The sequence below is a fragment of the Elgaria multicarinata genome, chromosome 9 (genome assembly GCF_023053635.1).
Source record: "Elgaria multicarinata webbii isolate HBS135686 ecotype San Diego chromosome 9, rElgMul1.1.pri, whole genome shotgun sequence".
Lineage (NCBI taxonomy): Eukaryota > Metazoa > Chordata > Lepidosauria > Squamata > Anguidae > Elgaria > Elgaria multicarinata.
Window position 1 is genome coordinate 76365471 of NC_086179.1, and position 72089 is coordinate 76437559.

Genomic DNA, 72089 nt, shown 5'->3' on the forward strand with positions numbered 1-72089 from the left:
GGCATGTAAGAAAAGAACTTACTGTGATAAAAAAAAGGTTTGCCCATTATAACATTGTTGCATTCTCCATAAATGGAAAACCATGTGCCATTGATATGGTACACAATCCAGGAGCTATAGTCTATGTTCAAAGAACTCAGAGCTCAGAAACTGACCACACACCTCCTATGCAGCAGATCACAAGTTCAGTCCCAGACATCTCCAACTGAAAGAATTGCAGGTGGTAGGTGCTGGAAAAAAATCTCTGTCTTAGGTCTTAAAGAACTGTGACTGGATGGAAAAAATGGCTACATGGATCAATATGGTTATATGGATCAATGTCCTGTGTGATTCTAACTTTAAGGAGTGTTATTTTATGTTATAAACCACTCTGACTTTAACTTGTTCATTGTCCAATTTGATCCACCATCACCTGCCAACAGTGGCATCTGATGACATCACCTGCTGTCTACATAGGAGAAGTAGGTCAGTCTCTATGCAAGAGACTGTGTGAAATGGGGCCAAAAAGCAAGGGGAACCAAGATATCCAGCCTATGATAATGGAAAGCGAGCAGTCCAGTCTGCGACAATTCTATGTAAAACTTAAAATGGACAAAGGAACTATTCCCAATACCAGGAATTGGGATTGATAACACTATCATTCCAGTTTTGCTTTGTTAATTAGCAGCTGAAGTGTGACAGAAAACCATTTCCTCTGTTCAAGCTCCAAAGAATAAACTAAAATGTCTTGATTAGTTTTAATTCAGCTATTCACACTGGTATGGTAAATTTGAGGTCAAAGCAGAGTGTCCTGGAAAAATGTTCTTCCACTGTTTTCCAAGTCACCATACTTCAACGAAAGGATTTCAAAGGAAGACTCTAGTAAGAGATTCCCAAAGTAGAAGTTAACAGCAAATTTGATTCTATTCAGTTTAGGGTTAATCAGAACTGTGGGTTTCTGTTGTGCTACAGGGGTTTATTTACCTATTACAGCCAGAAAAACAGCATTATGAGCAATGACTGCTCCTTTCAGGTCAGCTTTTTCTTATCTTGTATACAGCTGCCCTCTGCATAGAGGGCAGCTTTTTGGTCTCATTTCAGTGTTTGTTTGTTTGTTTTCTCTTGTGTGCGTGTCTGTCAACTGAGCATAATACTTCATGCATCTGACAAAGTAGGTCCTAGTCCAAAAGCTTATGCTGGAATAAATCTGTTGGCCTTTAAGGTGCCACAAGGCTATTCGTTGTTTTTACTTCAACTTTTTCTCTTAGAGACTCTTCCCAAACTTAAGAGGCCCCATGGGAATTGAAATTCTTTCGTCCGGAATTTAATTCATCTTAAGATGACAATCATGTATCTCAGTGGTATATTTGAAGGCTTGCAATAATGATTAACAAAGGCCTGTTGCTATTCTGAAGTGCAATGAAGTATGTAATTAAACATTTTCCCTCCCATATTGGGAGCACGGTTTTGAAGAGGAAGTTTTGTGATTGAAAAAGTCAGCTTTGTGTAATGGTTGAGTTCTTCTTAAGCCACAGTCATCTCTGAAAACCTGATGTCACAGACCGTCAAGTTAACAGGAGTTTGAAATATCCATAGGGCAAGCTCTGCCATCGGCTTTAAAGCTGCAGTTCTATGCCCATTCCTAAAGGTATGTCCCAGTGTACACAGTGGGACGTATGTCTAAGTAAATATGCATTGTAATACACTTAAGACTAGTACTTTTATGATCTTATAGAATTTGGATGATTCCACATATATTAACTTGATTAAACCTAACCTGTCACTCCATGCCTTCTCCTGCAATATTGAAAAAATGCACTGGACTAACTCAAGTCCTTAACAGTGATCAAAGGATTGAATTACTCTGCTCCTATACACTCTGCTCCTGTAAAATAACTAGCTTGCCACAAGTAGAAGACAAAGTGTAATGACGTTATCTGTTTATTTATTACTTTATTGCATCTTTATACCGCCCAATAGCCGAAGTGCTCTGTTAATAGGGTTGCATGCATGTGTATACATTCATGAAGTGTCATGGTGCTGAGTTTGAGGTTTCTAACATGAAAATTGACGGAGATATCGAAAGGGGTGTGAATTGGGGTTATGGGTTAGAGGTTAAAGCATGAATGTGGATCTAGATGGCATCTGTGAGGGTGCCCACTTCAAAAAAAAATTATCTGTCAAAATGTCGGAGAACAGTCCATGCCTGAAAATGGTGTGTCCGATTTTCAAAAATTTCCCAAAAATCAGGGGAGGCTTGGATTGGCTTGAGGCTTGGCCAGCATGTATGGATAAGCTATCATGGTGCCTAACTTGAAGTTTCTAATGTGAAAATTCATGGAGATATAGAAAAGGGTTGTTTGAATTGGGGTTAGGGGTGCTGCGTTGGAGATTAAAGCCCCCCCCCAATCAGGGGATGATGGAATCTGCTTGAAACTCGCCATGAATGTGGATGTGCCCGCTTCAATTTTTTTTATCTGTCAAAATGTCGGAGAACAGTCCATGTCTGAAAATGGGGTGTCTGATTTTCAAAAGTTCCCCAAAAATCAGGGGACGCTTGGATTGGATTGAGGCTTGGCATGCATGTGTATATGTCCATGAGGTGTCATGGTGCCAAACTTGAGGTTTCTAACTTTAACAGAAAAAAAGTGGTAGACTTTTTTGGATTTCAATGCAAGCCTATGGGGGGGAAAAGCGGAGCTCCGATCCGGATTCGGAGCTCCATAGCAGAGCGGAGCGGACTATAGGCGGAGCGGGGCGGAGCGAAGTGGCCCGATCCGCAAATTGCGGATCTGGAAGAGAAGCAGATCGGGGGGTCCATGCACACCCCTAGTAGGTATCTGTAGATCTTGGGACCCAATAACTACATGCTTTCAGTATCATCAATCCTGGTATCCTTCTGGATCATGTATATGTGTTGGGCTTAGGAGGTATGGGGTTATAGTAATTCTGGTCCTTCCTGGAGGAATGGTTTCAGAAAGTAGTGCTGGGGCCCTTCTGCTCCACTGTGTGGTTGGAACCTGTGGGGTGTTATGAGGTTTCATCCTGTCCCCCATGCTTTTTAACTCCTACATGAAACCACTGGGGAAAGTCATCAGGAGCCTTGGGTATGTGTATGATACTGATGATACTCAGCTGTACCTCTTGTTTCCATCTGCACATCCCAAGGAGGCTGTGGAACTTTTGAACTAGTGTCTGGAGGCTATTTGGATATGAATAAGGGTGAATAAGATGAGACTTAATCAAGACAAGATGGAAGTACTCTGGGCTAAGAAACCAACCACTCTGGACAGAGATTTGCAAGTGGCCTTAGATGGGGTTGCTCTTCCCTAAAAGACCCTAAGAGACCAAGTGCATGGTCTGGGAGTCTTCCAGGACTATGTGCTAACTGGGGAAGCCATGGAAGCATTATACCGGCTTATGCCATCTGCAACTCTTTCTTAAGAGGATGGACATTGCCTCGGTTACCCATGCACTGGTGATGTCCAGGTTGGCCTAACGTAACCCACTGTATATGGGGCTGCCTTTGAAGACAGTTTGGAAACTTCAGCAGATGCAGAATGTGGGTGGGGATGAGTGTTGGTGGGGATGAGACAGTCAGATCATATAACACCTATACTGTGTCAGCTACACTGGTGTGTTTCCAAGTCCAATTTAACATGGCGGTTTTGACCTTGAAAGCCTTAAATGGGTTGGGACCAAATTACTTGAAGTACCACCATCATCCTTTTCAGACTGCCCAGAATTTAAGATTAACAATAGAGGCCTTTCTCACTGGCCCACCTTTGAGGGCAGTAAAGTGGGCAATTAGACAAGAGAGGGCCTTTTACCTCATGGCCCCACATCTCTGGAAATGGTTACCATCAGAGGTCCGATGAGCTGCATCATTGCGGGCTTTTAGAAAGACGTTGATGACCTATTTGTTTACTCTGGCTTCCCTCTGATTAGGTTTTATTGAACTGTTGTGCTCTGTAGCTGCAATTGTGTTGCAGGGTTTCAGTAATATTTTGTTGTTGTTATTTTGCTGGTATTTTACAAATGTTTGCTGCTTTGATACTGTATTTGGTTGTTTTTTTTAAAAAAAAATGATATGAATTTTAATGTTGTAAGCCACCTTGGGAGAACTTGTACCTTGAAAGGCACCCTAAAATTATTTTAAATGAATAAATTAAACAAATGCTTGTGTTAGGAAACACCCCAAAATATCAAGGATAATTGGGGGTCAGGATCCCAGATAGATAGGGCAGGGAGCCAAATAGTGATTTCAGCTCAGAATCAGTTCATTAGTTGTGATCATAGAAGCAATAAAAAATCAAGCATGAAGCAGATCAAATTGCTATGGAAGCTTCCATCCTAACTATAGATTGTATTGCTAAAAGTAATGCTACACTGTGGGCATTGTAACTTCTATTGCAACTGATTTATGATCCTCCTTGTAACGAAATTCCTCCCACCATACCATAGCCTACTTTGTCTTCGAGTTCAACTGCATTTGACCAAGTGACAAGCACTGGTGCTGTTCCCGGGGAGCCATCTCAGCACAAATGGACTATAGCTGGGCAGAACGATCCATTCTGATGTTCTACTTGTTTCTGTGGGAAATATTATTACAGGATGTATTAACTGTTTGTAAGCCACACCCAGAAACAATAGAGAAAGTAAGCCATGGTCCACTGGTGGACCTCTGTAGGTTCTGCTGGACCTCTGTAAGTCTGCTGATTACTGGAATGCTTGAAAAAGAATTCTGAAGTCATTGTACCTTTGTAAGTATGGATACATGCCATTGTAAGGGTGAACCAGACTTTGTAATCATGAACAGGAATGCAGAACACAAAAGGGGGAAATACAACTTTATTTTATTTAGTGATACAGAAAATGCATCACTAAGAACCCATGAATTTCCAGTCAATAAATATGCACACAAGGCTTTAACTACAATAAATTTGACCATAAGAGCCAAGCACAATGGGGAGTGATTACCAAACAATGATGACTTACTGAGGGATGGATGATACTTGATCTGGTTTGTGACAGTTTTAGATGATATTAAATCTGTTCCATGTAAGGGGGCGGGGAGGAACCTGTGGACATTCTTTGACAAAACAAGCAAGTTACTTAGAAGAATTTCAGAAAGCAGTCCAAAAATGCTTTAAATAATTAAAAAAAAACTGGTTTCTCTAGACAATTGGAGCTGTTAGAAATCAGAGCATCTGCTGTGCAGGTTGAAATGGAGGCAGAAATGCCTTTGGGAAGGATGGTATGTGATGGTATACCATTCCTCATGGGTACAGTTTACAGAAAAGAGGACAGGAGTCCACATTGTCACATGGGAGGAGGCATCTTTTTTCCCTCCATACAATTTTCTTGTGCTGAATGGCACATTGTCATAGACTGTCCCTCCTGGGGGCCTTTCCCACAGGGGCATTTCAAACCATACGGGAGTTGTTGAACTGCCTAGCAGATCCAAGCTGCTAGAAAAACATATTTTAAAAAGGAAATTCTAAAATGTAAATGGAAGCCCATGGACCACATCATAGGAATCATTGGGGGGTAAAAATTCTGGAGCAGACCCTATTCCAATATGCAATGCAACTTAGTGGCTGCATATTATGTGAGTTTGCTTCAGAATGCAGACCTCACAAATTCCTCCATCATCCATAGGTTCAGGACCAAAACAGACATTACATTAAATCTGTATCTAGTAGCTATGGCATTGCCTTTTTTTATTAGAGTAGGTGCAGGACCCCCAATCTGGATTGGGACCCTAGTGTTGTCAGGGAAGGGGGAAATAAGTTCATAGAAACAGGGACACCTTCAAGAATTATCTACCATTTACCCTCCATTTTTGTCATTATGCTGATGATTTGCAGCCTAGGACAAGGCACTCCAACCCCAAGGCACCACCCCTCAAGCTTGGGCCCTCATCTGTGTTTGAGTTTTCAGCCCTTGAAGTTTTCTACTTCCTTAATCTCATGGGAAGCATTCACAGATGGCTACAGGGGTGTTGCTAGTCCTGGCCCCAAACCTGTTTCCGAAGGCTCTGGATCTATTTCCCAGAGTCCTGAGTCCGATATTTTTTTCAGCTAATTGCCACATGCTGAAACACCTCCCTGCCCAAATACCCTAAAATGGCATTTTTTCAAAAAACTTCTATTCATCTAAATGGAAGCTTTCCCTCCAAGCTTAATTGGATATCACACAGAGGAGGGCCAGGAACTCTTCTCGATCATCCCAGAGTGCAGGTTCCGGCTGGACATCAGGAAAAATGACCTGACAGTTAGAGCAGTACAACAATGGAATCATTGACCTATGGAGGTCATGTGTTCCCCCACCCTAGAGGCATTCAAGATGCAGCTGGACAGCCATCTGTCAGGAATGATTTAAGGTGGATTCCTGCACTGAGCAGGGGGTTGGACTTGATGGCCTCATAGGACCCTTCCAACTTTACTATTCTATGATTCTATGAAGTAGGGGGAAATTGCCCCATGAGGGAAAGGAAGAAAAGTGTGGTGGGAAGCAGGAAAGGGCCAGTGAGAGGTTGCAAATTAATTGTAATTAAACAGGAACTACTGATTTGGGGTAGGGTGCAAACTAATTGAAGAATTTATTTTATTGGCCTTGGATAAGAAATGAATTGGCTTTGCCTTCTGTGAAATTTAAATAAATCCCGTATATATATTAGTAATATGCAAATAAATCCTATATATTGGCATATGCAAATTTTATGCAGATTTGTGTCTTATGGCTCTGGGCCCTGAACTTTTTAAATGTTTACCAACTGTCCTGGGTGTTTGGCTTTTTCTATATTCAGCTCTGTGGTTCTTTTCTCTCTGCCTGCCACGCTTCCAAGCCTAACATCTTCAATATCCTGCCCCTTTACATTTCTCCATAATCTTTACTACACAAGAGAAATGTCAGTTTCTGCTATTTTATTCTTTTCTTTGTAAAATCCTCTTTTAAAAATGGTTTCTCCCCCCCCCCCTTCATTTTTGTCACTGCCAGTTTTGTTTGAATTTCCTAGCGCTTGCTTTCAGAGGAAGAAGGGAAGGGGGAAATAAACAAGCCCGGGAATATTTCTATCCATAAAGAAGCCTTTGAAAACAAATGCATCCTTTTTAAAAACAAACAAACAAGAAGTTCTATATCTGCAAGCTCAAATAAGTTGCTGATGCTGATCATATCCCCTTTATATTTAGCTGAAAGAGAATAATAGATTGCACAGTTTACCGTTTCCTTCGTGTCTCATGCAAACCACTTTGTTAGATTTCATAAGCTCTTTAGCTCTAGTTACCAACACATGTATACTCATAAAATATTCATTTGGAGAAACCACATTGGGGAGAAAGCAGATTTACACAGGTCCACTGAGAAGAGAGAGAAAGGAGGTATTGCAAAATACATAAACACCACTGAGCTATACCATAAATAACAGGGGGGAGAAGAGGGGGGCAGCAGTAACGATTTTGTGCAAAACACTGTAAATCTTCTTCTTAAAATCTATGTCTGGGCTTCCACTTTCTCAAGCTATATTCTTCTAATGACTACAATTGCCAGTGCAACACTGTTCAATATTAATTGGGAGAATCAGCTTGGCCAGCATGCATAGTATTTCTAAAATAGGGATAATTAACGCTGGGCCAAAATATTCAGACCCACTTTTCTGGGTGTGGGGGGGTGCGTGCGTGTGAAAGAAACTCTTCAGATTATTGTATAAATCTTTCAGGGGGATGTGTATGTCAGGGATGTTCTTACATTTCAAAATGGTGGCCAAAGTTTGTTGCTGTTGGCTTCGTCATCCTTTTCTTAAACTTATCACCCTACCTAATCACTGAGGTCGACAGGTGTGCTGCTACTGGTTGTTCAGCATGGCCTTTTGCCCTGGTTGGAATCTACTCAGAGTAAAGGCTTCTGTGGGGTGGCTCCCTCTCTGTGGAACTCCCTGCCTTTGGATGCCAGGCAGGCATCAACATTGCTGAAGACATCTTTCTTTCAACAAGCTTTCCCTGATTGACCACCAAGGTTTATTGGTATTCTTTGGTAAGATGGTGATGATGACAACGATAAGGTTTACTCCTTTTATCTTTTATTGTTCACAGCTCCAGAAACTATTTAGATGTGGAGAGGTATATAAATGTTGTAATTAAATAAAATTAATTAATTAATTAAGAAATATTGTCAGAATGCATCTGGGCTGCCCATGAAGGCAACCACCTTTCATCCTAAAGAATGTCCCTGGGTATAGCGTTGTTCACCGCTGAAGCTTGGCCTCTTTCATTTCTGGCTCCGACCCCCCCTCCCTTTAACTAGCATGGGATTAGCCAGTCACCTCCTTTGAAGGAGGGGCTGAGTAAGATTTTTTTCCTGCCTCAAATTTTCAATTGTGTACAGGTTTTTTGCCTACTCCATATTGAAATTATGATTAGCGAAGGGTGAGTAAATGGGTGGATTGGATTGACAATGGTGTGTGGGAATTTGCACGATATTAGATATTAGTGAGCACTCTGGCACGTTTTGGTGATTGGCATATCCAGAGGTCCTACTCCTTGGGGACTGTGCAGCTCTCATGTCAGGATATGTTTTGCCTTTGGGGACCCTCCTGTCTCATCTACTCGGAGCTTTGCAGCAATGAGTGGGGGTGATGCAGGCTGGTCTCTCCACACTTTCAGAGTGTCACATAAGAGAGGGGCTGGGTTTAACTGACTCCTTGCTTTGGAGAGTGGCTCGCCCATCATGGCAGGCTACAAGCCTGAAGAAAGGATCTGATAGATTCCCGCACTTTCACATGCAGATCCAGCAAGGGGTGGAGTTCCCTTATTTAAATAAGGAGGCCCTAGTTTATCCCAAGCTCTGGTGTCTGTGTCTTTATTCCATGCTTCCTTTTCCACTCACAAAATATATTTCTTCACAGCCTTTTAGCTCTGCTGTTTTCAAATCTGCATTTTAAATCTCTGCATTGCTGCTCAGTTTTTATTCTGGTTGTACTGTTAAATTGTGGTTTTAAGATTCCATATTTCATATTTTATGTTGTACCTTATGGTTTTAATTTTTGTGAACTACCCAGAGAGCTTCAGCTTTTGAGCGGTATAGAAATGAAATAAATAAATAAAATGGTGGCAAAAGCTATTTAAAGAAAGGAAGGGGGTTTCAAGAGGAGAAGCTTCTGACTGTTTTACTGTCGCCCACTGCTAAAAAATGTGAGCTCTGATCCTGTCTTTCTTCAGCCTATCCAATAATTTGGATAAAGTGCCTCCCAGTTATCACCGTATCTCCCCCACTTGGGGTTGAGAATGCGGGGAGGCACTTTCTGACCAGCCCTACAACAAGAACTTCCTAGTCTGCAGCCATTCACATTGTGAGTCTTTATTTCTTTCCCTGAAGTTCTCATTCTGTTCCTAATTAAAAGTTTAGATACATTATGAGCAGATGGGCTGCTCCTGCCTGTGTGTGGTCAGCATTAATCAGACTAGCCAAGAAGTGCTATTAGTACATGCTCAGAAGAGGATTATTTTTCTCTCAAATGAAACTGCCCTTGACTGCTGAAATGTACTTGAAATGTGAAAGTGGGAATATATTTACAGAACAAGACCTTGGCACCTGGGCAATCATTTTCCTCAGTTGTGTCACATACCATCTGCATTGGGCCGTGGCTTGGGTCCCATTTCAAGGAGATTTCCCTAGTGGTTAGTGAGAAGGTTAGGCTGCTATACCAACCATGCCCTTAGTGAAAAGGTTAGGCTGATATACCAACTATGCCAACTAGCTACATTTATCTGTGCTCTGATAACCTTTCGTCTGGATTACTACATTGTGTTAGATGTGGGGCTGCCTTTGAAAATGATCCAGAAACTTCAGCTGGCCCAAAACAGGGCAGCAAGATTGTTAATGGGGACTGGCCAATGAGTCCACATTATGCCAGTACTTTTTCAGCTGCACTGGCACCCAGTCCAGGTCCGGGCCCAATTCAAAATGCTAGTATTAACATTCAAAGCCCTAAACAGCTTGTGGTCAGGTTGTCTGAAGGATCACCTCCTCCTGTATATACCCACCCAGACCCTAAGATCATCTTCAGGGGTCCTTTTCATGAGCTCCTACCAAAGGAAGTGAGGCAGGTGGCTACCAGGAAGAGGGCTTTTTCTGCTGTGGAACCCAGCTGTGGAATTAACTCCAGAGAGGTTTACTTGGCACCTATGTTGTACTCCTTTTGGTGCCAGGTGAGGACCTCCCCCCACCCCCGCTCTTAGCACTGTAGTCTTTTAGCTGTGTTTTAAAACTGTATTTTAAATCTCTGCATTGCTGCTCAGTTTTATCCTGGTTGTACTTTTATATAGTGTTTTTAAGCTCCAACATTTTACAATTTACGCTGTATCTTGTGGTTTTAATTTTTGTGAACCTCCCAGAAAGCTTTGGCTATTGGGCAGTACAGAAATAAAATAAAATAAATAAGACCCTTGTCTGCATGTTTTGCTTGTTTGCAGGGCGAGCATTGGTTTGTTTTGCTTCCTCCCACATTTGAATTTTTTAAAAAAATTCAAGTACTTCCCATGCTGAACATGATGAATTTTGTGAATTTTGGTAAATTCTTGTTAAAAACCCTTGACACTAATTCTCACCCCTCTGTACCAGGTGAATTCAAAGCTTCATCCCATGTTGTTGTTTTTGCTACTGGGCGACAGCGATCCTTTGCATACAAAGAAGTGAGTTTAAGGGGGGAAATGTAAAAAAATCATTAAAAAAATCAATGGATGACCCAATTCAATTCAAATTTGGTATGCTAAAATCTCCCCTAGTATCTACTACTGTGCCAATTTTGGCGTCTTTATCTTTAAAGCCTACACAGATGTAAGCATTTCTTTAAAATCCTGCTCCTACGCCCCAGCAGCGGCTTGGAAAATATGCTCAAAAAGTAAGGACTAAATACGGTGAATCTTTTTGCTTTATTGCACAATTAAGGCATGGGAGTACTTTACAATCAAAGCAGATTATAAGGTGGAAAACTTCTGAGTCCTTTGCATGCAATTCAGCATGCTTGCACAGTATAATGCTGGTGTGATAAAGCTCTCAGTTGCTGCAGCTATTCCCAGAATGGAGGGAACGAATATATTCTCTCCAGAAAAAAAGAAAAGAAAAGACAAAAGAGGTGGCAACCATAATTAAACACTAACATGTTTGGATACACAGGGATTGATTAAGAGCAAAGTACTCAAAGAATGGACAAATCTGCCATTTTTGGTGACTCTCACATCCATTTTTTTAAAAAAAAACAAAATCAAATTCATTTTTTTTCCTTAATAAGGGACAAAACTTTGTGAAATTCGGTAAATTCTAATCAAACCAAACTGAAACAATACTCATCCACCCCTAATGCAGGGTAATATGTGTGTTTGTGTGAGTGCATTTGTGAAAGTATCCTGGGCAACTCACAGCTCAATACTGTCATTGTACAATTGTGGTGTGTGTGTGTGTGTGTGTGTGTGTGTGCAAAACACTACAAGGCAATTTAAAATCTTGAAGAAAAAAGTGTGACACCCTCTCCCCAGCATTTGTTGGTAATAACCACAATTCACAACCCAATTACAATTTAAGCTGAGTTCACACCTTGCTATACTCATGTTTGAAATGCCCATTTTGAACTTTCTTTGCATTCGTTTCAAAGAGCTCTGAGAAGGTAAGCCATATGCAAAAGGAACCAGAACAAAGTGAGACCAGTCAGTGTACAAATGTCAATTGCTAACTGGTTCGACACCAGCTCAGAGCTGTTAGAATATATGCTTGATGGAGAATTCTCATTGACTTTAATGGCTTTTAATGAGCTGTTTTATTCATTGAAATTCTTTTAAAGTACTGTACACCAGTTCCTATCATCTATCTCAACTGTATTTTGCTCAGCTCACTTTCTGCTGTAATCCAATAAGTAGAAAAGGAAGAGATGATTAGATTTCCTTGTTTTTAAACTTATTATTGGGGGCATAATAACTTTTATTTTTGTTTCAAAATGTACATTTAGATAGTCATTTCATAGCTATCAGCAATGTACTGTTCTATGAGTTGCAGATAGAATACATACCAATAATGCAATTTACATTCCAAAATTAATGTTCTATATAAATGCCTATTCACAGAGCATTCTGTATTTGCTTTTGCTCATGAATATTGTTAGTCCCCTTTCATGCCATATCAGGATAAATTGTCAACGAGACCTGGTGTATTTTGTGATCACAGCGTGGCTTCTGAAATCACTGCACCAGGATCACAGTTTTCATTGATTTGGAATGCCTCCAAATGAGGCTTTGATTGTGCCATTGCTTAGCCTCATTTATGGAATTTTAGGGGGGTGGTCCAGACATCATGGTCTGGAAACTCATAATCCTCCTGTGCTTCTTCCATCTTTTTTCTTTCCACAGGAAGTCCATTAAGGAGAAAAACACGGAATTGCTGCATGATATTGTTTGACTGGTAGCAGTAAGAGCCCTCCATCTGGAAGCTCTTATCTTTACAGTTCTCAAATGCTCTTATCTTTACAGTTCTCTAAAGCAAATTCTGAAAATGCAGATCAAATCTATGAACCAGCTTCTAGGCAATTGTCAAACTCAGTAGCTTGCTTAGGCAGCATTATTAAGTTAGACCTGTGCTATCATACTTGTGTAAGCTTTGCCTGATCCATCATGCAAAATATCTCTAGGTGTTGATGTGGTTCAGTCCTGAAAGGGAACTCCTGGTCCATCCATTTGTTTTTCAAAGAAGTTGCTACAGGTGAAGTTGAAGTCAGATTGAAACATTTTGTTGACTGAGTCTTTGGGACAACCCAAATGTGGTAGTCGCAATGCGTTTTACCACTGAGGCAAAATGGCCACTTCAGTTGGCCACCCAATATCAGGTGGCAAATTTGGGATTTCTTTTAGGGTGGGGTGGGGTGGACAACATGTTTTATGAAGAGATAAAGGCAGGGCCACTTACTGAGGTGGCAGCCACAATTATTCCTCTTTCTTTCTTTCTTTCTTTCTTTCTTTCTTTCTTTCTTTCTTTCTTTCTTTTCTTTTCTTTCACTGCCACAAAGGCAGTGTTGTTGTTTTTAAACTGTCACAAGCAGGAAGCAGTAGCAGCTGGACCAGAGCAGCAGCAGGCACCTTTTGCTATTGTCTTAAAATAAAGAGGAGAAAAAAGAAAGACGAAGCATAACCATTGCCTCTGTAAGTTCTCCCTCTCCCCAAAGTTTTTGGGTACCAACACCATTTTGGGAGAGCCAGTGATTTCATGGGGATTCAGTACAGCCCTAGTTAATGATGCCAGCAAATTTCATAATTAGCAAGCTTGTTGATGAAAAAGTATAAAATGCACACCTTTGTATTGAGCCTGGATTGATGTTGTAGGAGGTCACTATTAAGTTTGGAATTGATTGTAAGCTTCACAGCATGCACAGTAAAGTACTACACAGATGCCCTCCTAAATTTTCAGTAGTCCTACCACCTGCATCCTGAAAAACATTCTTGAAACAGTTTCCTTAGCGGCTTCCCTCATTGTCTTTAAGAACATAAGAAGTGCCTTGATGCTGGATCAGACCAAAGGTCCATCTAGTCCAGCACACTGTTCACACAGTGGCCAACCAGCCATCAGTCAGGGATGAACAAGCCGGACATGGTGGAACAGCACCCTCCCAACCATGTTCCCTCTTACTGCCTCATATATTGGAGATAGCAGACAACCATCAGGGCTAGTAGCCATTGATAGTTTTTGCTTCCAGTAGCTATTGATAGCCTTTGCTTCTGCTGGAGCTCGGAGGAGGAGGAGGAGAAGGAGGAGAAGGAGGAGAAGGAGAACTCTGCAGGGTCAATATTCCTGCCAGTGATTGGCGATGGCAAGTAAACATCACATGATAGCATCATGCAGAAAGGCCACATGAAAGCAATCAATCAAAAAGGGGGCATAAGATGGTGATGCATGACATCATGCTTGCATTACACATTTCCAAACTACAGCTCCCAAGACGCACCATGATATTTCACATGTGCAAAAATGTGTATACACGAAAGAAGATTTTGTATTAAAGGAGAACTGTCAGGTGAGTTCACGTGGACGAATTTGTTATTTTCTGAATGAATATTGAATTCACTCAGAGTACATTTTCCCACAACTAGTGGGACATAGAAATAGGATGTGTGATGCCTATGGGTGTGTGGCCAGACTTGGCTGCTCCACTGCCTTTTCACTAAGTCAGGGACCTTTTCCAATGGTGCTGAGCATGATTTGTTGCTAAGAAGATGACTAGATGAGACAGCCATGCAGCCATGACATCATCATCATCATCATCATCATCATCATCAAAACATGTACATAGAAATATACAAAAGCTAAAAATATAATTAAATGTAGTTCAATATTAAAACACGTAAAACATTTAGAATACAAAACTAAATATTTTAAATGTTTTAATATTTAACTACATTTATTTATATTTTTAACTTTTGTATATTTCTATATGTTTTAATAAGAATAAGAATAATGTTGTTGTCATGGCTGCGTGGCTGACTCATCAACAAATAACAATTTTAGAAAAGTCCAGTGCATGAACAGAGGTCCGGGCTATTCGCCAAAGGCCTGCCGGAACAAAAAAGCTTTTGCCTGCTTGCTTGCCTCAGGAAGCACACCAAAGAGGGAGCCAGGCCATAGCTAGACTTAAGGTTTATCCCTGGATCGTCCAGGGGTCAAACCTGTTCATCTAGGTGACACACAGAGGATCCAGTGCTCAGGCAGGGGCGAACCCTGGATGATCCCAGGATAAACCTTAGGTCTAGCTGTGGCCTTAGTCTCACTTCCCTAGGAAGGGAGTTCCAGAGCCCTGGAACAGCCACCGAGAAGGCCCACATGGTTGTTGTTTGCTTGTTTGCTCAGGAGGATGAATAGAGGAGCTCAGGGGGAGTAGCTGGGATGCTCCATCCCCAATATCTTCTGCCTGATGTGGCCAGTAACAACATACTATAGGTAATCTCCATCAGTATTCTTTACAAATGGTTTTTAAAAAACTTGAGAAAGAACTACAGTTTCTTGCCCACACACACAAAAACCATCCTATGTTTTCATAGTAGAAAGACCCTCTGCGTTTAATTTCAAGAGAGGTGGAACACCTAGCTATGTGTGCAAAAATGCATTGGCTGCTGGTAACAGAAAGGAATTTAATAGACATTATTGGAATCTGAAACTATAGAAGACTCATTGCCCAAAACTAGATCTGGTAGGCATACTTAAATGTTTAGTGTGACATGCAAAATGTGACTCATGCCATCTGCTGTAGGCAAAGATCAGCCCTTAGTATCAGCTTTACTGTTAGCAGTAGTAGTAAAGTAGTAAACCTTCAAGGATCAGGCTTACAGATTATTAGATTCTATGCTCTGAAAGAATTCAAAGACAGCTTCTGCCTAAATGAGATTAATGACCCTGTTCAGATGACACACTAAGCCACAGTGGTTAAGCATTTTGAGCTAAACATTATGGCTTAGTGTGTTGCGTGAACCATTTCTAACCACAGTGGCTACATAACCATGTTTTAAGCACGCCCACTAACCATTTGCTGCAAAAGGGTTAGCGGTCTAATCATGGCTTAGCGTGTCATCTAAACAGGCCCTATACTGTTTATATAATGTTGGGAGTCAACAGATGGATATCAAGCCAGGGAAAGAGCACACGTGGAACGATTAATGTAGGTCTAATAAGCACACTAAGGGCCCATCCATTTTTCATTGCTGCATAAGCACTGGAGTGCAGACAAATTTCTTGTAAGTCACTCCCCATTAGCACAAGCATTTCCTGACATACAAAATCTTGCCCTCTGAAAGAACGAAAGAAAGAAAGAAAGAAAGAAAGAAAGAAATTCGTTAGTTTGCATGTGCTGACAATAAGGCAGGAACAAACATAATACAACTGCTGTAATAGAGTCATGGTAACCAATAAGAGACCCAAAAGCAATTTATTTTTAAACAGAGATTAGAAAGAAATGTTATCATAACACAACTTTGAAGGAGGGGGAAGGTTTTAAGCACTGAACTTTTAAATCTCGTGAGTCAGTAAGGTATTTGGGGGGAAATGTGTGTTGAATCATTTCAAATTATAGAAGAATTTATAATCATAATAACAACTCTATATACCCAAGGATATTAAAGCACATTATGAGCTTTAATTAATTAGGTCTCTGTTGCAACACCTCTGTGAGGTAACTCTAATTATCCCCATTTTACACATGAGTAAACAAAATAATTGCATATTTCGAAGAACGGTTAGTCTTTATTGTTTTTTCCAGGCAGTTGTCAAAAGTCCTATTTGCGACACAGCGGGGGGTGGGGGAGCTCAGAAATATCCATTAATACTTACATACATTCCAAAAAGTTGCACACACAAACACACACACAATTCACGTCTACACATATACATACATACATGTCCAAATATATACATACTGGCCTGGTTCAGACAACACGCTAAACCATGCTGCTTAACCACAAAATGGTTAAGGGAACCCTTAACCATTTTGTGGTTAAGCAGCATGGTTTAGCGTGTTGTCTGAACCAGGCCACTGTGGAACTGTGGCTGAAATCCCCAAAAAGTTACAATGTAATCATGGTGGCATTCTGATTAAAGAAGGCAGACCACCAACTGGTGTTATAAAGCCACCACACTATCAATCTACCATAATAATCCAGAGTAGTACATGATGTTATGAGCACATACACAATAGGAACTAGAAATATGAACAGAGTCAATAACTCAAGCACATGATCTCCTCAACAGACTATAATCAAGTCATTAAATATACAGCATGCATATATGTAACATATATATTTTCAAGGAAGTAAGCATTTGTAAAGGATCCATGATTTTACCCATTTTACAGATGAAATAAGGTTAATGCAAGTAAATGGTTAAATACTGAGACAGGAAGATAATAATGATTAGGTCGCCTAGACCCACCCTGAATTAAATTAATGGAACATAAATTGGTTGCAACTAACTTGTCCTTAGAGATTTCCCCAGGAATTAAATTTAGAGGAGGAAGCTGAGGTCCAATGGATGAGACTCTTTACTCTGGGTGGATGTGGATTCCAGCTATATGGTGTCATTGAATTTTTTTTAAAGAACGTTTTACAGTTACAACCATTCCATTCCATTAGATTCAACTTTACTCGGGGATTAAAGTAGCGATATTTACTTCCTTGTTTTCTTGTTATAATTTTGTACACTGCTGTCAATGAAATTTTCAAATGCATTGCATTCATTTTCACTTGCTTTTCATGCATTGATGAATGAAGCTGAGGTATACTTTACGGTGGATTCCTGCACTGAGTGGGGGGGTTGGACTCAATGGCCTTATAGGCCCCTTCCAACTCTACTATTCTATGATTCTATGATGATGAATTATTAAGTTTCTTTGTATTCTGTTTTCTCAAAGCTGCTCACAAAGACGAGAAAAATACCAACGTAACAATGTAAGAAAGGCATATAAATTCAGAAGAATTCTAAATCCATTTTAAACATTTCATCGTAACCTTTATATCCAAATTAGCCAGCAAACAAAAAGACAACATTCCAACAATTAAAGTGCCTACAGATTTCAAAAAATACTTCCTTCCATTAATGAGAATAATTATCACACAAAAAATCCACAGTTAGCTGTCTAACAAACCTTTCACTAACTAACCCATGTCATTAAAATATCAGCAGTAGAAAATACATCAATATCAAAATGTTATAATTTAAACCAATTACATTCATCAACATCTATCAACGCACGAGTATCACAATAAGTCAGCAGAGAGTGCAGGTGCATTAAAATCAATTTTAGAAGCAGCAGCAAAAAAATGCCTTACTTCCACACCCGGTGCAGCCTGGGTGTGGGGGTGCTATTGTGGGTGGGTGGGGGAAAACGAGGTGGAGAGGCATGCCATTTGCTTCATCCCCATGGCACCTACTGCAGAGGGTTGGGGGAATCCGAACCTATAAATGGGCTCTCACCCCTCCCCTCCTCCTCCTCCTCCTCCTCTTGAAGTGCGGCTCCCTCCCTCCCTCTCTGTAGGCAGTGTGGGCTTGATGGTTGTCCTTTAGGGAGGCTGAATAGAAATTTTTTGCTCATAATCTTTCATTGGTTATGATTTTTTTTCGCCTACTTCACACTGTAAGACAGGCGGGGAGAAATAATTAGGTTGATTTGGCATTGTTAACAATTTGGTCACATTTGATGATAAGGTGGTATGTGCGGGTATCTGGAGCGGGTTAGGGTCGGTGAGCATTCAGAGGCACTGTTGTGGTGATCGGTAATGCCCGAGGCTTCTCAGCTGCGAGCCCTGCGGTCCAGCTGGTGGTGATAAGGGTTACCTTTGAGGCCAACCTTTCCAACCAACTCATAGCCCCATGGCACGAGGAGCGGTTGACATGGAAGGCCTCCCTATCCCAAAAGGGGAAGCCTGGGAGACGATGAACATTGTGGTGCCACTCTCAGGCCGTGAATGTCTTGCCTGATAAAACCACAGCATGAGGCTGGATTAGAGAAGTTGCCCGCTTAGGTTGACCCTTTCTGCAGATCTATTAATAAATGTAGCCCTGTTTAAATCCCAATCTTGTGTCTGCCTCGTTATTTCCCACACTCCACATTCCCCACAAACATGCTCATTTCTCCAATCCTACCAACCACCCATACAGTCAAGAGAGTGAAACAGTGGCTGGGTTCTCATCTCTCACTTGGCCCACCTCATCCCATAGATCTCACCTAGGACATTCTTCATTGTGGACTTCTCATGCTCTCCCCAGGAGGCTCAGAAACTCACACCATCCATTCCTAACCTAACGAGCACCAAATGGATTGGCACCCTCTATTAGGGGTATGATCCGCTTCTCCTCGGACAGGAGAAGCAACAACGAATTGGCCTGATCCGCCTTGCCCTGAGGCGGAGGAGAAGCAAGTCGGGGGGCTGGAGGAGCATGGTGAAGAGAAGTGACCATAGGCGGAGCGCTCCTCTTTTCGCGGAGCGATCCGCCTGCCATTTTGGATTTTTTCGCCCATAGGATTGCATTGCGGAAAAGATTAGCGGATAACTTTTTTGTTTTTAAAGCTAACTTTCTGGAACTTCGTGTGCTTAGAGAGTCATGACTGGGGGTCATTTTGAGCCTACTCTCAGTACTCTGCATGGTGTGGTTTGCTTGCTATAATTTTTTAAAAAATAGGGTAAAAAAGTGGGAGAGGTACCTTTTCAAAGTGCTGAGAGGCAGATTCAACTCCCAATCATGATCACCTGATGAAGCATCCTTCAAACCCAAAGATGGAGGTGGGGGGATAGGCAAAACAGGATACTTAATAACTTGGGATTCTGGGAACTTCTCTTTCTTAGTCTGAACGGACTTTTCCCAGTGTTTTTTTAAACAGTACCCCCACCAAATGCACAAACACAACCTGAAATCATATACTAAGCAAATAAATAACAGATAGGAAACACAGCACTGCTATCCACCCTAACCTTGGTGAACGACTGAATAGATGTGGTGCAAGGGGATGAGGTCTCCTAGGGCATGTGGACGTGCCCAGTGCACTCCTTGGAGGATCATCAGAGCCCTCCAAAGAGTAACCAGTGGAGGGAGACTGGAGTGGAGAAGCTAATGCCTGTCATGAGTTGAAGTGACAGGTAGCTTCTTAAAGACTGGTACTTACTTAGGGACAGTCAGATTGGCATAATTCCCCCTCCCCCTGGGCACGTCCACTTTCCTCTTACTGGTAAAAGTCAGACATAGCATTTTTTAAAAAAATCTTCTTGTTGTTTATTCAGCAACACTGCTGCTTTTAATTCCACCCCTCCTTTATTTATTTATTTATTTATTTATTCCATTTTATATTATTATTTATACACCCCATAGCCCAAGCTCTCCTGGCTTTTCCTCTTCAGTGAAATCAGGCAGGCTTTCATTGTGATTCAACTCCTTGTTGTTGTTGTTGTTGTTGTTGTTGTTGTTGTTGTTGTTGCTATTAATATTTAGTACTGCTATTATTAATGTTATTATTTTGTTGTTGTTTAATAATGGCTGTGATCACACAATGCAGTCAATCAACTCTGAAGCAAGGATCACAAAAGAAAAGGCATCTCTCTGTGCTGCTCCCGCCTCGCAGGGTTGGTTTGCAATGCATTACTGCTGGCTTTGAAACAAACAATCCTTGGCTCACTGCTTTGTGCCCCCAGAAAAGTCTGCTGCCTGCCTACCTTCCCTCTCTCCTCCCCCTGGGAGCTGTACTACATGATGGGCTTTGTGGTTCAACCCCACAAGCCTCCAGCATGCTTGCTCCTCTGCCTGTCCTCCTCTGTGCCCACCTCGCAGGAATGGTTTGTGTGTGTGTTGCTTTGACTCAGGGGACAAGTCCTTCCTGCGCTCACTTAGACTTTTTGAAGTTCCAAATAATTTTTTCAAGTGTGGAAGAAGATTCATATTTAGGGTTATCTGCTCCCTAATTCATGGTTTCTCATTTTTTCACTCTTAACTTTGATTCATCCCAAACTTTGCTAGTTTTCCCAGAATGTATATTGGTTTGTCCCAAACACAGTGATATTTTTTTTGCTGGGTGGGTGGGTGGGAATTGGCATAATTATTTGTATGCATTTCTCCTAACACATAATTTTTGTATTACGGTTTGCCTAATATACACATTTTTACGATGCATTTTTAATATCACTTTCACTAATCTACACATTTGTTTTTAAACTGGAGAACTCCACTGCAAAATTCAGAGAAGTGCAATTTTCGAAGGATAACTATTTTTAGTTTGCATATTGGTTCAAAATGGCAAAATTAGGTAAGTTAACATTAAGATACAACCCAAAGGAATTTCTCCCCCATCCTTGCTTTTTTGGAGTAGAAGCCACTGCGAGTGAAGGAGGTGAGAAAATAAAGAGATGACACAGCACAGTGTGGTGTAGTGGCTAAAGTGTTGGACTGGGAGTTGGGATATCTGAGTTCTAGTCCTCACTTAGCCATGGGAACCAACTGGGTGACTTTTGGGTCAACCACTGACTCTCAGCCCAGCCTTCTTCACAGTGTTGATGTGAGGATAAAATAGAGAGGAGGAGGAGGATGTGCACCACTTTGGTTTCCTTGACGGAAAAAAAGGTGGGATATAAATGCAATAAATAAATAAATAAATAAATAAATAAACAAACAAACTGTATGAATTGAAAATTGGGCCACATTTATTAAATTTCATCTGCAAAGGGGGCGGCTACTCTACTATGCTGACATTAGCCAGTCAATTTAATCGGACAAAACATTCCTTGCCTGATGGATGGAGATTATAGAATCGTCACTGCTCAGTATTTCCCACATCTCCTGCCACATCCCCCTGGGCCACGAAATACCGGGTGTGTGAGGGGAGATGCCCCCACAGACAAGCTTATCCTCCCACCTCAGCTGTGAAACCCTTAGCAGGAGGCCGTCAGGTATCACACGTCACCACCAACGATGCCTCAAAATGATCACCATCCCTATCCAGACACACATAGCCTGCCTGAACCAGCCACCACTGTACTGACTCTGAAGCCATAGCTGTGTGCTTCTTTAGCTATAGCTAGATGGAGTGAAATCCCGGGGCGATCCCTGGGATCATCCCTGGGTGTCCACATGATGCACAGGGGATCACAGGAGCAGGGAGGGCTGATCCCTCCCTTGCCCCAGGATCTCACCCTCCCCTTCGAGCCCACTTTTTCCATGGTCTTGGGATGATCCCGAGACCATGGAACATGTGTGCAGTCATCACGGTTTGTCCCGGTTCCTCGCAGTTCCTCGTGAGGAGCCGGGACCCGCGCACAGGGCACAGAGCTCCTCAGGAGCTCTGTGCCCATTGGGGGTGGGTTAAGGGGAGTGGGGAATTATTATTATTTTAAAAAAGACTTACCTTCGGTGCATGAGTGCTCATGTGCTCCTTCTTCTTTAAAACCAAAAAAATATGGTGGCCACAATGTCGTGCACCACGTGTAGACCAGTGTGACAATCTCTCAATCATGGAATTGTGAGATCATCGGGGTACAACCCCCTGGTCTAGCTGAGGCATTTCTGGTTGTATCAGCCATCTCAAGCTCTTGTTGTAGGGCCAGTGCACCTTCTTTGTATACGTTGAATGCTGAAATCTAGGGCTGCAGAGGGGAATCCCTGCAGGTAGGAATTGTGGTCCCTTTTTGTTCTTTGATTCTATGAACCTCTTATATTGTATCTGAGTAACTCACTGAGAGCTTACTCACTAGTCTTAGAGCACAATACTACGCATGTTAAGACAGAAATGAGTCCTACAACTCTCAGCATGGCTGGGTGATGCTGGGAGATGTATTGCTTATTAGCATCTAAACCAGTGGAGGCTGGTGGCTCTGATTTCAGTGGGGCTGTGAATCCACCATGGGTTTCAGACAGAACCAGACAGAACTCTAAGGGAGCTATCTAAGGTGCTGAACCCATATTGGGGATAAGGTTCAGTGCATTGGAAAGTTCCTTTACAGTTCTAGCTGATTCTGACTGAAACGCAGAATGGTTTTACAGCCCCACTGAAATCGGAGCCATCAGCCTCCACTGGTCTAAACATGCATAGAATTGTGCCCTTAAGGTATGACAAGTAACTGATAAACAACAAAAAAAGGATATGCTTGGAATATAATATTTACAATCTGGGATGTTTACAGCCACTTCATCTATATTAATTGGCACAGCATCACCACTCCAGATGGCCCTTCGCAAACATAGAACATTACCTCAATAGGTATATTCAGATTGTGCGTTAGAGAGTTGCCACTAACTTATTTTACTGGTTCACTGTTAAGGAAAAAATTTGTGCTCATGAGTAGGGTTCAAGGAAATATTATAAGAAGCTTTAAATAAAATGCCACACAAACAATAATAGGCATTGGGTGTTGTTGTTTTTTACAGGAATCCAAATGCTTGTGTGTTTTCAGAGCCATTACTAAATTCAGCTTTGGTTGGCTGGTTGGTTGGTTGGTTGGTTGGTTGGTTGAAACGAAGAGTGCAGAAACGTAGGCCTCCCTGCAGTCACAATTTGGCCCTGTGAGGTTTCCCAGATGGCCATGCTGCTTTATCCCAACCACCAATCACCGGATGGTTTCCCAGTTTTTGTGTAGTTTTCACAAAGGTTGAAATACCTCTCCTAATATTTTGTTACTGGCAGTAATTGCTTTAAGCTAAAAAGATGCTGGTATTGGGGGTATTTTGGTCCTGCCGCTTTTCCGTTGGTCCAATCCTTTTTGCCTTAGGCTCCACCCATCATTGTAAAATGGCCACTGAAAACTTCTCTGAAATGGAATCCAGCCCTCAGGCAAAAGCTGTTCAACCCCCCCTGGTTTGAACAATGAATATAGAGTCACATTTAGTTGTACAAGTAGCCTTCAACACAGTAGGAGCAACTGAAGAAATGGTAATGCAGTGTGATGGGTTAGGTATAACAGAAGAGAATGAGGAATGGAAGGCAAAGGAGATCATTCTTATAGGCAAGGATAAAAGCAGTTCACAATGGCAGTTTCTACACCTGCCTTTTGCCCCGGGATCATCCCTGTGCCTGCAAATGCCACACAGGGGATCCCAGGAGCAGGCAGGGAGGATCCCTCCATTTTCCTGGGATAATCCTTGGATGTAGAAAGGGCCAATGATTGTCTGAAGGACAGCGAGACAGAAGTGGACTTTTCTCTGAGTCCTTTGCACAGCATTTTGTGTTAAGATGACAGTGCTGTGCAGAACCCACAGAAGCCATGAGATTATTTTGGATATTGGTGCCCTGCGGGGAAGCTTTTGACTTCCAGAACTGGATACTGAGACAAGGAAGCAACACAGGGGGATGGATGGATAACTTCCAGAGATGCATGTTGTTGACAAAGCCAAAATTCTATTGATGTGGAACTCGGAACTCTTTCAGACATCTTGAGAAATGTTGACAAGAGGATGCATGAGATCTTTGTCCTTAGGTTTTTGTATTTTTTGGTACTTCTGCTGTAGGGTCTCAGGGGGAAACTTGCACTGGGGAGATCCAAAGACTATATGTATGCAAACACTGTATACATCCCCCCAAATATATATGTTTAGGGATGGGGGAAAATTAATTCAATTTGCATTTTCATGTGAACTTACTAATTTCACACTTTTGAACTGCTATGTGAACCAACACTCAGTTATCCTTTGAAATTTGCACATCTCCAAATTTTGCGATGGGGTTCTTGAATAATAATAAAAAACATATGAAAATGTATGTATTGGGAAAACAATATTCTAAATTAAGAAAATTGCCTTAGAATGTTCATATTAGCTAAATATTCATACAAACATGAATGTACTAGGAAAAAATGTGCATATGCATTTTCATGCAGAGTTTGAAAAACATGTAAAGTTCATGCTGATCCTAAGAGTGGTAAAATGAGAAATGGAGAGAAACTGAAATCGACGAAATTGTCAATCCCTATGTTTCCCTTCAGTCATTCCTGTGGAAACAAAACAGAGAAATACACAGTGCTCATGTATCGGCTTTTCATCCCTTCACACAATGTTTGAACCTGCCCTAAGTATTTCTCTTTGTAGTTATCTTTCAGAGCAGGAGAAGACCAAACCAAATGGAAAATGTCTCATTCTCTTGCAGTGGGAAAAAGGTGATAGTAAAAGTTGAGGCTGGATCTGAAGTGCTCACCTTTATTTATTGATTGCATTTCTATACCGCCCAATAGCTGACGCTCTCTTTTTATTGAAAAGAGAATTGTGAGTCATGGATACAACAGCTGCAGATCAGTGAACCCAGTTTGACTCCTACAGTATAGTATGCTGGCACCTACAATATATGTATAGACAGTTGCTTGGTGTTGAAAATTCATCATCACAAATTATTCTGGCTTGGTTCTGAACAGAAGTCATGTTAAATCAAGGCTACACACACACACACACACACACACACACACACACACACACACTCTCCCAGACAGACAGCTCCTATTGCTACCAATCAAAAGGCCTTGACCAGCTATACCATCTTTCCCTGCGTTATGTTGTTTTTAATGTTAAGAAAAAAGATGGAAGAAGTAATTGGAAAACACAGGATGGTTACAAAGGGAAGACAATGGTATCTGGAGATATAGGGCATCTTTACATTAAGGGAAAATCACATTGCTTACCTAGGGCATTTGGACTTCTTGTTTTTTGGTGTTGTTAGCATAACCACCTCCATTTTCTAAAGGAAGCTGTATAGTATCCATTATACACCAGGCGAAATGTCAAGTACCGAGGGCGTCTTCAAGGGTGTCTTCTGCGTAACTGTCTTATCTATCCAAAACAAGAGCCCTGGCTCCAGTGCTCTGCTGTGTCGAAGTTAACTTCTGTAACTTACTCTCAGGCCAAAGGTATTGTTTACAGAACTGTTTAGCATAATTAGCTATGCCCCAGTGTTATGTTCTGATTGGTTTATGCTGCAACAGGGCCCTGCCCCTTGCAAGCTCAAATACTGTACTGTATTCCCTATGTCTTTTGTCTGATTGCTCTCTTTGAAGAGACCAGGCCTTGATTACTAATCAATAAAGCACTTTTGAACCCTCTGTCGCTGGAATGGGTGAAAAGAACATTGATCTAACAGTGTGATTGTTATGGGCTTCATTATATGGATGGGGAGAGGTGACCATGTGGTTTGAATTGAATACTTCCCTTCTAAGTGTGCTCTGTTCACTTCCATTGAGACAGCACTATCTAGTAGTATAAGATCCCGCTTTTTTCAAATATTACCACTTTGAAAATGGTTCATTTCATGATGGAACTTTCAGTGGATGCCACAAGAGATGTCCTGGTCATTCACAGTGTCATTTAGAAGACCCACAAACTTTCATGAATGGCCAATCATGAGCAGGCAATAAATCACTTGTTTAGAGGAACCCATAGCCACTGCAGTAAAATCCAGTGTTTGAGGCAGGGCAATTTCACATTTAAAGCCTCATCTGGAAGCCTCCATAGAGAAACTACATGTTGCACTCATAATCTTTTTAAAAAGAATTATCCTAGTGCAAGCATGCACAGCCCTGATTTGGATCAAAACCACTGTGCTTTGGGAGAGGAGGATTCAAACTTTCCCCGACACCATTTCCCCACCAAAATTCCTCTTCCATCCATGGGGTTGTTAAACAAAAGAGAGAGAAAAGGTCTCCATTGGAAGGGGAAATTGGGGAAGAGGGTTCTATTGAGCACTCTGTTCATCTTATTCCATGTGGTGATGAGGAATTGACTAGGACCATATTTTCTTCCTTTAAAACAACAACAACAACAACAACAACAACAATGTGCACTTTTGTTGACATAGGAATCCATTCAAACAGCTTTAGTGTTTTATACAGTCATATTTTTAACTGGGGTTTGCAAAAATTTATTTTTAGTGTTGCCGTGCTATATGGCATTTGGGTTGCCAAGACAGATGGGTATTGTGCAGCTTTTTTTTTTAAAAAAAAAATGTTTGTTTCTCACAGAGCATAAAAATATGTTCTTATATGTGATTGCTACCTTAAATATTGTGAAGGTGTGGAACTAGTAGTACAATATAGAATGTTATGTGAACAGAATGGCATTTGTGAAAATTTTGAATCCTCTCAGCCCCAACCAAGAGCAAATAATTCAGTCAGAGTAAGCGACTTGCAAAGCTGTTCCACTGGAATTTTAGTGTGCAACTTCCTTTGACAGGTCAATCATAGTAAAATAAATAAATACATGACAGAAAGCTTAAGGAAAGCTACAGAACAATCTTGCCAGAAGCAAGCAATTATCATTCCCCCTGTGAATCATGGGAGTCACTACATGTATCAGAACAGTCGCCCACACTGTTTGAAAGCACAGGTGGGCAGAAACAATGGGAACAATTATATTATGGATTCATCTGAAATAGAGTTAACAGAATTAAGGAACAGAGAAATTCTGTTGGAATTCCTGGCTGCCCAGTGGCTTCTTTCTGATATGATTCCACTAGGTGCAGTTAATATTTATTTGGCAAGTTTAAAATGGTCAGCAGTCTATGTGTTTTTTTAAAATCCCATAATATACTGGTGGAAAGCTACTAGAACATGGACCACATGGATAACATCAAAGAGGGCATTCCATAATGAGGATGCCATTACCGAAAAAGCCTTGTTCTGTGCCCCGGTACAACAAACTCTAGTAAACAATGAACGAGGACACATTGTTATGGTATGGGAAAGAATATGTGTATGAAACAGTGCTGTGCTGAAAATTTTAACATTCCATTTTTGGCATTTCATGTGGGGTGGGGGGGAAAAACTTGGGTGAATGGGTCTGGGAGAGGTGAGAATTTAGGAGAATTTTTTCCTTGTGGAGAGGGTCAGGGGTTCTACATACCTTTTTAAATGTAGCCAGTAGTTGAAGGGTCTTCTTCCTTTTTTTTTTAAACACCCCTGGCATTTTTAGGAGCCCAAGACTTTTTCCTGAATGCTTATTGGAAAGGCTGAGGTTACTGAATACTTATTGGAGAGGGTGATGCATTCACTAAGAACTGATGGGCAATTCCAAATGCTGAGGGAAGGGGTGCTTTTTTGAAAAACTAAAAAAAAAGTAGGAAGAAGGACACTCAACAATTGGCTACACTTAAAAAGGGGAATGTGGAAACCCTGCCCCCCTCCCCAAGGAGAATATTCTCTGAATTTCCCCCCACCCTGCGAAAGAGGCATTAAAACAATGCCTCTTTCACAGGGAGCGAGAAAGTTCCTAAAAATAGGGGACAGGATTTGGCCCAGCAGTACTATGAAAGCCATTCCAGAGGTATATCTAAGGGTATCTAGTGCTTCAAGGTGACAACTAATACATTAAATAGGGACTCAGAACTAATAGGAAGCCAACATGCTAGAATTGCTATAAGCCTGATTAACTCCTTGCACCATGCCACATTTTTGCAGCTGGACTCTCAGGGCAGAGCAGCCGTGCTGGTATGATACACAGTTGCATGCAACATAGCATCACTATCAAAGAGGGGGATCACTTGGATATTTAAGCTTCCTCTGCGCCTTGGCACACTTGCTATTGGGCTAGCACTTCACCCTCCTCCCAATTGCTGCATCATGGCCAAGTAGGACTTTTTTTAAATTGAGTATCTACATTGGCTGGGGTTACTCTTTCCTCCTGCTTACTCTACACTGAACAACATGGGTGCTAATTAGCTGTTAGTAGAGCGGTGCAGTCAAATAGGTAGACATTGGTAAAAATGGTGAGCAGTGCAGGTAGGGGACCTAAAGGTCAGTAATAGGTGAGCACCTGGGGGCACCTTTATGGCAAAATGTCACATATTCCTAGGTGGGGCCTGCCACCTAGGCTTATGTGAGGGCAGGGGAAGTACCCCATTTTGGCTCCGAGTGGTCAAGACTTAGGAAGGCACTTCTCAACACCTGAAGAACTGGGCAAAGATCAGGGACAGACATTGGGCTATTTCTGTGCTCGGACCACCCTTGTTAATTAACCTACCAATGCCCTTACTTGCTTGCAGATCTCTAGTCCCACTCAAACGTATGCTTCTTGCCTTGTCAGTTCTGGGTGCGTGGTCATAACATGCTTCTTATGACCCAGCTATCCAAGAACCGGTCCATGGAATTCTTCACTAGCTGATATTATTTTACCACCTTTGGCGGGATGCACTCATAATATCAAGGGCCACACTATGCTGGGAACTGTGGGCCACCATGTAGGTTGTGGCCCATAGCTTACTATCCTTGTGGTCATCTAGAATTGGCAGAGCAGGAGTGGTTGGTGTGGCAACATATAGCATTAAGGCATGCAGCATTATGTCAACTATTGACAAGAGAAAATTCAAGAGGTTGGAATGTTATTGTGAGCCTTCAGCATGGCTAAAATGCCACGTCAATGGGATGACCAGGCAGTTTGGGTAAGCAGTGCAGGTATGTAGTGCCACTAACCACTACTGACTTACTAATATGATGTTCAGCAGACTTCCTCAGGTTTGCATTGTTTCGGCCTGCCTTTTCAGTGAAGAGTGAGTCTGAGCACAAATGAAGCCAAAGACATGTAAGTGAGGGTTTTATGAAAGAAAGAGGAGCCCAAAAGCTGTGCAGGATTCTTGTCTTTAAACATCTGTGCTGTATGGTACAGCTGCTCCGGAAGCTGGAGCTGTTGCCTGGAGATGCCCCTTTCCAGCATGTAACTCCTCTGCTGAGGGAACTGCACTGGCTGCCTATTCGCTACTGGGCCAGGTTTAAGGATCTTGTACTTGTGTACAAAGCCCTAAACAACTTGGGACCAGGATTCCTGAGAGAGCGCCTTCTCCCCTACCAACCTGCCCAGTCACCGAGGTCATCTGAGGGCATGCCCCTGGTGGTTCCACATAGACCCATCCTCCAACTGGAATCCACCAGGGGAAAAGCCTTCAGTGTGGTGGCCCCCTGCTATGAAATTCCCTGCCTCTGGAGGTCAGGCAGGCACCAACTTTGTATTCCTTTCGGTGCCTCCTGAAAATATCATTGTTCCAGGAAGCCTTTCCTTAATGACCACATAATCACAGTTCACCTTTCATTTTGCTTCTTTTAAAAATCTATTTTAAGATGTTTTATTCTGTTTTTCTTGTATTTTATCTTGTACACCGCTCCAGAATTTTGAATGGGGAGCAGTATATAAATATTGTAAATAAAATAAATCCATAAATTGTGACAAAATGTCACAACAACAATACAGGACTCTATTACAAAGGAGGCCGCATTGATGTCTTTTTAAACTTTTAATGGTAAGAGGCTCTCATTTCTTTTCCAAGTATGCCCCCTGTATGAACAATATCATTTTGCATAAGTACAAAGAACATGTTAGTTAATGTGTCTTTCATTACACTATGTAGTTTCTAAACAGAATGTTTCCTGTGAAATAAATTAGTATAACGAAGGAACATTTTAGCAAAACTGAAGTTGAATGTGAATGCTTGCCAAGTTGCAGTGTGTGTGTGTGTGTGTGTGTGTGTGTGACTTAGAAGTTGTGATTGGATTTTCTTTTCTTTCTTTTTGGGGTAAATGAAACAAATAGATTTTCTAGTTCCCTATATCTACTTTCTTCTGAAACTAAGCATTCCACAAAGCAAGTGGCTTTAAAGCAAAAAGAAAAAAAGGGAGTGGTATATTTAGTGAAATTAGCATTCCACTACAAACTTCCACAACATGCATATAACAATACTTGATTTAGCTGGGAGATATCTGGGCAGGATCTACACTACTGCTTTAAAGCGCTTTATAACAGTTTTGACAACTGGCCATATACACACTCCATATACAGTTGTCAAAACTGTTATAAAGTGCTTTAAAGCAGTACTGTAGATCCGGCCCTGTTCTTTCATTTTTCCGTTTTTACAGCATCTTAAAGTAAGCTACAATTTATTTTGATTTACAAACAAACAAAATATGTATATGGCTGTAATGTATGCATTTCTATTGAATATAGTTCCATCTAGTGGCTGAAAGAATTAACTGTGTCAGTTGCTTAGGTGATGAAATCAAAGAAGGGCATGATGGGAACACATCCTTGTATTTAAAAGAGCCAGTAAAAAAAAAAACAGATTTAAGGTTAATTTACTTGATGATGCAGCTTTATCTCATCTTGGCATAAGGTTATAGCTGAAATGAAAACATTGTCAATAGTTTTCTTCCGAATTGTCAAGAGTAGAATTTTGATGGTGCATATACCCTTGTGGCAGATATATTCAGGATAATGAGTTGTATTTAATAGTACCCAGGGTAACAGGCATTCTCCGTCCCCCTGCAGTCCCTTTTATGCCCCCCATACTCTGGAGTGTTGGGGTATGGGGGAGGGAAGAGAGGTCCCATTTCATGAGCAGAAGTCTGTTCCTGTGACATTGGATGTAGCCCAATATTCAGTAGTGTAGATTGATGAAGTACCCATGATACTTCTTAGGCTTGTGTCACCAACTGTATACTAGCAGCTTATCCAGTCACCATGGTGACTATAATGCAGAATGAAGCCAACACCATCTACTGACAACTTGGATTTCTTCAGCTTGATGGGCTCCTGCCTGAAAAAAAAAGCCTTCAAACTAACTATCACTCTCAATCTTAATCTACTTTTTAGCCACCAAGGAGTACACATCCTGTCATCAATTATGCCTGGAAAACTCTCCCTGTTTTCAAGAGAACTTGTCCATGAGTAACCAGGAATGGGACTGTAGGCTGAGTAATTGGATAGCTAAATTGGAACCGGCACTGTCCTCGACTATAGGATATTGCTCCCCTATGTCGCTAATAACTAGGGGTGTGCACGGACCCCCCGCTCCGCTTCACTTCCAGATCCGCAATTTGTGGATCGGGCCGCTTCGTCCCGCCCCCGCTCCGCCCATGTCCGCTCCGCTCCGCTCGGAGCTCCGGATCTGGATCAGAGCTCCGTTTCCCCCCCCCATAGGCTTGTATTGAAAGCTAAAAAAGTATACAACTTTTTTTCTGTGAAAGTTAGAAACCTCAAGTTTGGCACCATGACACCTCATGGAGGTATACACATGCACGCCAAGACTCAAGGCAATCCCATCATCCCCTGATTTTTGGGGAATTTATGAAAATCGGGCACCCCATTCACACCCCTTTCCATAGCTCCGTCAATTTGCACGTTAGAAACCTCAAACTCGCCACCATGACAGCTTATCCAGGGATACACATGCACGCCCAGACTCAAGGCAGTCCCATCATCCCCTGTTTTTTGGTGGGGCTTAAACCTGCAGACATCTCAATGGGGCCATTTCAAAGGAAATCCCAACATGCCATGAATTGGGGAATATGAATCTTCTTCCACATTTGAAAAATGGATTTGGAACTTCCAAAACTCCAAGTGAGCGCAGGAAGGACTTCTCCCCTGAGTCAAAGCCACACACACACAACATCCCTGCGAGGCGGGCAGGGGAGGAGAGAGGGAAGGCAGGCAGGCAGGCAGCAGACATTTCTGGGGGCATAAGGAAGTGAGCCAAGGATAATCCAGTAATGCATATAAAATGGAATAAATAAATAAATAAACAAAGGAGGGGTGGAATTAAAAGCAGCAGTGTTGCTGAATAAACAACAAGAATAACTTTTTTAAAAAGGCTATATCTGTCTTTTACCAGCAATAGGGGGACGTGCCCAGGGGAGGGGGAAGCAGCAGCTGCCAATTTGACTGGTCAACCAGTCTTTTAAGAAGCAACGCTGTCAGTTCAACTCATGAAAGCCATTGCTCCACCATGAGAGCTCTGAAAAGTGGAGCTCTCACTTCAACTCATGATAGGCATTGCTTCACAGGGTTACTCTCTTTGGAAGGCTCTAATGGCCTTCCAAGTACAGGAGAGAGTGGGGGCACGTCCACATGGGATGCCCTAGGGGAGCTCATCCCCTTGCACCACATCTTTTCAGTTGTTCCCCAAAGTTAGGGTGGGTAGCAGTGCTGTGTTTCTATCTCTTATTATTGGCTTAGTATATGATTTCACAGGTTGTGTTTGTGCATTTGGTGGGGCTACTGTTTTAAAAAAACACTGGGAAAAGTCCGTTCAGACTAAGAAAGAGAAGTTCCCAGAATCCCAAGTTACCCGTTTTGCCTATCCCCTCCTCCAACTTTGGGATCATGTGATCATGACCGGGAGTTGACTCTGCCCCTCAGCCCTTCGGAAAAGGTATTTTCCCGCTGGTTTTTTAAAAAATTCTAGTGCGCGACCCGCACCACTCAGAGAGCTGAGAGTAGTCTCAAAATGACCCCCATCCACGACTCTCCAAGCACAAGAATTTTCAGAAAGATAGCTTCAAAAACAACACAGTTATCCCCCTTTCTTTTCCGCAATGCAATCCTATGGGCGAAATGTTTCAAGATGGCGATAGAAGCGGAACGCGGAAACCGGAGCGCTCCGAAAATGGGTGCTTCTCTTCGCCTTGCTTCTAGGGGTCCACGGTCCGCTTCTACTCCGCCTCTGGGCAAGGCGGAGCAGGCCAATTCGCTCCTGCTTCTGCGCTTCTAATCGGAGCGGAGCACATGCCTACTAATAACCCTTCCATTGTCTTCCCATCCCACTCTGATCCTGATCTTTTCAACAGACCTAAGCATTTTAGAATTTGACATAGTGCTAAAATGGCAAAGATGACGATCAAACAAAGGAAGCTGGCAATTTTGTGATCTGTCTTGGCTGCCCACTGTGGCCAGGTGTTTGCAGAAAGAGGAACAGAATAGCGGTGGGCTGATCTAGCACATCAGCACCATAGATGTTTTCAATTTCATTGTGTTTACTTCTTTGGCAATATAATTACTCATTCTACTGTGCTTTTTTCTGCCTGTAGCAGATAGCCATAATTTTCTCTCCTTGAGCTTACTTGGCTCTTCTACTTTTCTTTTGTCTTCTGTTATCTCATTCCCTTTCTTCACCCCCCCAACCCCCACCACCATTTCTTTTCCAATCAGCTCCTCTCCAAACTCATTGATCTTGGAACAATGTGGGTGAGCTACTCTACAACCATCATTTCCCTCTGAATAGAGGAAAACAAAGTGGAGCTTGGAAGGATGCTGGAGGAAGCTGTTAATTTTGAATGTGAGAACCATTTCCCAAAGTTAAGTCTGTTATCTCAGTATAATAGAGGAAATGTAGGGTCTGTAAGGAGGGAATCACTCACTCAATGTATTTGCAGGGTGGGGGAGAGCCATGAGTACTCATGGACTAGGCAAGAAGCTTAGAACTTCTGAGTATGAACCAGAAAGAGTAAAACTCCAAATTGATTTTAGGAATTCTATATACATTTTACACTTGTTTGTATTGTTAATTCAGGTTTCTCTATCAGCCATATGAACATAACACTAGTATAAGCCTTACAGCCAACAATTTGGAAATACCAAATACACTGTGTGGCACTAGTCCACATAGGATGGCTATGTTGTGCCCTCCTTTACACCCATGACCAAGTGGGGACTAGAACCCAGGTCTCCTGACTCCCAGTCCAACACTCTAACCACTGCACCACCCTGGAATATGGATTAGATCCTATGTGTCATGGAATATGTGTGGGCCTATGGCCCATTTTGCATATGATATTTCCAGATTTCTGACTGAGTAAACAGCTGACATTGCTTTAGAAAACAAAGGATGTTATTCAGTGCTTCGGCAAGTATATATATGTATGCATATAAATAAAAGGAAAATAGTAATCAGGAGTTTCATTGAATCTGGCCTCAGCAATTTATCATAAATGCCAAAAACTATCCACATCACAGTGCATCACATGTCAACAAGGAAGGGAATATGGAATGGCAAGGAGTTAAAATAATGCCGGGCTTATTTTACCACAGATATATTGGGCTGGGAACAGGAATTGGCCCTTGGTTTGCTAAAATATGCTGCTCTTATTTTCAGACTACAGCAGCCCATTACAGATATTGTAATAATATGTTCATGTTTGTGTAGTATTATAAGCACTATGAAAGGTGGGTTAAAAAACACACCCTCTAACAGCTACAACCACCACCAGTGCAGTGTAGTGGTTAGAGTGTTGGACTGGGACTTGGGAGATCCAGGTTCCAGGCTTACGCAGGAATGAAAGTGCTGGGTTACTTCTGGCCAGGCACATGGTTGTTGTAAAGATAATGTGGGGAGGAGGACTATATGAGCTGTTTTGGGTTTCTTGTGAGAGGAAAAAGGGTGGGATATGAATGTATTAATATAACAATAGCAGCAGCAGCATTACCAAGCTTTCCTCATGATTTATCTGCAGTCCAGAAAGGAGATTACCATTTAAGGGGGAGAGGGCTATTGAAGAATGTGAAGTAGAACTGTCCACACACATTGAAGAACTGAATAGATTTCAGTTGAGCTGATCCAGCTCAGAAGCCCTTGAACAGGATTGATCAAAATTCCTGAAGCGGTTAGACCTGAAGAGTGCAATTTTGCTCTCTGTATGAAGATGCTCCTCAACTGATGGATGTGGAGTGCATCAGGCCACTGTATGAGAACTTGAGGCCCTCCATTTCTTTTATTGGGGCATGCAGCAGCTCTGGCCTGTGTGCTCATGTACTAGGACTAAGCACTGTAACCTTGAGGCCCATTTCGCTTACTGTTTTGAGGAAAAGTCAGGAAACTGGGCATTATTTGAGCTAGATGGATTCTGACTCATCTCTTTTTCCTTCTGGCCTTCAGCTCCATAACTGTGGATCATGTGTGAGAATTTCATTTGCAATTCAATTTTAATGACAATTTATTATTTATTTTATTTATTATTGCATTTATATCCCGCCTTTTTTCCTGCAAGGAACCCAAGGTGGTGTACATTATCCTCCTCCTCTCCACTTTATCCTCACAACAACAGCCCTGTGAAGTGGGTTAGACTGAGAGTCTGTGATTGGCCCAAAGTCACCCAGTGAGTTTCCATGGCTGAGTGGGGACTAGAACCCGGATCTCCCGACTCCCAGTCCAACACTTTGGCCACTACGCCACACTGGCTCTCCAAAATTTACCAAAAATCTTCCTTCTAGTGCCCATCCCCCTTTTCTTCTCTTCCTCCCCACCACTGCTGCAGCCTTGCCATCCTCTTCCTCTTCATGACACTGCCACCAACTGCTGCTTCCCCTCCCCCTCCTCTTCCTTCTCCTCTTTTCTTCCATCCCACAACCATGCTCCTCCTTCTCTTCCCTCCCTTCCCCTCCTGCCAATCTCCCTCTCTTCCCTCTCCTACTCAATCCCTTGCTTTGATGGTTCCTTCCTCAAAGCGAACAAGGCATTCTAAGTGAGGAAGCCCTGGAGATTGCCTGAACTGTGGCAAGACAGGCAACATTCAAGGCTACCTCAAGCAAAAATCCATGCTCACTTGAAGCGAGGCATTGGGTTGGATGAGCTCTCTGGAGAGCTGCAGGCTGCCTAATTTTCTTCTACTGCAGCATTTGTTGCAGCAGGGAAGCAGCCAGCTGGGCTTATCAGAGAGGCTAGGAAGATCCAGAGCTCTGCCGCTATCGCCTTCAGTTGCCCCCAAAATTTAGCACCTAAAGCCATGGCCTAGTTTGCCCCCTGGGCCCGATCTACACCAAGCAGGTGTGGAAAAAACCAAACATGTAAACAACATGGTGAGCTAAAAGTGGGAGATTGGAAAGACAAATATTTAGGTATGCTTTAGCCGCTGCTGGTGAACCAGTTATAATCAACATTGTTTACACAGAAGAAAAGGAACCATAATCTAATTTGACATACAGTCCTCTCTCTCTCTCTCTCTCCCAGGACTATAATGTGCAATAATAACCACAAATACAGGAATTGATTTAAGAAAAGGTAGTTTATAAAAGCACACGGTAGTAATTCAACACACACCCAAATTATTTACTCATTCAAGGACTTAAAACCCCAAAAGTATTTTTCCAGGTCTAAATTATAATCATTATCCCATGCAGGGGTAACTTGAATTACATGTGTGTTTTCTCTAAAGTATATTGGCTATTTCAGACCAACGTGGAAGAACTAAAGTTTTCTTTTAAATAAAATTTCTCCAAAGATGATTATTAAATCAACAAACTATAAATTCTTATCAGCATAATTCAGTAGCAAGGCCTATGGAATAGTTAAGGCTAGATGAGTATTGGTGTTGAATACTGAACATTTCATCTGTCTAATGCTGTTTAGAGCAACCAATACAGGCTAAAAATAACATAGCTTGTAGAGATCAAGAAATGTAATGCTTTTGTCAGACTTTCTTCAGATACACACACACACAAACACATTTTAAATTTGGGGGGAAAACTATTTCTTCTTCATTGCAAATGTTTTACTTGCAATTATATGCCTCCTTTTAATCTAGCCCAGTTCTTAAAGTGTTGGCAGTGACTCCAGGAACCAAGCTAGATGTGATATTAAATGCGTCCTTGCATTTAATGTGCAGGGATTTCTTTTTTTAAAAAAAGAAATAGCAGCTGGAAAATGACAATTATCAGGATGGCAGTAGGCATGTTGGGAGAATTTATCCTTTTCTTTCCCTACTGCAATCTTGAAGAAAAGATTGGTGCCTTCTGCACTTTTCATTCTGCATTGACAATGGTCAAATATTTACATAAGTAATACCAGAAAGACTCTGTTGTGAGGCAGGTGGCTACCAAGAGGAGGGCCTTCTCTGCTGTGGCACCCCGGCTGTGGAATGAGCTCCCCAAGGAGGTTCACTTGGCACCTACATTATATGCTTTTAGACGCCAGGTGAAGACCTTTTTATTCTCCCAGCACTTTAACATTCTATAAATAAATTTTAACTTGGTGTTTTAAATTTGTAATTTTGCATTGCTGCTGTTTTTAACTGGTTGAGCTTTTATATTGTATTTTATATTATGGTTTTATACTGTTGTTTTATACTTTGAATGTTTTTAATTTTTGTGAACCGCCCAGAGAGCTCCGGCTATTGGGCGGTATAGAAATGTAATTAATAATAAATAAATAAATAAATAAATAAATAATACCAGAAAGACTCTGTTGTGGTTCCCTCTATCTGTGGAATGCCCTGCCCAGGGAGACCCACTTGGAAACTTCATTGTATTCAGGTAGATGCTAAGACCTCCTTCTTCTAGCAGGCATTTAATATTTAATCCTTAATTTGTTGTCTTTATTATTACCTTTACTTCTGGATCTTATTTTTAAGATCCTATACACATTTTCCTGGATCTAAGTCCCTTTGAACTTAATGAGACTTAGGCCTTAGCTAGCCCTAAGGTTTATCCTGGGGTCATCCCTGCCTGCTCCTGGGATATCCTGTATGTGATTTACATGAACAGGGATGACCCCGGGACGATCCCGGGATAAACCTTAGGTCTAGCTAAGGCCTTACTGAGTAGACATGGACAAGATTGTGCTGTTAATGTTTTCAATATCTTAAATTTTCAATATTTTTTTGTATTATTGTATTGGCTGATATTTTTCATTATTTACGTATTTATTTATTTATTATAAACCACTCTGAGTGAATTTGTCAGTTGGATGGTATATAAATCTAATGAATGGATGGATGGATGCATGAATAAACAAATACAAAGTGATTGAAATTGGATTATGCCCATGGAATGGAGGTTGCCCTCCCTGCTTGCATAAGTATAAGTGCCTTCCAGTCACACAACAACATCCTTGGGTCATAGCCAATGTGAGCAAACACTTGTTATGTGTTACTATGATCATTTGATGACAGTTGTGATTCTTACTATTTTGTTATCATCTTAACATAACTCCTTTCTAGAGCTTGCCAGGGGAAACAGCAGATCTATGAGGGTGGTAGGAGAGCTGTGTGAAAACGGCTTCTCAAAATTCTTCACCCTATTTGGAGGCAGGGAAATTAGGGGGACAATTTCTCCAGAAGGAGGAGAAATTCTCTGAATGTTTCTCACAGGTAGGACGTTCCACTGGCTGGTATTGTAGCACAGCTTCTTTCTCCCCCCGCCCCCAGGGGTGTTTGCTTTTTGAGCTGCCACTGTAAGTGGTAACAGCTGCAATTGTGGTGGTAGGCTGTCCTCCATTTTGCATCTCCCACAATGTACCATAACTAGCATTGTTCTGGGGCATTCTGAAGGGGATGGGGGAGTGGGGGGAGGCAGCTACCACCCAAAAATCTCAGAACTTTTTAGAGAAAAATGTTTTCTGAGAAATTTTTGATTAGGACTAGTTGTCATTTTTCAGGATTCAGCACCTTCCCCAAGGTCTTCCTAACGTTAAATGTCAGAATGGTTGATGTGATACACCTTGTCTGTAATGCAGATGCCATGACTACTTCCTTGAAAGCCCTATGTCAGGTGGGGGACAATGCTATGTCCAGTCCTGGGAAAGAGATTTAGCTAGTGCTGTGCCCGAATCTGTCTTTCAATTTCCTGAAAGTTTTTCTCCCCCATGAAAGAGGCTTCCATTTTTCTACCTCATTCTCAGAGCATTTTATCATTTATTCTGAATTTCTTTCGGTGGTATTTTTGAGCTTACTGAATTACTGCAAGGTGGCTAAGGGTGCTGTGTTGTTTTTCTTTCCATTATTCATCTTGTCATTACTTTGCAGTCTCCCAGGCTGTCTATGCTTCCTGGTCTGGAAAAGCCCTATGGGAGGCATTACCTCATGATGTCTTCCCCTGGGCTTTAATCGAAATGTATGAAGCTGAGGAGGCTACAGGCTGCCAGAAAGAAGATTATACAATGAAAGTCGGGAAACTCATGCATACTCCTTGACCACTGTGTAAACAAGGAAGCACAATAATCCTGAACTCAAATCACGATAATTTCTCTGGAAATTTCTTCTCCTTTGAATTTCTTTTTGAAAGCAACCTCCTTTCTATCAGAATGAATGGCAATGTTTTTCAAAAAATGGTACAGCACTAAGTGCTACACCTATATACTGTACCTTGCCCACACATCCCAAGAAACAGCATAATTACTCCAATCCTATTCGGTACATGCTAACTGCATAAAAAAAAAATATGCTTGTGATATTTGAGTGCAGAATGATGATCAGGGAAAGGCTTATAAAGGCAAAGTAATGCAATCTAAAACCTACTCACCTCTGAGTAGTCTTGGTGACTTCAGTGTGCCATTAATGCAAGAATTTATAGACTACATTTGTCATGAAGTCATTTACACTGGTGGAAATTGTGTTAGCCACATCATTTATGTGCGTTTTGGCTAAGTATAATGTTGAAGAAGGGCAGCTTGCTGACAAATTTGTAGCTGGGGCAAATAATTGCTTTTCTAGTCTCCTGCCCCAAGCTTTCAGCATTGTAAACTAAAATAATGTTTAGTTCCCACGTGATTCAGCTTTTCAAATGACAATGGAGATTCTGAAGGGCATTTGTGGTCTGAATGGCTAAAATCAATTAGGGGGAAAAGCAATGGGAGAATTAGTCAATGGGATCTAGACTAAGTTAGGTCAATCTGAAATCCATGTGAAATGTTAGTCATGAATTCAGCACCATGGACTGCAATGGAAGCAATGCCCAACAAACTAAGCAAAGATCCTGACTCACAGCATACATTGAACCCTATTTTTATCACCATGGGGATAATTAAGTAATGGGTAAATTCCCATGCTAAATTTCTTTGTGTAAGAGTGCTATTAAAATTACAGGAGCAGGTCCAGTTTGGGGGTGTTCTTTTTTAATGACAGCTGTCCGACACTTAACAACACGTCTTCAAAAGTCATAATAGAATTTGTGAGTCTTCCACCTCATTCCATTCTCTCAGCATCTCCCACCATAGCCAAACACAATTGAGTGCTGAAATTGCCTTGGCTGAAGCCAACTTTCCCTGCTCTCCTCCCAACAGCCTCACCTTTTTCATGCCCAATATTTAACCAACTTTCATTTAGCTCAGGGTGATGCCACCTTCCCAACCAACTCAATGCAATTCACTTATGAGTAGCCATGCTTAGGACTGGCCCATGCAATATGCATGTTTCATTGAGTAATTCTCAGATAAGCACACCAAGGTTTGTTACTCTTACTTCAGTGGTGAGAACACCAGTGGCTCATTTGTTGAAGCTTCCCCTGCCATCCAGCCTCCTCACTCCAACTCCTCACCAGCCAGCCCACCAAAGCCCCTCCCACTTCTGGCATGCTTATCCCCCCACACACCAATATCTTTTGCAATCCATCTTTTAATCTTTTGTAAACCATCCAGAAAGCTTTTGCTACTGGGTGGTCTAAAAATGATGATGATGATGATGATGATGATAATGTGCCTGTAGCAAATGCAGCCATTGAGTAAAAAAAAAAAAAAGTTCCCCAGCCCTGCTTTACTTGAAAATAATTTCTATTGACAGCAATATGATTTGCTTCCCAAACTACAAATCTCATTGATTTCAGTGGTGTTTAGGCCTACATCTAGATTAGTCCTACTGTTTCTTTTCCCTCGAAGGAAGAAAGTACAGTGTATGGGAAGAGGGCTGGGATTTTGAAATCCCTGTACATGGGGTTAATATATCATGGTCATATCTTACCTTTATCCCATACATAGAGCTGATTAATTTAAGTGGACATTTGGAGCATAGGAAACCATGGAAACTGAATTAAGTTAACAACCATGTTGATGGTGATGCAGGTAAAGGGGATGAAAGAGTGCAATCCACTCAGTCCAGTTTCTAACAACTGTTTTGGTTCTACAAGGTTGATAACAGCAAGAAGTAATAAAGCTTTCATTTCCCCTTCACGTTGCTAGGTATGAGTCATTATAAATGGGGAAAATATCTCACTATCACAAAAAGTATTCTCCCCCACCACCACCACCAGCAAGTTACTTTTTGCAGATCAGAATGGGATTTTAAAGGGTCACTCACACCATCCTGTGGTCTATTAAATCAGTAGCAGTAGATTTTGGCTGTGAATAATGGCTTTTTATGCCTCAAGCCACACGGTATTTATAATTGTGTTTGAAAATTATTGCATTTTTATTTCATTAAATTTTATTTAAACCAAATTGATGCTTTAGGCAGCTGAATGACCATATAACATGGTTTCGGTTGAACCATTTCCTGAGTGTTCCACTGTGCCCTGAGTACCAATCGCCAAAGAGGAACAGAATATAAAATGTCATCAGGAATGATTTGCTATACACACTTAGTCAGAGTTTAGTTACAGAGCTTTGGGCCGAATACCAAATCCCCATTTATAAGAACGTTCAGAAACAAGCTTGAAAAGAAGAATCAGCCTTGAAGTGTTTCCTTGTAATTCCAGGAATGTCTTAATCCAATTTAAAATTAATTACTTGCTAGTCATATATCAGGATACCTTTGGCTTTTTAAATAGTGGTATTAATCAGACTAACTACCAGATCTCTTCTATTCCACACCACTTTGAAACTATGATCTGAAACTTACAGACAACTTTCAGAGATATCCAAAACCTGGGAAAGTTTACAATAAAAACAGTCTATGATCCTGAGAAGAAAACACACACAAACATAGCACTGGGTCATACAGACAAGGAGTGAACTTGGGGATTATAAATCTCCTCTTACCGTGTTCATAACATTGACTGTTGTCAGTCCAGGGTTATATTAATGCATCAATGCATTTCCAAATAGGCTTTGCTTGCATGAACCACCCACTTCCCTTCTTTACAAGATTGCATAAAAATAAAAAAAGCTTTCTCACCAGGGGAAATACTTAGATTCTGGTTCACATTCAAGGTTATACCTTTGGTAGGCAGGGATGATGATTTCTTTTGGTTCAGTTTTTGATAAGAACATTTCAAACATTGCCAATTTCTTCATAAACAGGATGGAAAGACCTCGAGGGTGCTTTTTTTTTTTAAAAAAAAAAAAGAATGCAAATGTTGAGAAAATAATAATAAATAATAATAATTTTTTACCCGCCTCTCCATTTTGATTGAGGCGGGGAACAGCAGTAAGTATAAAATGAATAAAATACTGATTAAAAACATAGTATACATTGTTAAAACATCCTAAATGCATCCTAAAACTCCACTGGATAAACCTGCCAGAAGAGATCAGTCTTGATAGCGTTCTTAAATGCTAAAAGACTGTTAAGTTGACGAATCTCCTCTGGCAGGCCATTCCACAGCCTGGGAGCTGCAGAAGAGAAGGTCCTCTGGGTAATACCTGTCAGTCTAGTTTTTGGCTGGCTGAAGGAAATTCTTCCCAGAGGACCTGAGTGTGCGGGGTGGATTGTACGGGAGAAGGCGATCCCACAGGTAGCCTGGACCTGAACCATGTAGGGCTTTAAAGATGATAACCAACACTTTATACTTCACCTGGAAACTAATTGGCAGCCAGTGAAGATATTTTAAAACTGGTGTAATATGGTCACCCCTAGGTATACCGGTGACCAGCCTGGCTGCCATAGTTTGAACTAGTTGAAGTTTCCAGACTAGGCACAAAATGAAATGGACAGCTTTGTCCATCTCGCTTTGAGCTCTTAAAACTCTAGGTTTTCTGGCAGGCTTCTCATTTTTTAACAGTTACGTATGAGGTCCAACATGGTCCTCTTCACACTGGTAATTAGGGAAGTTAAGAAAGACACAACTGATTTAAATGAGTTCCGATTTCTATGAATCTGATGTGCAGACACCTCAGTGGGCTGGCTTTTTCAAAATCATATGGATTCTGTGGACTTGCAGTCCAATTTTATACTTAGGTGGGATTTGTGCAAATTGGCACTTGCATTAATTATGCAGATTATTTCAAGTACGTATGAGCGCTAATTCACCTTACGTGCCCTTGTGGAACTGGAATAAAATTCTGTTACATCCCTAAAAGAAGTTAATTCCATCAATGAGCAGACAATGGAATGAAAGTTACCTGATAATCTTCGAAAAACACAGAACAGAGTTAACAAAATGTGTGTGTCCCTATAGGGAATAGCTGTACCTATGTATTTATTTCTGTTCTGTCCAATAGCTGAAGCTCTCTGGGTGATTCACAAAAAAATAAAATCTTAAGGTACTACATAAAACATGAAAGCTTAAAACTGCAATATGAAAGTACAACCAGAATAAAACAAAGAAGCCATGGAGAGCTTTAAAATACAGATTGAAAATGTAGATTTGAAATAGCAGAGCTAGAAGGCTGGGATGCTAAAATGTTAAAAAACTGGGGACATAAAAAGGTCTTCACCTGGCAATGAAAAGAGTCAAATGTAGGTGCCAGGCAAACCTCTCTAGGGCTGTCATTCCACAGCTGGGGTGCCACAGCAGATAAGGCCCTCTTCCTGGTAGCCACCTGGTGAATTTGGCCAGCGCAGATGATGGGTGAGAACTTCATTCAGTTTCTTATTTACAAAGAACTTAACAAAATTTTCAAATTTCTTCATAAAAGAATGCAAGTTATTTTAAAAAGTATATGTGGGAGGAAGGAAATCAGACAGATTCATCCTACTACACGTGAGCCTGAGGTCCATTCCCTTTCCCTCCCCTCCCCATCAATAATTTCACCCAGCACATACTTTGTGTCAGAGGCGTTCTATTAAAATGCTGTATGTCACACATCCACAGTATCATTGTAATCTATAATTTGACCTTGCCTCTCATTAATGTTCCTTCCATTAGCAGAGCTGGGGGAATTGTGCACTTTCTGGAGGCCCTGGAAACTGTGCTTTGCTTCCCTCCCCCTGCTAATTGTGGCCTTAAAGTCTCTCTTAAAATCTTTAAGGCCACTTAAACCCTCTACTGCAGGCTAATATCACCTGGTAAGCCTCTCCTCCAGCCAATGATGCCACCAAGCTCCTCCCCCCCAATGCTGGGGCTTTCAGGAGTGTCCCCTTATTCCCCCTCCACATCCACAATACCTACCCACCTACCTACAGTCAGGCATGCCAAACACAGGGCATTTATGGGTGCATCAAAAGAGGAACAGGGATATAGCGTTCCTTTCTGTCTCTTGAGTATATAAATGATGCAAAATTAAAATGGTAAGTTCTGCTGCCCCACATTTGAATGTCAGAAGATGTTCACTTTCATATTTAAGGCCCCGAAATTCCAACCACCACCTTCCTTTGGAAGAAAGACACAACAAGAGTATGCAGCCAGCCCTACTACTAGTAACAGTGAGCATGACGATTACTACTAGCAACCATTTCTGGAAAGAAAGAAAGAAAGAAAGAAAGAAAGAAAGAAAGAAGGAAAGAAAGAAAGAAAGAAGAACTTTTTATGTGAGAGAACTGGTCCTTCATGTTGAGCGCTGATGCTGCATTTTATGTTAATTCTGTCAAGTTCTGTCCTTTGAACACTTGTCAAGGAAGTGCATGAAAGAAAAGCGGGGTGATTGCCTCATAGAACAGAAAGCAGCCTTCCATTTTAGCTATAGAAAGCTACAAGTCTAATTTAGTCGGTGTTGAAGTCTATGAGGTAAAGAAAGCAGTTAGACAATTGACAACTGAAAAGCACAAAGAGATTTGAGGGGAGGGATTTGGAATGTCCTGTCGAAAAAAGAACAGAAGCACCATACATCTTAATTTGGAAACAGGACCTTGAATCAAATGGAATTACATATTCTACTCCAGCGTGCAAAAGACACGGTGGCCTCAGTAATTCCTGTGTATTTACGAGGCAGATATGTATTATGTAGGGGTGTGCACGGACCCCCCGCTCCGCTTCACTTGCAGATCCGCCATTTTCCGGATCGGGCCGCTCCGCCCCGCCCCCGCTCCGCCCACTTCCGCTCCGCTCCGCCCGGAGCTCCGGATCCGGATCCGGAGCTCCGTTTCCCCCCCCCATAGGCTTGCATTGAAAGCTAAAAAATTATACAACTTTTTTTCTGTTCAAGTTAGAAACCTCATGTTTGGCACCATGACACCTCATGGGGATATACACACGCACACCAAGTTTCAAAGCAATCCCATCATCCCCTGATTTTTGGCGAATTTTTGAAAATCGGGCACCCCACACACAACATCCCTGCGAGGTGGGCAGGGGAGGAGGGAGGGAAGGCAGGCAGGCATGCAGCTGGCATTTCTGGGGGCATAAGGAAGTGAGCCAAGGATAAGCCAGTAATGCATATAAAATGGAATAAATCAATCAATAAACAAAGGAGGGGTGGAATTAAAAGCAGCAGTGTTGCTCAATAAACAGCAAGAAGAATTTTTTTAAAAAGGCTATATCTGTCTTTTACCAGCAATAGGGGGACGTGCCCGGGGGAGGGGGAAGTAGCTGCCAGTTCAAGACACTGACAGCCACCAACAGCTCTGAGAAGAAGTAAAACGCTCACTTCGACTCATAACAGGCATTGCTCCACCACTGAAAAGTGACCATTCACTTCAACTCATGATAGGCATTGCTCCACCGTTTTACTCTCTTTGGAAGGCTCTAATGGCCTTCCAGTGCAGGAGAGAGTGGGGGCACGTCCACGATGAGATGCCCTAGGGGAGCTCATCCCCTTGCACCACATCTATTCAGTTGTTCACCAAGGTTAGGGTGGGGAGCAGTGCTGTGTTTCTATCTCTTATTCTTGGCTTAGTATATGATTTCAGGTTGTGTTTGTGCATTTGGTGGGGCTACTGTGTTAAAAAACACGGGGAAAAGCCCGTTCAGATGAAGAAAGAGAAGTTTCCCAGAATCCCAAGTTACCCGTTTTGCCTATGCCCTCCTCCAACTTTGGGATCATCATGACCGGGAGCTGACTCTGCCCCTCAGCCCTTTGAAAAAGGTATTTTTCCCGCCGATTTTTTAAAAACTTCTAGCCCGCGACCCGTACGATGCAGAAAGTTGAGAGTGGTCTCAAAATGACCCCCATCCACGACTCTCTGTGCACAAGAATTTTCAGAATGATAGCTTAAACCGCCCCCCAGTTATCCCCGATTCTTTCCCTCAATGCAATCCTATGGACGAAAAGCCGAAAACGCCGTTTGAGCCGCGCGGTTGACCCGATTTTCACAAAAATATAGCCCGCGACCCGTACGATGCAGAAAGTTGAGAGTGGTCTCAAAATGACCCCCATCCACGACTCTCTGTGCACAAGAATTTTCAGAATGATAGCTTAACCCCCCCCCAGTTATCCCCGATTCTTTCCCTCAATGCAATCCTATGGGCGAAAAGCCGAAAACGCCGTTTGAGCCGCGCGGTTGACCCGATTTTCACAAAAATATAGCACGCGACCCGTACGATGCAGAAAGTTGAGAGTGGTCTCAAAATGACCCCCATCCACGACTCTCTGTGCACAAGAATTTTCAGAATGATAGCTTAACCCCCCCCCCAGTTATCCCCGATTCTTTCCCTCAATGCAATCCTATGGGCGAAAAGCCGAAAACGCCGTTTGAGCCGCGCGGTTGACCCGATTTTCACAAAAATATAGCACGCGACCCAGACAACGCAGAGAGGTGAGAGTGGTCTCAAAATGACCCCCATCCACGACTCTCTGTGCACAAGAATTTTCAGAATGATAGCTTCAAAAACAACGTAGTTATGCGCGATTATTTGCCGCAATGCAATCCTATGGCGAAATGTTTTCAAGATGGCGACCGGAGCGCTCCGCCTGAACTAGGAGCTCCGAAAAATGGCCGCTTCTCTTCGCCTTGCTTCTAGGGGGTCCGCGGTCCGCTCCTACTCCGCCTCTGGGTAAGGCGGAGCAGGCCAATCCGCTACTGCTTCTACGCTCCTAATCGGAGCGGAGCACATCCCTAGTATTATGTCTTCTGTGATAAGATTATACATTATAATAGGTAGAATCTAGATTTAGGCATATGTAGAAAAGACCCATAGAAATCAAGACCAATGTAATAAACCTCATTAATTTCTAAGAATCTGCTCTAAGTCTAGAACCAACCCAATATTGAAGTATTCAAAGCATTTCACATAATTTATATCAATAAATGGTGGCAATGATCCTGTAAGGTAGATAAGTATTACCATCCACATTTTTCAGATGAAAATATGGGGCTGAGAGATGAGAGCTTGCTTAACACACATAGGATTAAATCCTTAGCTAAGGATAGTGTGTCTCCTCTGAATGAATGCTTGGAGGAGGTAATGGGCTGGATGAGGAAAAACAAACTGAAGCTGAATCCAGACAAGACTGAGGTGCTTGCTGTCAAAGGCCATAACCTTGGTTTGGAGTTGTGTCAACCAGTTCTGGATGGGGTTACACTCCTCCTGAAAGACTGTGTCCGCAGCTTGGGACACAGTCGCTCCAAATGACAGCCGAGATAGATGCGACGGCCAGGAGCGCCTACTATCAGCTTTGGCTTATACGCCAGCTGCGCCCCTTCCTATAGTTGGAACACCTAAAGATGGTAGTGCACGTGCTGGTAACTTCAAGGCTCGACTTCTGCAATGCGCTCTACAAAGGGCTACCTGTATGCCTCGTCCGGAAACTTCAAATAGTTCAAAATATGGCAGCCATGCTGGTCACTGGTACACCTAGGGGTGAACACATTACACCAGTTTTAAAATATCTTCACTGGCTGCCAGTTAGTTTCCAGGCAAAGTATGAAATGTTGGTTATCCTCTTTAAAGCCCTACATGGTTTGGATCCAGGCTACCTGCTGGATCGCCTTCTCCCGTACAATCCGCCTCGCACACTCAGGTCCTCTGGGAAGAATTTAATCTCCCAACAAAATCAAGGCTGACAACTATTACCCAGAGGACCTTTTCTTCTGCAGCACCCAGTTTGTGGAATGGCTTGCCGGGAGAGATTCGTCAACTTAACAGTCTTCCAGAATTTAAGAAAGCCATAAAAACTGATCTCTTCCAGCAGGCCTACCCAGTTGAATTTTAAATTTGCCTTTTAATAATGTGCTGCTTTTAATAATGTATTAGTTTTAAATGTTTTAATTAGTTATATGATGTTCGCATTTGTGTTCTACCCTGCCTCGATCCAGAGGGAGAGGCGGGTAACAAATTTATTTATTTATTTATTTATTATTTATTTATTACATTTCTATACTGCCCAATAGCTGAAGCTCTCTGGGCGGTTCACCAAAATTAAAATCATAGTAAGACAACCAACAGGTTAAAAGCACAAATACACAATACAGTATAAAGAGCACTTAAAGCAATATAAAATTATTATTATTATTATTATTATTATTATTATTATTATTATTATTTATTTTCATGTTTAGACAGAAAAAAGTCCTACAACTCACAGCATTCTCTAGCTATGCTGGCTGGGGAATGCTGAAAGTTGTAGGACTTTTTCTTTCTTTCTAAACATGCATAGGGTTGTGCCTCTGTCGACTTTGAGGTGACATTTAAGCCAAGGACTTCCTCATACATATGTAGCATGAGAAGCACCTGTCATTGTATATCCTTTGGGAGAAATTTGAAGATCCCAAATTCATTGTGACTGCCCACTGAGTTCAAAGCTGCAATCAGTAGTAAAGAGGGATCAAAGATGCTGGGCAATGGTTTCTTCATATGCCCTTGTACTAAAAGTAGAGAGAAAGAATTGATGGAATCTCAGTCATAAAGAAAAAGTGTGTGTGGGGGGGAGAGAATTTTAATCCCAGCTGGCTATATCAGTCAGTTGGAAATAACAGCAATTATAAGAAGAGGGCATGGAACATTTCTATAAGTTTTGCTGAGTACTAATGATTGGAGCTAAGCCTAATATAGTACTACTTAGATCATTAATCACAAAGCTGTTCAGCATACGGACAGTGATGTTGAATACAGCATATCACTTCAGCCAAATATAATACAATGCCATTCAACAACATAGAACTCTAGGTTTTATGTATTTTTCCCAGTCAGATTTAGGCCAAAGTAAACAACAACAACAGACAATAACTGTCTAACCAAGGATGGGAGGGTACACATTTTAAAAACAAAACAAAATGGAAACCTAGAGTTGAAACATGAAGCTTTACTTGCAAGATCTCCCCACACCCTTGTTGACTCTTCTCGCTGATGCCATTGAATTGTCTGAGGGAGAACTGACTTCAGTTTATCACTATCCCCTTTTGGATTTCCATGGACTCAAAGGTTCTGAAACATTGATGGTGGCAGAGCTAAGCCTGTGTAAAATAACAAAGAGGCATCGTGCAGTGGACCTACCTCACAAGGGAAGCAGAAGCTGGAGATCCAGTGTGTTACAGGCTTGATATTCCAGGCAGGTCTACCCAGGAGACAGCTGGCCTCCCCTGCTGTAATAAACAAACTAGTGGAGAACACAGCAGCTCAGCTGTTGTTAGGAGCTGTCCCTTTTCAGTGTGTAACTCCTTTGCTGAGGGAACTGCGCTGGCTGCCTATTGGGCACTGTGCCAGGTTTAAGGTTTTGATACTAGTGTACAAAGCCCTAAACAGCTTGGGACCAGGATTCCTGAGAGCGCACCTTCTCCCTTACCAACCTGCCTGGTCACTGAGGTCATTCGAGGGCCTGCTCCTGGTAGCTCCACATGGATGTATGGCCCGATCAGAGTCCACCAGGAGAAAGTCTTTAGTGTGGTGGCCCCTTCTCTTTGGAACTCCCTGCCCCTGGAGGTCAGGCAGGCACCAACACTGTGTTGCTTCTGGTGCCTCCTGAAACAGCTCATTTCCAGAAAGCATTCCTCAACTCACAGTCCCTATTTTTTATTGGTATTCTGTTTGAAACAGAACAAGATGCTGGTTTAGTCTTTTTATCATCCCTACGTTCACTGCTCTGGAATCTATTTTAGATATGGAGTGGTATATAAATATTGCAAGTAAATAAATAATAAATGCAGTTCACATGCACTAATGCATATATGGTTGCAAAGGTAGAAATAATATTATTTTTAAAATAGAAAAGAAATACACCTCACCATAGTGGAGAAGACTGTGACCCAGTGTATCTACCTGATTACTGTGCTGTTCAGAGGCTAATTAGTTTTAGGCAACTTCAAAGCTCCAGATCTCCCATCATATCTTGAGACTGGGCTTGGATTGGAGAGCTCGCCTAATGGAGAATGCCTTAAAATAGAGGACTTCCTTTCACAGCCTTTCAAACAGATAGTGGTCTTCTGTAAAAGAGTTTGCATAGCCCCCGTAATCTCTGTGTATTTCTTTTAAATAGCAATACTAAAGACACTCTTTGTAAAGCACATCTTAATATTAATAATTCTGGTCTATTTCCCAGTCTTTTCTCAAGATCTAATCATTTTTGAGTCTTATCTATCATCTTATTGTTTGATTTTGCTTTGATTTATTAGCATATTTAAGAAGACATGCATGAAATGGCATACCTATGCGACGCTAACCAAATGAATTTGAGTACAGCTGAGAACAATAGTTATCTAATAATCAGACAATATGTCTTTTTCAAATATCCAAACTTAGCTAACATTTCTAGCTGAATATTTTCTTCAGTGTTAACCCTGTTCTAATCATTAATATAAGGATACTAAGTCACAAAAATAGTATATCAACCAAGCATATATTTTTTTCAATCGCACAAATGCCTAAAATATGTCAGCTTACTCATTAAGGCCGTCTGTCATGTTTCACTCAACCATTCATCCAAACTAGGGAGCAAGCTGTTCTTCAAATATTTTGCCAATAATATTGTTGTTTGATCTAAAGTTTTAGTGCAGTCAGAAAGTGTTCCTCTCAGCATGGGGAGGCAAGGATTTATTTATTTTTAAAGTCTTAAAGAGGAGTGCCATGCAGTTGCAACAAACAAACAAATTGTCATTTTAATCTTTCCCCAAGGCCCCTGACATAGTAACCCTATGAAGATGGGCAGCGTGCTCAGGTGAGGGCTAAAAGTGAGGATGGGATGTTGTGGACATACAGACAAGCCTCACCCCTCGGCGTTCCCATCCCCTCAGTCCTCAACCCTCCCATGTTGAGTAGGGAAGCCACAGCTGCCTTATAGACCATTGATCCATCTAGTCCAGGATTGTCAATACTGACTAGCAGTAGCACTTCAAGCAGGATTTTTTTTTAAAAAAAAAAATTAGCTGTGTCTGGAGATGGTAGTGATTGAACCAAAGCTTGTGATACAAAGCTTGTATCTTCTGATACAAAGCTTGTCTTATACCACTGCACCATTCCCCACCAAAGATAAAACAGGATTCCCAATAAATCAGGACTCCCAATTACATGAAGCTTCCACTCACGTTCAAGTGGAAATAAGTAAAAGCTCCCTTCAGGCCTTTCCGCTCAACACCGGAAGGGCCTGAAGGGAGTGGGTGGGATAGGAATTTGGGGAGCAGGGCTTGCATGCACACCCATGCCCCATTTCCACTTTTAGCCATCCCGTGAGCAAACTAAATGTCTGCCAGGGACTAGTGTCACTCAGGAATGATGTGTAGCTGAGGACATTGGATGGTAATTAAAATGGGGGTTCAATTGCTCACATACTGCAAGCACCTCGGCACCTCCTTTCTAGCCCCATAAGTCCACCAGAGTCAGGGGCACTTCAACATGGGGGGCACCAAAAGTACTTTGCCTGGGAGCCTTCCAATTTGGGGGTGGGCCTTGCCTACGAGCCAGGTATTTATTTATTTATTTATTTAAGCATTTTTATGCTGCCATTCAGCCAAAAAAGGCTCTCATGGCGGCTTACAAAAGTATTTCTTGACAGTCCCTGCCCACAGGCTTACAATCTAAAAGACATGACACAAAAGGAAAGGGGATTGGGAGGAAGGTGGAGGGGGGAAAGGAAAGCAAATTCAGGAACTACAATCTTAGTAATCTTAGTAATTGGGGCCCAGAAGGTTCTAGATGGGCAACAAAATATCTGACATGTATCATAGTTAGGGATTCACAAGGATTTCAGTTCAGTTCACAAATCACCCAAACTTGCTCACTTCTCAACCCCAAACATGAATGTGGCTGGGAGCACTTTAAAAAAAAATGGTCTGCATTTTCCTGAACTTGTGATTGCGTAAAAAAGGTGTTTTGTGTTTTGTTTTGTTTTTTAAAAAAACATTTTCAAGCATTAGTCAATGAGGGGAAGTGTGCACTTTTTTAAAAAAGTGCACAAAAATGTACACTTTCCACATATGAACAAAACACAGGCCACAAATGAAAATATCACTGGACCAAACCAAACTTGTGAGGTCGTCGCGCATTGCATGTAAACGGAGGAGGGATCTTGCATTAATGACAATGCGAGATCTTCCCTCCTCTGTCGTTGGATAAAAGGTAGGTCTAGCTAAGGCCTGTGTCAAAAGGGATGAACCCAAATCTTCCTCTTCTGAATTTTAGACTGGTATTGGCCTACAGAACAGCCTCTGCATTGGGGTGAACTTAACACAAAAAGAATAGGTTCTGAATTCTTCATATTACCTATTTATTATAAATTATTCACTGTGCTCTTATAATAATGTGCTGCCCTAAGCAACAGAGAACTTTAGGGTGGATTCCTGCATTGAGCAGGGGGTTGGACTTGATGGCCTTGTAGGCCCCTTCCAACTGTGCTATTCTATGATTCTAATGTCCAAGTATTCTTTACAACTATATTCTCAAACTCAAATGATGTATGTCTAGAAATGGCTGGATCAATATTTTTGGTACTTCTATAGAAAGGGTTTTGACAGGGCTTTCAGACCATCATGCACTTTTGGAAGAGTTATTGTGAAGGTAGAACTTTGTCATATCTTGCATGAAACATGTTCTTTTAGCAATGTTGCAACCCTTAAAATGGTTATATTTCAATGACACAAATGAAGAATACTGCACAAAGTGTGTACTAAGTTAAAGGTGCACTAAATAGCATGGTAAATTAATTTCAGCTAATGAAGAAATGGTAGTCGGAAAACACCAGCTGTTGACTTATAAAAAATAATTGGAGCTGCAGTATAAAGTTCCCCTCTTTTACCCAACTGTCTGACCTTTGATCTCAGTTATGGGAATGCCATTTCTCCAGAAATAGTGGCAGTAACGATTCAGCATATTCAGAACTAAAATGTCAAATGAAGTGCTGAAAGCATTTTGTGAGAACATTTGTAAGATCGGAAATAATGGAAATGAGCACATTTAAGCTTTAGTTATGCCAAATCCTCATGACACAGTTGAAAGTTTTCCACCATGTTTACCACATTTAGACCAAGTCTGTGCTCTTTGAATCTCCAGAGTTGTTATTGTTGCTGTTGCTGTTATTTACGGGGGTTCAGATAAGTCAGTGTATCCAATCTCTACAAGCCATAAGGCAATTGTATTGATTCTTGTTCATTCAAATGGCAAACCAGGAGGCTTGTGGGCCTCTGAGGTGGCCCAGTCAGTGACAAATGTTACACAAAACCATGGGATCACCTTAGACACATGTTACTTCCTGAATTTCTAGTTTAACATGGAAGTATTGCCTTGGTTACATGTTGCATTGAAATGAAAAACAAACAAACGTGGGAGGGAGAGTGTTGTTGCACTTGTATCCTGCTTGGATACTTATGGGTCCTTGGTCAACAGTGGGTCCACTGTGTGGACAGAGTGCTGGACAAGATGGACCCTTGGTCTGATAAGCAGACTGATTCATACACTTAATACCCATCCTAAAAATAAGTTTAGGGTGGAATCCTATGCATGTATAGATGGGGGTGGCGAGTCCTGAAACCCCCAGCAGTCCTCAGACAGCAATTTTGTCCATTCTTGTTTGTTGCATGTGGTTAGTAGCTTACAACCACAGAATCTTTGGTAGATGTGCAATATCAACTGTTTATCCACTGTATGTGTTCTGGGTGGTTGGGGCGATAAGTGACAAGGGAAAATCTAGTATACAGGGTGACATTTCTTAATGTCAGGTTAGCCAAGAGAAATAACTGGAAGAGGTGTAAATTTGTGGATATTATTTCTTCTTCTTTCCCTGACACTCCATGTGCATTCAAGCTGAAAAACAACTCAGTGCCTCTGTGATGCTCACTTTGAGGATGAAAAGAGCCTTCTTCACTTTGCTGGATGGAAGGAAAGAGCCTGCAGAATACAGAGGATTTTTAAGAGGAAGATGATAGCTCTTAGCACAGAAAAATATCAACAGCCTCTAGAGCATGGGTGGGGGCAAATCCCGCTCTCCTGTAGTCCCAGAGCTCCATCACACCAGTGATTTAGTGCATTCTTGACATGCCTGATGTGCAGATTTGTAGATGGTACTCACGTGATGCCGTGCCTGTCCTGCTGACACCCCAACTCTTCCCTGGTATTTACTAGAATGCCAAAAGTCTGGATTATTTCCCTAAATGTGTTTAATGCACCCTTAAGCCTTAGTACCCTTAGTGCTGTACTCACATCTTCCTTCATTGGGGGAGTGTGCTGTGACGAGAATCTTGTTGTTGGCTTGAATGGATTGCATTCAGGTTCTGGCAGGAAAAAGCGATCTCTCCCAGAAGCCGGCTCCAAGCCTCAATAGAAAACCCAAATCTTGCATCCCAGGCTTGAAAGCATTTTTTAAAATCATACAATGCCCGAATCTCTGCAGAGACAGGATTGTACTTCCTCAAAGCCCCAAAGATCCAGACTAAAGGGTAATTCCATTTTTGCTGTACTCAGCTGACAGGACCTGCTTGTATATGTCTTGTGAAGGGGGGGGGGGGAGGAGCAATCAATGAACTGGAGGGAGAAAGAGAAGGGGTGGAGTAGAGTGGAAGAGCAATCGAAATACCAGTGAATTCAGGTGAAAAGACCCATAAGCTTGATGCGCTTATGCACCGGAGGTGAAAAAGGTGAAGACAAAGCAGGGTAATTTTTCACATGTGATGGAGCTAACAATATGGCCCTTTGGATTATCCCCTTTCCCTGGCACTGTCCCCTTTCCCTCTAACCACCAATCATTTGGTGGTTTCCAGGCATTTGTGCAGTTCCCCCTGCCCCAATTATACCAGGTTGAAATGTCTCTCCTAAGGCTTAGTTACTGGCATAAGAACCTGAAGCTCAAATATGCTGGTACTTTTTGGGCGCATCCCCTTTGCCTTGGTCCTGCCCACTACTAGAATGTGCCCCTCCCCCAAACTTCTCCAAAATTGAATTTGGCCCTCAGGCTGATAGTTTCCTCAACCCTGATCCAAAGAGTCCACACTATGGCCTTAGCTAGACTGCGTGAAATCCCGGGACGAACCCCGGGATCATCCCTGTGCGTCCACATGATGCACAGGGGATCCAGGGGTCAGGGAGGGATCATCCCTCCCTTGCCCTGGGATCTCGCCCTCCCCTTTGGGCCCGCTTTTTCCATGGCCTTGGGCTGAGCCCGAGACTACGGAATATGTGGCCCATTCACAGTTTAACACGGCTCTGCGCGATTCCTCACACAGACCTGGGAGCCATGCACGGGGTGCAGTGCTCCTCAGGAGTGCTGCGCCCATTGAGGGGGTAGGGTGGAGCAGGGAAATTAATGTACTTTTTTTTTAAAAAAGCACCTACCTTTGCACACGACCATTCATGTGCTCCTCTTTCTTTAAAAATAAAAAATGGCAGGCGCGATACCTCTCTTCCTGAGGTCATCGCGCCTCACGTGTAAACGGAGGAGGGATCTCACGTTAATCACAATGCGAGATATTCCCTCCTCCGTCGCAGACTATCAGGTAGGTCTAGCTATGGCCTATGACACCACTATCTCAGATATCTAGTACTGGATGTATAACCCACATTTTTGAAGATAGTTTTGCCCAGTGACTTGAATCCAATATTAGTCTAACATAAGTCCCATTCATTTTAATAGGTTTACTCTTAGTAGGACTAACACTGGATGCAACCCATAGTGTGCCCTCTCTAGAAAGCAACTTGAATGATCCACAGAGATAGCTCTAGTCAAAACACGATCAACGTGTTCCCAAGGATGCACAAGGAAGAGAGGCATTTTTTTTATTGCTAAGAAGCCATTCTGAATGATCTACACCAAGTGAATGATATAACACTTTGAAAACAGTTTGAAAACTGTATATGGAGTGTGTCCTGGCCCCAACAGTTGTCAATACCAATATAAACTGGTAGTGTAGATCCTACCCAAGTGTCAGTATGTGCAGTGTTAACCAGTTATCTCTCTTTGGCTGGGATCTCTGTGCTTTTGGTTTCACATTTCTCAAGTTTCTGTCTCTGAAACCTTTAAACAATGTATACATATTTGCTGTTTTGCGTTATAGTTGTTTCACCTTTAAGAAAAACAGAGGAGGAGAGTTAATCTGCTCAATTTACTGTTGAGTCCAGTCTCAAGTTCAGGGCACAGTGATTGACACTATTAGAGAGCTCTGATCCTCAGTCAATATGCACTTGCAGAAATCTCATTTTCTTTACTTGCGTTAAGAGACTGCTGCAACAGTGGCTTGGGAAGATGTCCTTCCAAAGAGTACCAGGTTATTAGCACTATAGTCTATAATCAGCTTAACAGCTCAAAGATGGGTTGAGATTTTCTGTTTAAAAATATGCTACTTGTACAGTATTTCAGCTCCCTGAATTTAGGTTTGGAGGAGCACAAGGGTGCCAGAGAAGTTCAAACACATCAATGCTGCTATAAGATCAACCCATCTAGCTCATTCTTACCAGATCAATATTGGCCTGGTGCTGCTGTCAAGATAGAGGCCTCGTATTTTTCTTACCAGATCTATGCCATTCCCAAAAGGTGTCACTGCTCGTGACTGTTTTTCATGTTGACCAAAAGTACACAGACTGTACAGCATTTAGATCATGAAAAAGATAAGGTCATCACATTACAAATAGCTTCTTTCATTTTGAGCAGTACATGATAGTGTCAGATAACCACAGAAAGGGATGAGGGGAAGCTTTGTTTTAATATTAGTAGCCTGAACTGAAACAACAGGAGTCAAAGAAAGCTGAATTAAGGGTGAAAATCTTTATGTTCAGTCTAACTTTAATGTACTAAAGGATGCCAACATAAAGAGAGATCATGGGCTTTGCTAGACCTGCCGGTATAAGCCGGCAGGAAGGCAGGGCGGCAGTGCACTGACGTTAGCACGCGCCGCCTGGAGTTCCACACGCAGGACGCGCAGGGACGACGCAAGCCCTGCAGCATCCGCCATTTTTTTTGTTGTTTAAAGGGGCCGCGTGCGGCCCGAAGACTCCGGAGAAGGTAAGGGATTTTTTAAAAACGGGGGGGGGGGGGGAAGGATGGCAAGGGGGGATGGCAAGGGGGGAGGGCGGGTGAGAGAGCGCCGCACGCCACCGCCCGAGCAAGCAGGCGAGCGGCGCTTGCCCGGGCAAGGCCTGGCATGGGCGGCATTGCCCGGGCAAGCGCCGCTCGCCTGCTTGCTCGGGCAGCGGCGCGCAGCGCTCTCTCACCCGCCCTCCCCCCTTGCCATCCTTCCCCCTGCCCCTCTCTTCCCCCCCCCCGGGCCGATGGGCACAGCGCTCGTATGAGCGCTGTGCCAGGTCTGCGGCTTTCTGCGGTTTCTCATGAGTAAGCGAATAGCCGCAAAAAGCCACGGAAGTAGCTAGATGTTTCGCAGCTCCGGCCTGAGGCCGGGGCTGCGAAAAAAGCACACCATAAGCGACTTTGCTTATGACGCGTTAGAGGAGGCCTCAGTGCGGCCTGGGCTCGGATTCCCCTGTGCGTCATCTGGACGCACAGCAGGGAAACCGGGTCTCAAGGCGCGCTAAGGCCTCGTCTAGGAACGCCCATAGTTTTGAATTGAGCAAGGGGTAAAGGGGCAGTATTGTGTCTATCTACTGACCTATTTAGGCATGGGGGTGGGATAAATTTAGTTCACATGTTAATATGGACTTACTAGTTTCATGTTTTTGAACCAATACACAAACTGAAACTCAGGCCATTGCTAGACCAGGCTGTATCCCAGGCTGATACCCAGGATCGCCCCTGTGTGTCCAGATGACGCACAGGGGATCCTGGGCTCAGGGAGGGATCAACCCTCCCTGGCCCCGGGATATAGCCTACCCCTTCTAACCTGATTTTTCCTGTGGTCTTCGGCTGAGCCCAAGACCATGAGCCTATAGTCCATTCTGCCACTTTTCCCGGATCTGCGCAATTATTCGCATGTAGCTGGGAGAAGCCGCGCAGGGGGCGCAACGCTCCCCAGGAGTGATGTGCCCATTGGGCGCAGGGTGGGGGGAGCGGGGAAATCAAATTACTTTTTTTAAAAAAACTTACCTTTAGTCGTTCGTGCGCTTCTGCGCAGCCGGCCCTTCAATTTTTTTTAAAAAAAATGGCATATGCGATGGGTCTTTCCTTTAGCCTGTCACTTCTGACGTCTAGACAATGGGCTCTCCCCTCCTCCATCACGGATTTTAAGGTAGGCCTAGCAAAGGCCTCAGTTACCTTTTGAAATATGCCCTTCTCTGAATTTTGCAGTGGAGTTCAGCAGATGCTGTCACACCATTTTGCTAGCTCTGAGCTATCAAGTGATAAGTCATTGCCTGCTGAGCTATCAAGTGATGCCCATGCATGTGCAAATCAAGATAGAAATTGTCAGTCAGACGCGTACCAATGGAATCTTTTCCTAATGCCTGAAGCCCAAACAATGCAAACTGCAACTTCTCAATTTCCAATGTGTCTAATAGGCTGAGAAAGTGATACCAACTGTGCAAGGTGTTTAAAATAAAAATCACAATTTGAGCAATTGTTATCTAATTGCAAAACATGTCATGCTACTAACTGACAAAAGAAAACAAATGATAAAATGGATTGCACCTTTTAAATTACCACATGAGACTAAAGGCTTTGTTCTTTCTACCACAACATAGCACATAATACACTTATTTTCTCTCTCAAATTCAATCACTCAGTACTAATTATGGAATCCCTTCATGTCATTTACATACTTTGATGTTCTCTAGGTCAGCTCTGACAAATGGGCATTTCGGCGGGGTGTTGAATAGGATACTTTCAGTTGGCCCAGTCTTTCCTGCAATCAGTGGTGGTTCTCCATTTCCTTGACTTCTCTCTTTGGACCCAATCTGTCCAGAAGGAGAGGAGAGGCAGTTGTTCCTTCTCCTTGCTCTTCTTATTGCTTATATGTTTGGAGAAAGTAGAACAACAAGGAGATGAAGAACCAGGATGGGGAGCTCTGCAGGCTGGCATTTGACCCTCTGCTTGGTGTGGGCCATGGCAAAGGCCCAGTGATGATAACCACTGATGCCAGCATGCTCTGACATTTTAAATACATTGTCTTGAATTCAGATTTGTTCTGGATCAACAGCACTGGTGGAAGCAGTTTTCCTTGGCCCTCTTTCCCATGGCAGCTCCTCCATCTTCCTGAAGGTGCAACACACCAAGTTAGGAGACCCTGCTGAATGAGCTGAGCTTTGGCTCATGTTGGGGTAGGGTATCCCCAAAAATCAGGTGGAGGGGCCAACCAAGTATTGTGGATGGTCCCTTCCACTCATGGAAGACATGTCCTTGATCCAACCTTGTAACAGTGAAACACCAGATCTGATGACACATTCTTCAGCTTAGCAGCTACCACCAGAGGCAAAGGTATGTGAATACCGCAACCACCTAGATGGTGGCAGCACATGGAGATCAGTGTTCTGATAGTAAGAGGAAGAGCAGTAGGGACCAGAGAACTGGATTAGGCTTGTGAGACCAACTTCTCCCACACACAGCAGGAGAGAGCAGCAACCGGTTTTTTTCTGGTTTTTCTTGCAGCGCAAGGAAGGCCATAAGGGGTGGAAGGCATGCAAGGGCAGACAACATCATGTGAGGGACCTCCGAGCAATACGTGAGTGCCCAGTAATGAGCGTGCAATAAAACGCTCATTGGATGGAGCTCAAAAAATGTGGGAAAGTCAAAATGGGATTATAACTGATCTTCCTGCATGGCTATGAATACTTTTTTTTAAATGGTATTCCGAATTTAAAACCGAATTCTATTCTTAAAACACACCAACATCAACAGTGGGAGACAAGCATAAAAGTAGCAGGTGTGAAATCAGCTAGAAGATTCCCACTCTCCAGCCTAACCTGACTTTGAGTCCAACTTGAGTTTTACCCCAAAACCTCATGATATCCTTTACGGTGAATCTCCAAACTGCTTCCCCCGCACCACCATCACACAAAGGCTTGTCTTTCAGCAGTTCCAATCATGAGGCTAAGGATACACCACCAAATACCACCTATGAAACCCCTGTGCTTGTCTATCTTTAAAGAAACATCAGTGGCAACAGTGCTGTCATTGAAGTTAGAGCAGAAGCATGTAAATAGTCTGACTAGTACCGAGAGAGAGAGAGAGAGAGAGAGAGAGAGAGAGAGAGAGAGAGAGAGAGCACAAACAGGATGCTACCCCTGACTCATAACATTAATAGCAGGCAAACTACTGCAGCATTAATTTGCTGACTAACACAATAACATTTTTGTGTTTGTTTTTGTGCATCCCCCCCGAATATGTCTCTTTGCCACAGAATACACAGCAGTTTCATGGATGTGCTCAGCATACTAAGATTTCTCATTCTCCAAATGTCAAAGTTACATATGAACCTTCCTCTAACCTTGTCTGGGAAGGCTGCTTTCAGTGTTACACACCCTACAGTTCCAGAAAACTAAATTTCAACAAATCCTGTTTGTTTCTTTGAGGTGCATTTTCTGTTTAAACTTTTATGTATACACGGATATTTTTTGAAAGATTTCCCTTTTTAAAAAAGCAGGTATGCTGTGTTGATCATTTTCAAAGCATATATATTTTGAGAATATGTATACAGGATTGCTGTTTTTGTCAGTTCACAGTGGTTATGTAGGGAGAATTTGCACAAATATTTATTAAGAGATGACTGGAAGAATTGTACTTCTTTTCTGATTAATAAAGATGGTTTTATAGCAATGCTGTCAAAATGTGAAAAGATTGGGCTGAAGATATGAATTTTCCAATGATACAATATTTGATTGTATCATGGCTCAAGATCCCTAGCCCTTAACTTCAAGATATACTATTTATTTGTTTATTTATTGGATTTCTATACTACCCAATGGCCAAAGCTCTATTATAACAACCTTCCCCAACCTGGTTCCTTCTACATGTCTGAGGCTAAAACTCCCAGCATGCCCTAGTCAGCATGACTGGAGGCATGCTGCGAGTTGTGGTGCAAGTCATCTACAGGGCATCAGGTTGGAGAAGGCTATATTATTCATTTTCATTAAAAATGTTTCTTGGCCGCCTTTCAGGGCAGAAATCCTCCCAAGGCAGCTCATAACGTTAAAATACATAACACCATTAAAAACATTAAAAGCAATAAAAACTCAAAACACACTAAGCCATGGTTAGGCCGCTAACCCTTTTGCAGAAAATGGTTAGTGAGCGTGTTTGAACCATGGTTATGTAGCTACCATGGTTAGGAATGGTTCATATGACATGCTAAGTTATGGTTCATGTAACAAACAAAGCCATAATGTTTAGCTCAAAATGCTTAATCACCATGGCTTAGGATGTCATTTGAAGAGAGCCAGTAAAATAGCAATAAAAACAACAATAAAAGCCAACAATAAAACCAGCAGCAACAATATCAGCAATAACAGAAACTAGGGTGATCCTATGAAAAGGAGGACAGGGCTCCTGTATCTTTAACAGTTGCATAGAAAAAGGAATTTCAGCAGGTGTCATTTGTATATATGGAGAACCTGGTGAAATTTCCTTTTCATCACAACAGTTAAAGCTGCAGGTGCCCTGCCCTCTTTTAAATCTAGTCACTCTAGCATAGCTCCTGCAGCTTTAATTTTCAGTGCAACTGTTAAAGATACAGGAGCCCTGTCCTCCTTTTCATATGGTCACCCTACAGAAACGACAGCAGACCTATCAAGGGAAGGCCAAGGTGAAATAATATGTTTTCAATATGCCTGCAATGACACAACATGGTGGACCTCTGATCGCAGCATGTTCCAAAGGTCCAGGGCCACTTCAGAGAAGGCCCTCTCACAAGTGATCAACCACCTAACTGCTCTCACAGTTGGGCAAATGAGAAGAGCCTCTCTTTCTGATTTCAAAATGTGGGCAGGCTGATATGGGTGAAGGTGGTCCTTCCAATAACTTGGCCCCAACCCTTTTAAGGCTTTGAAGATCAAAACCAGCACTTTGAATCAGGCTCAGAAACACAAGAAGCCTGATTGTATTGTCTGCACATGTGCTGCTTTTATGCCTACATGGTCAACATTCATCATATTAGGCATCCAAAGCCAGCAGCTGTTAGCGAATTATCAGAAATTGATTACTTCCAACTCTTACTGCAGAATAAAAGTGACCTTGAGTTTTGAAATTTACTTAATGTTTTAAAGACAGAATATATTTTTTGAATCATACCTTGACTCCTGAGCAGTCAATTGCCTTGGGAATGCCCCATACTGCCAGTGTTCGGCTGGGGCATGCATCTCTATCCTCTTCTCAAGCCTACTTTTGGGATTCACGGAATAAGCTTCTTTGGAACACAAATAACTGGGAGGAATTATTCTGGTGGAAGGGAGACTTTTCCCTCTGCACACCTTGACTAGGGTGACCTCATGAAAAGGAGGACAGGGCGCCCCTATCTTTAACAGTTGTATAGAAAAGGGAATTTCAGCAGGTGTCATTTTTGCATGCAGCACCTGGTGAAACTCCCTTTTCATTACAACAGTTAAAACTGAAGGAGCCCTGCCCTCTTTTGTATCTGGTCACTCTAGCTATACTATACAAATGACAGCTACTGAAATTCCCTTTTCTATTCCTAGGGAGGTCGTGGGCTCTCCCACACTAGAGGCCTTCAAGAGGCAGCTGGACAGTCATCTGTCAGGGATGCTTTAAGGTGGATTCCTGCATTGAGCAGGGGGTTGGACTCAATGGCCTTATACACACCTTCCAGTTCTACTATTCTATGATTTTGTGTTAAAGATAGAGGAACCCATCCTCCTTTTCATATGTTCACCCTATCACTGACAGACAGTCTGGTAAGAGCTGCCTCAGAAATTAGTACATTTTACCAAATACACAGAAGCACAACGTGAGTACTTGGAGTCACATGAGAACTTGAAACTTGGGGCACTCAACAACCAGTTAATAAGTAGCAAAGTTGAATTAGGGAGATCTCTGCCTTTTGCATGGTCATGAACTCCTTAGACCAAAGCAAAGAGGACTAGGATGCTCTCTTGCCCATATGAATAGATTGCGATACCTGGTCCTGCAAACACACTTTGTCCTACTTTCCAGGCTGTTTGCCAGTTAGCTCGTACAAACCAGCTGAAAACCCTTGGGACTAAGTTGAGAGGACATTCCTGTTTGAGAAGGATACAAATATGTTCTATTTAAAAGGAGAAATGATGTCTACTAACTGTAGTTACTTTAAGTGCACTCTCACTTTTAATAGCAGACTTATGCAGAAAAGTTGCAGGTGAGTTTTGTCCCCCAGAAATACATTCATTTATTTAGTGATGAAGAAGGCATTTCACCAGTTGCTGCTTAAATACAAATGACGCCTGATGAAATCCCCCCCTTTCCCCAACTATTAAAGATACAGGAGCCCTGTTCTCCTTTCCATATGGTCACCCTATTTTAATGCAGCGCATATCCAAACATACAGAAATTTCTAAAAAAAAGTCTGTAATATTTCAGTGGAAAGTAACTATTCCCTGATTAATGCCTTCTTCCTTAAGTTTTTGATTAATATACAGTGATGTGTGTAAGTGGGTGCATTTAAAACACACACAAACATCCTCCTATACTTAAAAAAACCCTGTACTTTAAAGTCTTTAATGTTGTTACATGCATACTAATAAACTGAGTATACATTTAGCAGATACAAAGGCCTTCAGTATGACTAACCAACTGTACAGTTAGGGAAGGCCAAAAATATATATCGTGTTTTATTTTCTAAGATAAATGGATAAAAAAGGGGGATTAGGCCTGTGTCGCGCAGTGGCCTTGAAAAATCTATTTGTTGGAAACTAAACAGCCCCATGTGGGCTTTTTTAAAAGTTGACTGACGTATTTTTATTGAATCTGGTCTTAATATAGCTTTGTCTAGAACTCTCTAAACTCCTTGGGAGTGAGTATGCATTCCTTAGGCAGTAACCCAATGAAGGAAAGATCATATTTGCTGAACCACTCGTAATAATTATAATTTAAACAAAAAAAGGGGGGGAAAGGATACATATGTTGTGTATAGCTTTGTATTATTATTATTATTATTATTATTATTATTATTATTAATAATAATAATAATAATAATAATAATAATAATAATAATTTATATCCCGCTTTCCCCCCCCCCCCAATGCTGGGATTCAAGGCAGCTTTACAAAGTAAAACATGTATAATTAAAACAGCTAGAGATATACAAAAATAAAAAAATATTAAACAGACCATAATATTAAAACATTAAAAATATTTAAAATACGAATATATATATATATATATATATATATTAAAAATCCGTATCTCCTAATAACATTTACTTACTGGTAAGTGAGTAGTAAGTGAGCAAAATTGAAAGAACCTTGGGTGTTCACCATATGGAGTCTTCTAATATTTGTCATTAGTACTATATAATGTGTTTGTGGCACACCTGCTATAACAGGGATCATGTTTACAATGGGTTTACATATCTTTGGAAACCACAACAATACAGGTTGCATTGTAAAGAAGCAAGGTGTGTGTGTGTGTGTGTGTGTGTGTGTGTGTGTGTGTGTGTGAGAGAGAGAGAGAGAGAGAGAGAGAGAGAGAGAGAGAGAGAGAGAGAGAGAGAGAGAGAGAGGGAGGGAGGGAGGGAGGGAGGAAGGAATGAATGGGATTAGCATAAGGATGGGGCTTATTGATTTCATAGGTACTTTTTCTTGTGTCTTGTCTTTTTCTATCCCCTCAGCGAGGACCTATGGCTCAGGGGTAGAGAACCTGTTTTGCCTACATAAGGTCCCAGGTTCAATCCTTGGTATCTCTATGAAGGGCTTGAAAAATTCCTGCTTCAGAACTCTGTAGAGCTGTTGCCAGTCAGGTTAGACAATACTGAACTAGATGGACCAATGGTCTGACTCAGTATAAAGCAGTTGCCAAGCTCCTATGTTCCTATCCAAGCAAGGCAAGGTTGGGGAGAGAATTAGAATGTCGAGAGGTTTGTATCATTTCAGAAAGAATCCACTTCAGGCACATTTCCTTGATGACAGAGTGTTATAAGTGAACATCCATCAGTACAAGTATTTTGAGGACAGAGAGATCACAGAATGCTCAGAAGAATGCTGACAGAACCCGACAGAGTATTTCTTAAGGAATACTTAACAGAAAACATTTATTCTGCAGTATTTTGTTTTCATTTTTATTTTTTTATCGTGTACTACTTGGCTTCTCCATGGTGGAAAGATCAGAGTAAGTCCATTGGACAGGACTTTTGACTTGGACATCTAAGAATGAGGGTATCTTTACAGCAGTTTGATAGCCAAATTAATTTTAATGGCTCCGCTAAAGAATCCTGGAAATTGTAGTTTTGTGAGGATACTGAGAATGATTCATCTATTTTTGTCAGAGAATGCTACTCCTTTTCCCCACACTATGGACTTTGCTAGACCAGGGGTTATCCCGTGCTGATACCCGGGATCACCCCTGTGTGTCCACTTGTGCATAGCTGGGAGCCGCGCATGGGGTGTAGCGCTCCTCAGGAGTGCTGCACCCATTAAGGCTAGGGTGGGGGGAGCAGGGAAATCAAGTTTTTTTAAAAGCAAAAAAGCCACTTACCTTGCTGCTTGTCCTCTCATGCAGCTGGCCCTTTAAAAGTTTTTTTAAAATGGTAGGCGCGTGACAGCTCTCTTCTTGAGCTTGTCACGACTCGCATGTAAACGAGGGCGAGATCTCGCGTTATTCATAACGCAAGGTCTCCCCTCCTCTCCCCCGGATTTTCACTTAGGTCTAGCAAAGGCCTATCTTTCCCAGGACTAAAAAGCAGAACTCTGTAGTGTAGACAAGCTTTCAGAGCACATTTTGTGGTTGCCATCAGTATGCTACCCAAAATGGCTTCCCCGTGGAGGAGGGTATAATAGGTATGTGGATAATGTGCCATATCATCAAGAAGAAGAAGAGGAAGAGGAAGAGGAAGAAGAAGAAGAATTATTTCTCCTAATATACACATTTCTGTATGCATTTTTCCTAAAATAAATATGCTTTGCACATATAATACTTTTTTGTGTTCAATTACTCCCATTTTTGTGAATATTTTTCAGTTGCAATATGCAATTGGCTGGCTGAGAATTATGAGAGTTGCAGCCCAACATATCTGGAGGGACCAGATTGGCAAGGCAATGAATGGCAAGACTAATTTAGGGCACATTCCAAGACGACGACGACGACGAAGAAGAAGAAGAAGAAGAAGAAGAAGAAGAAGAAGAAGAAGAAGAAGAAGAAGCTGCAGTAAGCTTTCTTACTTCCCTCTCTACCAGATAGAACACTCTGCTACAACTGCCAGTTGCCCTGGGACTGCAGAGCTGAAGGAAAACACACTCTAGCCGCTTCCATCACTAGCTAGAGGAATAATGACTGCTGCATCAGTTGCACAACACTCTCTTCTAGTAAGACCACCAGCTCCAATTGGCTATAAGTGCCTATTTACAACTCACCACTTCATTTTGGCACTGTCAAACTGATTTTCCTCTGCTCCCTTACTCCTCCCTTCTCCTTGTGTGTCCTATCTTTTAAGGATATAAACCTAAGGGACAATCTCTCTTTCTCTCTCTCTCTCTCTCTCTCCCTCTCTCTCTCTCTCTCTCTCTCTCTCTCTCTCTCTCTCACACACACACACACACACACACACACACACACACACACACATATTTAATTGATTTGAGACACTTCAATACTATTTGTTTGAAAATAGGGAGGCATTCAGCATGAAGGTCTGAAGAGAAATTCTAAGAATGTTTAGATGGAAAGACATGTGACTCCTCTCCCCAATTGGGAACCTGCTCTCTCAGGGTTCCTAATCACATGTAGGAGCCTTAGCAGATTCACCAAATATGCTTAGAATCTCAGTTCAGACCTTCATGATGAATGCAAAAAGGTCTCTATTCAGGATGGGGACGTGGCAGTTGGTGAGCGGAGAAGGCTTGTGTGTGTTTTCATGCATTTCCTATGAATGTCTGGACCCCCAAGTAGTATTCTTTTTGGATCACATCTTCCATCCCACTGAAACAAAAGGGATTTACGCCCCCATCCCAAGCAGGTTTATTCGGCTGCAATGTTATTGCTTTCAAGCTGTATAAAATTGCTCATAAATATATAAATCCCACTGATTAAAGAAAAGGGGGGAAAGGTTGCAATTTGATGTTAAACACATTATTATGAACAATGCCCAATTGGAATCAATGAGACTGCTTAAGATCAGGATGCTAGGCATACCTAATGTTTTTGGGAAATTGCATCCCATTATCTTCCCATTATTTGATATAACAACATAACTTGGATACTGTACCAAATCTGACACCTCGGAGATATTTTTTTAAATGCTCAGCATAACAGCACACTAGATTATTTTAGTCCTTGAATCCATGTTGAACAGGTTTCAATTTACCTTGTTAAATTCCACACAACTTGTTATATATTACATCAGAGAGAAATATAAATGAAGCCTCCTGAAAAGTTTTCTTATTTTATTTCCCCCCCTGTGGTGTTGAATTTAATGAACACCACTGGGGCTTTTGGGAATGTTTTCCGTGTGTGCACACACTCTGTGGACAGTCAGACAGATACAGTATATCCTCCTCTCTGAAATGTGAACGAAACTCTGCAAATATTCTAATATATCATGTGAAATAAAATTGCCATTTTCAGTGAAGTCAAGATTAAGGTTTTAAGCAATGGTAGCGTGGTTGTCTTGTGCTTTATCATATTCTGTATTCTGTATTGAAGAGCTGTACTATTGCATCAGAATTAATATGGGCTGCTCTACAATGCTGCAGTGATTCTGAGGGGGAGAAAATATGTTCCAAGTGGAAACTTAACTGTTCCAGGTGGAAAGTCATTAATTCAGTGCCTGCCATTAAGAATGGCAAAAATGAGATTTCTACTGGGGAGGAAGAAAAGAAAACCCAGCTTTGTAAACATACGTTTGGAGCAGATGATCACACTGTCCTGCAATCTATTTGTGAGATTTAAAAGGAAGCCATGTAACCTTTCCACCGCTCATTTATTTGCTACCATGGGAGGGGGTTGGAATGGATGAACCATGGCAGATTTTTGTGCATTAAGTGCTCATGTGTCTTAACCAAATATGGTTTAGGAATTCACACATTTTATGTGAAAGGTCTGCTATAACAATCGAAGTGTAGGTACTAGAGTAGTGCCCTATGCTGTCCCGTGTTTTCAGGAACTTTTTTCTCTCCCTGAAAAAGAGGCATTGTTTTTTCTGACTCTTTTGCAGGGAGGGGAGAATGTTCTTCTTGAGGAGGGGGGCTTCATCTCCACATACCTTTTTAAAGTGTAGCCAGTTGTTGAGGGATCGTCTTTCTATTTCAAATTGTGTAAAATCCATTCCATCTGTGATTCACAAATTGTCAGGAGCCTTTCATTCTGTTGTTCTTCCACCTATGGAATTGGATTTTTTTTTAGTTCTGAATTTATGCATGTGTGAAAGTTGTTGTTTTAAATGGATGCTGCTGTTTTTATACTGTTGTTTTTATGTCTCTGATGGTTTTTAAATTTTGTATATTTTTAATGTTTACTGTTTTTAGCTTCTGTGAACCGCCCAGAGAGCTTTGTCTGCGGGGCAGTATATTAATGTAAATAAATAAATAAATAAAGTTTCCCCCAAATGTACAAACTTTCCCCCAAATATACAAACTCTCCCCTAAATGCACATTTCCACTTTTATCCTATTTGAGAAATTTTCATTTTTGGCCATTCTTGAAAACAAATTGCATATTTTTCTACAATGAAATTTGCGCAAATTTCCCAAATGTTAGAAAAATGGTCCACAAATCTGCAGAATCCACCTGATTGCAGTGGAGGGGGGGGGGAAAACTGATCTACTGGAATATGCAGGTTAGATTCATAAAAATCCAAACTCATTTGGTTCCAATTTAGATTTCTCTGGCATACCTATCTCCAGGATCCAAGGCAGAAATCCTTCACATCATCTGGAGATGCTGCCAGTGATTGAAGCAGGGAACATCTGCACACAAAACATGTGCTCTATCCCTGAACTATGGACACCCCTTGCAAAAAATGGGGGGAAGACGAAATGAACATAATATCCAGGAACCACATGTTTCGTAGATGGTCCCCTTTCTGTCACCATCAACATGAATGAAGTGCAGCATAAGCAATGCTTGTTAGGTCATGACCCTGGAAGAGAAATTAATGGGAGGGCTTTGTTTAGCTGCAAACAGTCGTGGTTATGTATCAAGCAAGACGGCTTCCAAATGTAATCCAAATTCATTTAAATAAGGAGGAAAAGCAGAGTAATTGTAAATTTGTGGGTGGTGCGCATATTTGGGATGATGGGAAAGGAATATTTTATGCGCTATTATTCCAAAAAGCCATGTTTGTTTCCCACAGAGCCAGTAAATCAGGTGTACACATAATTGACTCTGCCAGATTGTCAGTTCTGGTGAGAGTAAGCCACTGTTCGGAAGCTGAATGCAGAAACAAATACAATTTGCTGACAAAGCATGTAGGAGTTTGTTTTTGAAGAAAACAGAGCATTACATTCTATTCTGCAGATTTAGGTGATTGCACACTAGATTTTATATCACCAAATAGGAAGGGTGAATCTTCTTTATAAACAAAGAAAGAAACAAAGAAAACGCCGAACCTTACAAGTGTTTGCACTCTACTGTTTATAAAGCAGTACACACTGATTTGGTCTCAGAACTTAACTCATGAACCTCCTCACAAAGTATAAGAGAAGCCTCGCTAGATCAGACCAAAGTTCCATGTAGTCTGGCTAGAGGGATACTGGACTACATAGCCCCGTGGTCTGAACTCCTGGAGGAGAAGGCTACGAATGGCTGCTAGTCCTGATGGCTATGTGATACCTACAGTATCAGAAGCAGTAAGCCTGTATACACCAGTTGCTGAGGAACAGGGGTGGGAGGGTGCTGTTGCACCATGGCCTGCTTGTGTGTCCCTGGTTGACAGCTGGTTGGCTGCTGTGTGAACAGAGTGCTGGACTAGATGAACCCTTGGTCTGATCCAGCATGACTCTTATGTTCTTACGGGATAGCTTCTAAGTTGGACATGGAAGCCAAGTTCATCTACTCTCATTTCTCTCCAGAATCCTGTATTAAGGGACACACTGCCTCTTCCACATTCGGAGATTCCACTTAGTTAGACCTGTTCTTCACAAACTGGTATAATATTTTTTGCTGGTTTGTGTTTAGAGAAAACCATCTTTGCTTGCAACTTCAAAACCAGTGTGAAAGATAGGTAGATTTGAAAATACTAGAAGGAGGGCTTTCTCTGCTGTGGCACCCCAGTGGTGGAATGAGCTCCCCATACATTATCTCATACATTATCTCCCCAGCACTGGCAGATAATGACACTACTTGAGAAGGGTGAGATGTCTCGGAAAATCAGCTCACTTGCCTGAGTAATGGGGACAAAATCCCTTTCCTTTCCCTTCAGAGAATAATGGGCTCCACACTCAACGACTCACTTAGCCAATCTGATTGGCTATGCGATGCTATGACATCATCATGTTCACTATGTGCTTCCTGACTGGCTGGAATCATGCAGTGAAAGAGCCCTTTCAAGTTCATATTAATCATGTCAAAGCAGCAATACTGCAGGGAAACAATGGCTGTGAAAGAAAATGCATCAAAAATTTACAAGAGGTTGATTAGGTTTTGGGGTAGGTTTGCAAACGTTTAAACAACTCCCCCCCCCCAACAACAACAAAGCCCACAAAGATTGGTGCAGCACTAATATATATTTAACATTGATCTGAAGTTTGGGATAGCTCTGTCAAACATCAACTCTGAAGGCAGGGATGGCCTAGCTGTCAAATAGGCTGTGTAGTGGGAATACACACTAAATCTTTTTTGAAAGGTTAGTGTTGCATCCTCAGCATATCTGGGAACGAAATGCATGCTCCTAGCCAATTTGTACATGCACTGCATTTGCTCTTTGTCCCCAGACATATCACTGAGGCTGCCCTCTAGGAACTGTAATAAGACCCTAGGAGAATAGCCCATTAAAAACAAATAGTTTGAAATAACTTGAAATGAAACAAAACTACTGAGGTGTAGAAAGGCACAGCAAGCTCACATGTGATATCGGCTGTATTTTGTTTCTACTTTATTATGGACCAAAAATCCAGCCGAGAATATTTTGCTGAGTTAGTAAAAATAAAAATAAAAAAAGTATAAGGATTCTTTTTTTGCTCTCCAGAATTTATTTCAAGTCTAATCTAATCTAAAATCAGTGTTAGCACTAAACCTATTTGCCATAATGTCTGTATATGGTAGTCAGTAGCTGGTGAGGTCTCAGAGCGTTAGCCCATTTGCCTGGGTAATGGAATAAAACCCCTTTCCCCTCCCTTCAGAGTTCGAACAGTGGCCTCCACTCTCAGGGCTCATCTACACCAAGCAGGATATTCCACTATGAAAGTGGTATATAAAAGGCAGGAGCCACACTACTGATTTATAGTGGTATTGAAGTGCACTGACAACAGTTGGGGCCCATTGACATGCCATATATCGCTTTCATACTGCTATATCCTGCTTGGTGTGGCTTCTGCCTTTTATATACCGCTTTCATAGTGGAATATCCTGCTTGGTGTAGATGAGCCCTCAGTGACTCACGTAGCCAATCAGGGTGGTTACATAATGTTGCGACATCATCATATTTGCTATCTGCTCTGCGATGGCTGGGCTTATGCAGTGTAAAAGCCCTTTAGGTTCAAGTTATC